This window comes from Notolepis coatsorum (genome assembly GCF_963971535.1).
Source record: "Notolepis coatsorum genome assembly, chromosome: 16".
In the NCBI taxonomy this organism is placed as follows: Eukaryota; Metazoa; Chordata; class Actinopteri; order Aulopiformes; family Paralepididae; genus Notolepis; species Notolepis coatsorum.
Window position 1 is genome coordinate 25,672,003 of NC_140180.1, and position 54,472 is coordinate 25,726,474.

Sequence of the window (54,472 nt, forward strand, 5' to 3'; positions counted from 1 at the left end):
AACAACTGCAGACCAGAAAAATACTTTTGTCTTGTTTACATCTGGGTCCCCCAATTTTCAATTCATCAAGACATTTATGACATACAAATATACAGTAGTGTTTAAGAGAAAGAGATCATAAAAAAAGATATATACATTCAAAGGGGAAGAAACTGTACATTGGAGGGGGTTGGGTGGGTGGGTGGGGGTTTGGACATTTACCGGGGCCAGTTTCTAATTGCAGCCATCCGTAGGTGCTCTTTGAGAGCGGTTTTGAAGGAGGGTAGGGATTCACATTATTTTACGGCTGTGGGTAGGGGGCGTTCCACATTGTTGTGGCATAATTGCAAAGCGTGTTTAGCATAGCACACGTCGAGTTCCCTCCACTACCTTTTGTTAAGCATCCATGTTGAAAGCTGTTAGACGTTACATTATTTCACACAGAGGTTCTCGCTCTCATTCATAGTCACTGTAGCTCAGAGAATGAACAAACATGCTCTTATAATTGATGCGTTTTCATTGCTTTCCATCCTCCTTATTAGGGGTGGAGGAAACTAATCGATACAGCGATGTATCACAATATTTTGCACGCCGATATATCGATACACTGACGGCATAAAGAAATATATAAATGTTTGCTTGACAATCTCATTTTGCTGCAATAAAAATGATTGGAGTGAGATGAACAGACTGAAATCTTTATCTTAGTAGATAAGACAGATGTTGTATATATATTACAGGGGTGTAAAAAGTACCCAGAAATTATATTTAAGTGAAAGTATGGGTACCGTCTCAAAATCGTACTCAAGTAAAAGTCAGAGTATCTGGCTAAAAACACACTTGAGTAAAAGTAAAAAAGTTTCTACTTTGAAATGTACTTAAGTACTAAAAAGTAAAAACTTTATTTTATTGCAAGGGATAGACCAGGGGTCTCAAACCCATTCCATCGTGGGCCAAGTTTTCATTTTAACTACACATTTCAGGTGAGTTAGTTGAAGAGGTGAGCCAATTAGTGAAATCATCAGCTGGTGTTTAGGCAAGGCTGGAATGAAACCAAGCATACACTCACACAAGGACCAATCAGCATGGGTATGGGTGGGTTAATTTTCCATTGATGGGGATTTGATTGGCTGTTTTTAAATAAAGTGCAGCCGCAGGATTAATAAGTTAATAAGGTTAACGTTAGTTCGGCCAGAGAAACAAATATACGAATTAAAATAGTTGGACCTGCGAGATTTGTACTTTGTAGGTCTGCATTTTATGTAAGGAGTAAAAAGTATTTTTTTTAAGGCTGTCAAAGTTAACGCGGTATTAACGCACGATTCTATTAACGCCACTATTTTTTTTAACTCACGATTAACTTTAAAAATATATATATATATTTATTTTTTACTAGACTTCACTCAGGTGTATTATTGATACTCTAATTTTTTCTGACTCAAAGTGTGTGTGTGTATGTGTGTGTGAGAGATAGAGAGAGGAGGCGTGTGAGAGAGATGAGGAAGGGGCAAGAGAGAAAGAGAGCTGGGAGTGTATGTGTGAGAGAGAGAGGGAGTGTGAGTACTCAGCCCTTGTGTGGGTGAATGTAACAAGTTCCTAACGTTTCTTTCCCCTATTTCATGCACTTTATTCATTGTTTTAAATTATTATTTTCTTTTAAGTCATTTTGTGCATCACTCTGTTTTGAATTTGATGCAAATTTGCAATGCATGAGGGTCATCCTTTTGTGTTAAATGGCTGCATAAAGCAAGCATTTGTTGACTCATGTTGATAATGAGTATTAAAACTTGGAACATGAAAAAGATCTGTTTAACTACGAAAAAAAACAAATTAAAATAAATGCGATTAATTTGCGATTAATCAAGTTAACTATGGACAATCATGCGATTAATCCGATTAAATATTTAATCGATTGACAGCACTAGTTTTTTTTTCTCTGAAATGTAATTGAGTAAAAGTACAAGTATACAAACCTAATACTTGAGTAAAGTACAAATCCCCCAAAACAGTACTTAAGTATTGTAACGAAGTAAAATGACTCAAGTACTTTACACCCCTGTATATATATTTGTATTGCAGTTGAAAAGGGGTAATAAATCGCTAATTACAATATTGTGACTCTAGCATCATGATAATATTGTATCATGTGGCCCGACTCCTTACTGCCCTCTTTTTCTAAGATACTATCATGACCTAGGAAGGGAGACACATCCAAGAATGAAGTCTTCAAAGGCCTCATCTGCTGTGACCAGGCTGTTGTGGCATGTGTATGGTTCTTCCACACGCTACTGAGGCTCCTGACCGTTTGTTAAATGAATAAATTGTAAAATTGCCAATATGTCTAATTTCTTCCTCGTTACCGATAGACTTCAATCATCCAATCCACCAAACAAGAGTCAATAGCAACTGCAGAATAAGCTGTTTAAATAAGATTTGTCAAATTTTTCATGGGCACAACCCATATACTCAGCTGTGCTGCTCATCCCACAAATGCATGTTCCTTACAAATGGGACACCATTTAAAAAAGGAAAATAAACAGGCTTTCCAACGGTATAAAATATTTTGCCAAGAAGCATTGTTAGAACAGAGAAATATATATATGGTATAATAGAAAATGGAACAAAAAAAAACAGACAATTGTTCAATGACGATTTTATGGATTCATGTTTTAATCTAGATTATCAATCAGTACATTTATAAAAATGTTGGGAAATACTCAGTAGCAGCAATAGATTTGAAAGGTGGTCAAATATACATTTAAATATAAAAAACAAAACAAAAACAATTAAAAAATACATATACATGAAGCAAGCAGGGATATTTCAGGTAGACATGTCACAACAGTAGGCCAACAGACAAAACAACTATCTTTGGCTGAATTTGAAGCTGATGATCAACATTTTAATTCTCATAATTTTGTTATCTAAAACATCATTGAATTAAAGCAGCCTTCTGGCTACAAAGTTTATATATATATATATATATAAAATAATAGAGATTTAGTGCATGGCTGGCCACCCTTTCATATAAAGTACTGTTGCTGGTCTCACCGACATGCTAAATGAGAGGTTCGCCTGGGAGAGGTTCTCCTGTAAGCTGTTCACTTGATACAGACACTGACAAAATCAGGCATTTATTTGGGTAATTTGAAACACCAAATTTGTGGGCGCAGTACTGAGGCTTCTGCTCTAAGCTCTACGCACTGCATGTGAATGTCCCTGAAACTTTGCAACACACAGAGCAAGCACAGAGCATGTCAGTAGCGGTTACAGAAAGCTCAGAGGTGCAGTTGCGGAGGGAGATATAAGCGGATATCACCTGTAATTAGATGGAGGGGCTGGATGGCCAGGGAGGCTGGGCCAAGTGCTCGTCATTATTCATCTGTCGGGTTGCTGGTTCAGAGACAAAAACAAACCACAGAAGGTCTATGGCCTAGCACACGTCATAATCATATCATCTTCAAGTTCTGTACCCGAATCCTTTATGGAGATCGAGCCCGAATCCACATGTAGCACAAGTTGGCTCATGTAAATGGGGCAGGATGCAGACACTACTGGAGGTCAGAACCGTGATGTGATATGATGGTCTTGGGAGGCATCTGTCTAGGAGGAGTTGGTTACAACACTCCCCAGCAGTCCCCATTGCTTCCTGGTGAAGCGGGTCAATAAGCTAATATTGGCGGGCAGCAAATACAATTCCAGCCAGTTAGCAGATTCTGGCTTATACTGCTTAGCAACTAATTGGGTTCCAGGAAGTAAGGGAATTAATCACCAGGGAGACTCAAAACCATTTCCCCCGCACTGTTATATACGTATTTATAAAAAAAATTACATTTATAGCCTATAATGCATTGGATGATCTCAGCACCAACAACCCATTCACTCGAAATCAGCAGGTCCACGATATGAATAATTTTTATGAACATTTCAGTGGTTGACAACAACATTGATTACATCTGTATAACATAAGACTTATCTAGCAGATGCTGGACTTTCATGTTACATCCATTGAAAGCCCGTAGAAATTATTCTGAAAGAGTCACTATCCTGAGTTACCTTTACTGAAAGCACGGGGCTTCACCAAGACATGCAGCCATTATATGGAGTTAAGAGCATGGAACATTTAGCTCAGTGTCCAACAAGAGGCCGCTTCTGACAATTACGACAATCAAATCCTATCAAAGAATAAAGACAATTCATATATTCTTTTGTGAATGTATGGATGTAAATTTGGTTCCCGAGATTATAATGAGTCCTGAATTCATCACATTGTGATCCATGCTATATTTTTGGCCCAAGATAAGGTTAAAGTTATATGAAAGTATAGCAAAAACCAAATTTATTTACACCAAAAAAAAAGAGGAAAAAAGGAGTGAATACATGACAGAAAAAAAGACAAACCTGTGATACAGAAAACTTATCTTATAGGTTATTTGTCCTATAGGTCCAGTATTCAAATGTTGGATTGGATATCAGCCATTATCATATAGACCCCTCCATACTAATCTTTGTTTTGACACCAACTCATGAGTTAGTCATTACAAGCATCCTATACAGAGGAAGAAGCTTTACGCACGTACTATGGTTACGCACTGTTCGTTCATTATGAGTAACACAAAGGTTAAACAGGAATAGGAGTCACAACATAAAAGCTAAAAAGGTCAAACATGTACATACTTACAGAATATTCATATTCTTTAGTGTAAAAAATAGATGTTCTTTGCTTGTGTGAGAAGACGTATTGGTAACCAGTCCGTCCTCCCCCAAGAGACCAAACTGAACCCACTGAGGGTAAATCAATCCCTAGTTCCTATGCCATAGACAAACATGTAGATTCCACCTGCCCCATCAACTGGCAAGGTGGGAGTCAATATGCCTACTAAATGTTTACATATATCGATTTATCTTTCGTCTTTACGTGTCTATGAACTGAAAGCCTAAAACATTGTGGGCTACGGTTTGATTTAGGATTTTTCTTTTCACGCCCGACATTCAAACACCACTCCTGTCCGTCCTACTGGCGTACTTTTCCTGGACTGTAGCTCCGGTCGATGGTCTCGTCCTGCAGGAACATGTGAAGGCAGCGTTCGTTCTGAGCCAGTGGGTGGCCCGCGATTCTGGTGATACAAAAGATGATAACGCAGAGAGGTCAGGTTCAAGGCCCGCGATTCTGGTGATACAAAAGATGATAATGCAGAGAGGTCAGGTTCAAAAGATGATAACGCAGAGACGTAATGTTCAAAAGATGATAACGCAGAGACGTAAGGTTCAAAAGATGATAACACAGACGTAAGGTTCAAGGCATTTGGAACGAGGCATGTACGAGGTGACTGATATCGGGTATATCCCTGGACGATCCCCTGAATTCCCAATCCACCTTTGACCCTGTGCTTCTAATCCCGAGCCATTGAGGAGTAGTTCCTGTTTTTAGTGTTATGAGACTAGCACCACCATGAGGCAATGACTCTGAACGTCATAGGCTTCCTCGCTATTGTAAGCCAAACATATTTGTCCAGTTTCATGGAAATAAGACAGTCAGTAACGAATAATTACATTGGGCGCCAAAAACTAGTATACTCGTGTTTTGTCGCCAACGCTTGAGCGCCAAAAACTAGTATACTAGTTTTTGGATCCTTTGATCTTTTTCCTTTGATCCCCGTTCTAAACACTCGCTCGGAGCTGCCTGTGTCTCCCTGGCACAGCTGCCTACATTGGAATTACAATGAATGACGATCAAATCCCGCCAGGTGGAAGTATCGCCTACCCTTTGAACTGGGGATATCAGTTGTCTTCCAGTACTGAGTTACCTCCGGCTGCTTCCGCCTCGGAGTGAATCAGGACATAGCAATCGTCGGAGATTTGGTGCCTCAGACCTATTCTTTCCCGTATGATAGCCATGCACAATATACACGAGTAATTGCGATCGCCATGGGACGACTGGGATTTATTCATTTTAGAGTACCTTCTGACTGAGGCGAGTTCTATTTTAGGTAACCTGCTGGTATTTTTTTTTTTACCTAAAACATGCTTTTGTACCGATCACAGTATTTTACCGGACCTAAAACATGCTTTTGGCAACGATGCAGTTTCGAGGTAAAACGACCCCCCTCCCCCCTTGATGATTTTGTGAAGACATATATTAGTGTTGTCAAAAATATCGAAAAATCGATACATCGATTCTGAATATTTAAAACGGTTTCAATACTCATTTCCCCGAAATATGAATATTAATTATTCATAATAATTTTTTTTGTATAAGGAAGTTGCATTGTTCATTTCAATACCTGTAATAGTACAGTAGTCCACACACACACATGTGCATTCAGTTAAGTCGGAATATGACTGTAATACAAACAGTTCAGTTTGTCAGGTACATGCAACACAGATTACAGTGTTTACACCTGTCTGCTTGAGAAAATACCATGTTCTGCAAACAAAATGATTGAAGTGAGATGAACAGTTATTTTTTAATGTGTGATCTAAAGATAAACAAAGGGTTTTAAAAGTGTTATATTTATCTTCTCTTATAGTACCAGAGAGAACTCTTATAGTACCAGAGAGAAGCTGAGGAGAATCAACCAGCAACAAAAGCAAAACATTTTAAGATTGAACCTTTTTCCCTGTGGTATCGAAAATGGTATCGAATATTGATACTTTTCAAGGTATCGTATAGAAGTTCGAAATTCCAGTATCGTGACAACACTAATGTATATACCTTTGATTTGGAAGTATTTGGAGTTTCAGGCGAGCAACCTGAACGATTTGGTTATAATGCATAACCAAATAGGGCTGGGCGATATGGCCTAAACCTATCTCCGATTTTTTCACACCACATCCGATTCACGATTTTAATCGATTTTTTTTCTCTTAAAAACTAGAAACGCCAAGGAAATCATTCAAATAAGCTTTGTTTTTATTTGACACAACAAAATTATCAAACCAAGATGAATTTCCCTATTGAGATTGAAGTGCAAACCTAACTTTCACCAATCTTCACTTAAAAAAGATATATAAAAGGTTACTCTTGATCAAACAAAGATGAATGTCCCTATTGGGATTAACACATCCTGCCGCAAAAACGAGTTTACTCGTTATTGCCCGCCAATCTAATAACGCCAACAACGAGTTTACTTGTTTTCATGATCGTTATTTCCTTTATTCGCTATTGGCATTCATAATTCATCCAGGAAGACTACAGGAGCCAGCTTTTTTTTTCTCCAGACTCATCGGCCACAGGTAAGAGGAATCTAACGTTAATTCCAGCTCGATTGTGCATTTATTTCATTGCAATCCATCTGATCAACGTATGATGTCGTACTAAAGAAAGCCGTTACTGACAATCAAGGAATCATAAACGACCCCCCCCCCCCCCCCCCTTTCCTTCACGCATGATGGAGCATAATGTATAGCGATCATATGCATTTGAATTTTTTAATATAGCGTGTATAGGAACGAAACGCCAATCGATTATGTATAATATGCGTCGGGCCTATAACTCGTGTTCTAGGAATTACTGCTCTATACACTAAAAACATACTTATATTCACGACGGTACTAACACGACAATGTATGAATGGAAAAATATAACGTTCCCACATCCGGAACGATAGATACTCGATGTTGAATGGGCCATAGTAATGTCGATATAGCTATAATATTTAAAAAGTTATAGCCCTGCAAAGAAGGTGAGCGACTCCATAGGGTTACAGCACTGGCAGAGAGTGGTATAAGATGGGCAAACTGCGTGGCAGACAATGTGTTAGTGCAATAACTTGCTTTTTCACCAAACTTCACTTAAAACAAATAAAAGGTGCCTCTTGATCATCAAACAAGAATGATAAAGTGCAAATCTAACTTTCACCAAACATCACTTTTTGTAAAATAAAAAGGTGACTCTAATTTCTTATTTTTTTAAAAATCGTCCTAAATCATGAATTTGAATTAAACGATAAAATCTATTAATCGCCCAGCCCTACATATAACGTGTCATATCTCACGATCTAGGAAACTGGATTATTTTGGAAAGGGGCGATGTTTAGCATGGAATAGCGCACAAACTAAAGTATGTAGAAATGAACTGGTTGGTCAGTGTTGGACTATGAACAATGCCTGTCAAATGAGCCATACTATTGTCTCCATAGCTATAATACAGAACACACAATGGGTCCGCAAACATCGCTAAAATGGTCAATAACGCCGGCGCCATTGAATAGAGATGGGAAAACAGCGTGGCGGTCAATGAGTTAACGTGCATTTTTTTATGTGATTGAATCAATCATCTAAATTACATTTTGGTTCAGATTTTTCAAATCATATCTTTCCAATGACTAATTAAGCAACATCTTAAAGACCCCCTCGATATGCATTAAAATAAATTTTATATTGAATAACAATTTGTATAAATGTTCTTTTATACAATTCAATAGCTTAGCAGCATCATACTATTACCCTTATTGAGAATGCAAGGATCTATGAATAGGCGAATGTCAATACCGACCCAGCTTTCCGTGTATGTTGAAGCTAAAGATGTAAAATTACAACATATTGGACCATGATATATTAGTCACATCACATGCAACTCAGATTCCAGGGCAGTACAGAGAGCCTCTCCCTCTCCAGGGGATAAATGTGAATAAAATCACTCTGGTGACTAGGGCTGCCTTAAATACTTCAAAGCTTTGTTCGATGGGCATGGAATTCAAATGGGAATTATATATATTTTTTTTCTTCACCTGCAAAATCTTGCGCCTCCAATACAACGAACGTCATAAGCCTCATTAACTCTGCCTCTCTTTGTTAACTACAACGAGCAATGCCGTTTGTTATTTAAGATGAGGTCGGACTCGGCACTGACAGATTTGTGTTCATTGTGCTGCTTTCATAAAGCCTCAAATGACGGCTTACACAATATTTCATGAAAGCAAACTGTTCGGAATTGCTCCCCCTCGATGATGTCACAATAAATTAGCTTTGATTATCTGTGCTTTTAGGAGCCAGGAACACTGTCTAGCTAATATACTGCCCAGTTTGTAAAAGTGTTTTACTCGTGGGTATCGGGTAGCCAATCAGGGAAGGGAATTAAAAGGTGCTGTAAGTGGTATTTTCTTGTTAAAATAAGTTAACAGCTCTACATTCCAACAGCCATCACTGATATAGAGTGTTGCGTCAGTAACATGGGTCTCCCAGTCCCTCCGCTCTGGAGTAAACACTAAATCTATTTTCTGGTATCCCTTCCCACTTTATCCAATCAGGAGAGTGAATCCTAGATATTTCTACTTATTTCAAGAAATCTTGCCAAGCCAAATTTCCTTATTGCACTGGCAATGTGCAATAAGTGTGTTTCAATGACACATTTGCTTAAAACTAGCTATTCTTATTTTTGTCAGACCATTCATTTGCAGTGTGTTCTCTCTCCCGATTGGATAAAGTGGGAACGGGAGTTACGGGATACCAAAACAGGTATTTTGTGTTTACTGCAGAGCAGAGGGACTGGGAGACCCATGTTACTGACCAGACACTCTATATCAGTGATGGCTGTCAAGAGTGTATGGCTATTATTCTAACATGTAAACCACTTGTTTTAATAAACAATATAATACCACTTACAGCTCCTTTAATAAAAAATGTGGTGTGTCAGTGTGCTATACACACACCAAAAACACTTTAATTCAATATAAGGGAAGAAAGAGCTGCTGGAAAATAAATAACAGAAATTAGATTCAGACTATTTTCTTTTGCAAACATGTCCCCTTTAAGACATTCAGAGTGATGCTTTGTTTTTGAGAAACTGTGTTACCATTTGTCAGCAATCCAAGAGCAAGTCAACTGAGATCAAAACCATTGATCTCAAAACCAAATACAAGCCATTATGGACGTTTGAACAGTTTGAACAATGTTTTAACCTACTATCAATAATAGAAGTCTAATCACTAGCCCTCTCCAATGAAATAAAACAAGCTTTTTATGATGCAGACAAGCTGTGCACACCTGTTGATAAACTGCTCCAGGCTGGCCCTTCGTTCCTCAATAAAGGCCTCCTCAAAGATCCCCTCATCTCCACGGAAGGGTAGCTGTCTCTTCAGAGCTTTCCCGGGTAGGGGGGGTACCGCAATCTGTAGAGAGTAATAACTGTGGTGATTATGTAGGATCATGTTCCACCAGACTATATTACAGCATGCAATAAAACCCTCATATGCCATGTTATTCTGTATGATTACCTACCTTACTGTCTCGTTCAAACTCGTTCTTCAGCCACTCAAAGTCGCTGTACCTTCTGCGCACACAACAGTCTTTTCCTTTGAAAATGGGGAGGTTTGTCTGCAGCATTGGAAAAGAATATATATATATATATATTAGGCAGATGTATTGACATTATATTAACATTTTGTATACAGTTTACTTTACTCATAGTATATATATATATATACTACTATATATACTATACTACTATACGTTACAATAAATATGGGCAATAAAGAATTTGAATCTGAATATATATATATATATATATATATATATATATTCAGATTCAAATTCTTTATTGCCCATATTTATTGTAACGTATAATATAACTGATGAATGAAAACTTTATTTAACATATTGCAGAATGGGTACAGTACGGCTCAATACACACAATTGTTAAGGGGATGCAGACCAGAGAAAGAAGTTTGTCTTGTTTACATCAGGGTCCCCCATTTTCAATTCATAGCGACATTTATGATATACATAACATAATACATGACATCCTGACATTTATGGCATAGGAGGGACATACATGACACAGTACTGTTACATTTGAGACATATACGATATGCAAATATACAGTACAGTACATAACAGAAAATATCTACATATGATGGGGAGGAGACTGTCTATTAGGAGGGGGTGGGGGGGTTGGACATTTACAGTGGCCAGTTTCAAATTGCAGCCCCCTGTAGGTGCTCTTTAAGAGCGGTTTTGAATGTGGGTAGTGATTCACATATTTTTACGGCTGTGGGTAGGGCGTTCCACATCGATGTGGCATAATTGCAAAACGTGTTTAGTCCCTTGTTTGTGCCGGATCTGGGTTGCACATGATTTGTGGAGCTTCCTCTGGTGTTGTGGTTGTGGTATTCACTGACCTTTGGAAAGTATTTCGATATGTACATGGGTACCTGTGTGGTGTAGTGTATCTTGTAGACCAGGCCCATTGCAAGTTGCTGTACTTTGTCGTCTACTCTAAGCCATCCTAGGTAGTCAAAGTGGGCAGGGGTGAGGTGGGTTTTAGGAGTAAGGTCAAGTAGTAGTCTGACCAGTTTGTTTTGTGATATTTGTAATCTTGTTTTTAGCGCCTTTGAGGTGCTTTGGTACCATGAGGTGCAAGCATAGTCGTAGTACCCTTGAATGAGTGCTCCTGCCAGAGTCTTCAGGATATTTTTGTTTACCAGAGAGGAGATCCGGTACAAGAATCTAGTTTGTTGGTTGACTTTTTTTATTAAATTGGATGCCATTGTCACAGGAAAGATTTGCCTCTAGGATGGAACCCAGGTATGTAATTTCATCTTTCCTTGTGACAATATTGTCACCCACTGTAACTGAGAAGCCGTCGGTCTTGTTGAGTTTGTTATTTGAAGCGAAGAGAATGGACTCTGTTTTACCCAGGTGTAATGATAGTTTGTTATCAGCGAGCCAGGTGCAGATTCTGCCGAGTTACGAGCGGAGGGTTTTTTCAACCTGTAACTTGTTCTCGTCAGAGACCAGCAGGGCTGAGTCGTCCGCGAACAAGAACAAGTTGCATTCACAAGCTGACGACATGTCATTTGCATAAATTAGGAACAGTAGCGGTCCTAGTATGCTTCCTTGTGGAACACCACAGCTCACTGGGAGGGGGGAGGGGGGGTAGAGTACCGTTTACCTCCACCATCTGTCCTCTCCCCTCCAGGTAGGATTGCATCCAGATCACTGATAAAACTTATCAAAACCAATTGCTTTTAGCTTGTCACTCAGAATGGACACCTCTTGTTTGATGTGGTCGTTCAAATAGAGAAGGCATAGTCAATGGAGTGGGATGGACTGAAGCCAGATTGGAATTCGTAGATCGATTTTTTTTCCCCGCAAGGTACTTTTCAACCTGTTCGTACTCGTAGACCATTTTTTCCATGACTTTCGAGATGGAGGTAAGAATAGCAACGGGGCAGTAGTTGCCTGGGTCTAATTTGCTGCCTTTTTTGTGCAGGGGGGGGGGGGGTCGCTCTCGCAATTTTGAAGTCTTTGGGGATGTGTTCCTGTTTTATGGAGAGGTTTATTATGCGTGTGATGACTGCGGTGATGGCGGCTGCCGAGTCTCTGAGGAATTTGGAGGGGATGTTGTCATGGCCTGTGGCCTTGTTAGGTTGGAGGGCGCTCAGTTTTTTTTGAGTACCTCATCTGTTGTTACCATTTCAAGTTTGAAGTCATCTTTGCAAACCCCTAGGTTTTTGTAGCATGCTACTATGTGTTCTACCCCAAAATGCCCTGAGTGGGAGGGTAGTTTATTAACCAGTGTTGTGGCTATGTTTGTAAAGAATATGTTTAGGTATTTGGCCACATCCAGTTTGATAGCGGTCAGTATTTCAGTGTGCATCCATGGCTCAGCACGATTTTTAACCCTGGTGGTTCTTCGGGGGGCCATGTTGTTAAGTATTGTTGTGAATTTGGTTTTGAATCCAAGCCATGTTTCTTCAAGGCCTAACAAAAATAATAGTTGGTTTCCGGTTGCCGACCGACCCTGCCGATTTAGGTGCGACCCAATATATTTTATGAGTTTAAAAAAATATATATATATATTAAAAAAAAAAAAAAAAAAAATTATAATAAAGTTTCATAGAAATCTTAGTCAAACATTTAGTATTATGGATATTAAACATGCTGGCAGAGTACATGCATCCATGTTGTTGTGAACATTTTAATTAAATAAAGAAATTCCCTATCCATAGTCGCCGTAGGGAAAGAATAAAATAAAATAATAAAATAAATTCCCTACCTACCCATGGCCAAACTGACAACCAACAGGAAAAGGAAACCAACAATATTTTTTATTATGCCCAATTAGTGTACCACTGAGCTCATTTGACCAGTCCATGCTCTCCAGTTCTTGGTTAAAGGCCTCTCTCTGGGGCATACAGACCCTCATCTGCACCATTTATTTACACGGTTTACATTCTCATATTCAGAGTTAATTAGATTGTTTACACTGTTAAATTTTTTCTCATATTTCTTTATATTCAGATCAAATTTAATTGATCTCCCCCCTCCCCCATACTTCTATGATGCCCGGATTTCCCCTAGGGCCTAGGGGATCAATAAAGGAATATCTTATCTTATTGCAGTTATTACTAATTAATTAGTGATGGTTTTGCATCATCTTTCATCAAAGGTTAGGTTTCCCCAAAGTTTGTGGCAGCCCACAACAAATTGAATAATGTAGTTTCTGCTTGTATGGTGCCATTGTGAAAGCCAATAGGCTTATCAAGTCAAGCGTCCCTTTAATCCCCTTGGGGAAATTCAGGAACCAAATCTCCTGATTCTGTACTATGTGGCTGTGTCAAGGATGATCTGCGTATTGTAATGTAGGCCAGCACCTCCTGTGAACGGACGCCGTCTGTCAAATCTCCCACTTTGCATTATATTGTAGGCCTATATATATATATATATTTGATATTTTCATGTGTACTATTTGTGATGTTGCAGGCTGAATGGCCTAGCCGCCTAGGTCTCTAGTTTCTGGTTGTAAATTTTTTTTATTAATTTTTTTTAAAGCAGGGATTATCCTAAAGGTCACAACAGGTCATTTTATACTAGAGCCCGACCTATATATCGGCCGACCCGATATTATCGGACGATATTGGCTTATCACCGATAGGTATCCGCAGACCCGAAGCAAAGGGGGTAGATATTGCTCCGAAATCAAATCAAGCTATGTTTTGATGGGGGGAAATCTGCTGTAATCACATTAAAGTGTGGAAGAAGTCGATTCTGTTGCAGCGAGGCACAGCTCACCATTGTAAACTTTAATATAAAACAAGTCTGATTGCACACCGACAGCCCTTTGCCTGGCAGTGGCAACACAGATAAATGGAAAATCGTCTTTTTCCTGTACTAGTATGTAATTACAGCACAAGGAATTCCCCCCTGGCATGACAAGACACCCATCACACATCACCATGATGAGTCAAATTGACTTCATTGACGATCATTTTCGCAGGCAAGCTATTTGTATATTTCTCAAAGTGCCACTTTCAGACCCTATGGAGCTAGCTTGCTTACGACCCTACAGGGGTAGGCAACCCTAGGCACGCGTGCCTGCATAGGCACGCGGGGGCATTTGCATAGGCACAGGGGGCAGCATTAAAAAAATAAAAAATAAAAATGAAAATTATATATATATATATATTTTTTTTTTTGCTTTGAAATATTATAGTGAAATATTTTGCACTGTTGTCGCATTTATCTTGTTGAAATCCTCCCACAGGTTCTTTTTACTACCACATATTTAATTGAGACCCTTTATTTGTTTATTATTTCAATGTAGCTGGAAATACATTGCTACATCATTCAGTAACATTTGCAGAGCCTTATAACAAAAACATTATTACGGTCACCATTGTGACCAGTGGGATTAATCAACAAATTGTATTATTTATTTTTCTATTTCATTGAACATTGCACATGTTAAAAGCATTTTTTTTTACTCAAAATGTGAGTATTACCAAGTCAACTTGTGTTCTTAAAACAATGACAATAAACATAGTTTTATTAGGTTGAAATAATGTGGTTGTGTACTTATTTTTCTGTTAATTTATTATGGATTGAAAACTGAAAACCGTAATGCACAGTAACTGAACTCAATATTTTTAAGTTCTGGTAACTTATTATTATATATTTTTTTACAGTGTAGTCTTGCGATCAATCAAAACTTATTTACACGATATACCTCACATTCACCCTCCATTCACATCCTTGTGTTCTCCATTAGGCCTGTAGGTGGAGCTATGACAGCACACGTACAGTACACACACCAATGGTGTGTGATGTGTCCAAAAATGAATGGGCAAATGTGAGTGAAATGGTCGCACTGTATGCAGCTGTTTGTCTGCATTGCATCCCCCCCCCCCCCCCCCAACTCAGATTTAGGGTTGATACAACCATCATAATAATATTGTTAATAATAACAATAACAATAATGATGTAATAATGTAAAAATTATCATTAAAAAGACCCGATTATGAGAAGAAAAAAATTACGATGCATGGAATATTGTTGAGGCACACTAGTTACAACTATATTTCAAACAGGCACTCCATGTCAAAAAGGTTGCTGACCCCTGCTACAGACCATTCTTGATGCCCACACTCTGCATACCGAGATGTAGAGTGAGAGTGCGGAGGATTCTATTCATGGGGCTTCGTCCATCAGGCTAATTTAGGTCCAAACCAGTTATTTTTGCATGCTGTACAAATCCGCCTCCAGTACATACATATTTGTCTCAAACGTTCTTTGATAACCAAATTTGAGGGATATTTGCTACAAATGTGTGTGAAATGTGAATAGCGGCTTTCCGGCTGATATATTGGTATTGGACACAAAATTCCAGTATTGGTTGGGTTAAATTTTATACAATGAAGTCAAACTTCCAAAAGATTAACATTGAAATGGCTACTATTGGGACTCACATCACAATACACATACAATTGGACTCATTGGATTGACAAGTCGTAAACTAGCATAACATGGCATCTACGGATTCCTTGCGATATCTAGTTTCATATGATAGTGTCAGCTCCGTGCTAGCTTAAAATATATGGCCGCTAGAGCCCGTGACATACAGTAATGTCAGGTGGTGCAGCGGCGTGCTATCAAAAGCTTTCAGAGGATAATTATGAATGGGCACGACGCCAATGGACCACTGCACTTCCGCGTTTATGGAGCTCGTGGGGGGGGGGGGGGGAGGAGCGAAAGAGATCAATCAATCACACGCTCCCTTTAGTTTCCCCCTCCTCCCGCTCTCTCCCATGAGCTAAAAATACCGGAAGTGTTGCGGTGGTCAATGCAGGCTACCGATCATGTAACAAGTCCATATTAAAAGCAAGTAAATCGTTTGCAGTATGCCCACCTGCAACTGCTTAGAGGGAATTCTAAGCTGTGTAGGCCTCCATAAACAAACCCATAGCTAATGTTATTCTGGCTATTTGTATACATCATTCTAATCTATGTCGTAATGTTGTTTAGTTAGTTGTTTAGTTGTACAGATTAGCCCAATCTGTTTTGACCATGTTGTCAATGTAGAGTATTGTAATGTGAAAAAAAATGCTATTTGGAATGATCTTTACTCATTTTAGCCTACTGACTGCTATGTTTACAAACATTACCAACGTACACAAATCTTACAGCCACAAAGTGCAGCAAATACCATTCAAAACGTGTATGAACATATTATTAGTCCCTAGTATCAAGAACTCAAGAGCTAGAAGAAAAAAAACTCCATAATTCCTTTTTTGTTTTTTTGGGGTGGCGGGGCTAGTACCATAAGGATCACTGATAGGGCCTGGCGTCTACCTGTTTTGAGATACGCCAAAAGCATTTAGTCGCATTGTATAAAGATGACACGAAATGTGATTCTTTTGGGTTTTAAGGCATTAAGAAGCCCTATTTTCGAAATGCCTCGCAACTTCAGCAGACATCAGTTCGGCCCAACTAGATCAGACACGATGGTCATGGCCCACTACTACTGCCCGAACTCACCCGCATTCGCACTTCATACGTAGTGAATCTGTTCCGGCCGACTCCGACGGTTTGTGGATCATAAACGTCAATTTCAAGAAAATTGCTCGGGGGACCATATGCATCTGTGAGATCCTGTGGTTTAGAATTTAATCGACGAGTGTCGGCAACCGTGGGTTCTGACATGTTTTGGTCTCAGCTGTGTAGCTCTGCTGATCTATGGACTCGCAATACTTCCTACTTTACAGCCAATGGAAATTCAGCGACTGCAGGGGTGTTCAAAAGAATGCGACGTTACGGGACGTTCAAGGTTGTGTTGCTGTATTACAAACCTTTCACCTCGAACAATAATAAAATGGGTACAATACAGTTTGATTGATTGATTGAAAACTTTATTAACTTATTGCAGAATGGGTACAGTACAGTACAGCTCAATACATACAATTGTTAAGGGGATGCAGACCAGAGAAAGACTTTCGTCTTGTTTACATCAGGGTTGATTGATTGATTGAATTGATTGATTGATTGATTGATTGAAAACTTTATTAACAGATTGCAGAATGGGTACAATACAGTACAGCTCAATACACACAATTGTTAAGGGGATGCAGACCAGAGAAAGACTTTCGTCTTGTTTACATCAGGGTCCCCCATTTTCAATTCATCGTAACATACATGACATACATGACATACAGATAGACAGTACTGCTACATCTATACATTTACGACATACCAGATTTGCAAATACAGTACTGTTTGTGATACGAAAAGAGTCCAGAAAAAAGAGTATATACATTTGACGTAGAAACTGTACATTGGAGGAGGTTGGGTAGGTGGGGGGGGGGGGGACCCGGGGGACTGTACATTGGAGGTGGGTGGGGGGAGGTTGGGTAGGAGTGGGGGGAGGTTGGGTAGGAGGGGTGGGTGGGGGACACTGTACAACTGTACAAGCAAAACTGTACATTGGAATATTGACAAGACCATACTTGGTAATTTACTGTACATTGGAGGGGGTTGTGTTAGGACATTTACAGGGGCCAGTTTCGAATTGCAGTCTCCCGTAGGTGTTTTTTGAGAGTGTTTTTGAAAGTGGGTAGTGATTCACATTCCTTTACAGCTTTGGGTAGGGCGTTCCACATTGATGTGGCATAATTGCGAAACATGTTTAGTCCCTTGTTTGAGCCGAATCTGGGTTTAACATGATTTGTGGAGCTCCCTCTGGTGTTGTGATCGTGGTATTCACTGACCTTTGGGAAGTATTTTGACATGTACATGGGTACCTTGGTCGTGTAGTGTATCTTGTAGACCAGGCCCATTGCAAGTTGCTGTACTCTGTCGTCTACTCTAAGCCATCCTAGGTTGTCAAAGTGGGCAGGGGTGAGGTGGGTTCTAGGAGTAAGGTCAAGCAGTAGTCTGACCAGTTTGTTTTGAGATGTTTGTAATTTTGTTTTTAGCGCCTTTGAGGTGCTTTGGTACCATGAGGTGCAAGCGTAGTCGTAGTACCCTTGAATGAGTGCTCCTGCCAGAGTCTTCAGGGTATTCTTGTTTACCAGTGAGGAGATCCGGTACAAGAATCGAGTTTGTTGGTTGACTTTTTTTTTATTACATTGGATGCCATTTTGTCACAGGAAAGATTTGTCTCTAGGATGGAACCCAGGTAGGTAATATCTTTTTTCCTTGTGACAATATTGTCACCCACTGTAACTGAGAAGCCGTCGGTCTTGCTGAGTTTGTTATTTGAAACGAAGAGAATGGACTCTGTTTTGCCCATGTGTAATGATAGTTTGTTATCAGCGAGCTCAATACATACAATTGTTAAGGGGATGCAGACCAGAGAAAGACTTTCGTCTTGTTTACATCAGGGTCCCCCATTTTCAATTCATAGTGACATTTATGACATACACAACATACATGCCATCATGACATTTATGGCATAGGGACATACATGACATACGGGTATATAGTACTGTTACATTTGTGACATATATGATATGCAAATATACAGTAGCTATGCAGTATGCATAGATCCTGACAGAGTGTTGTGATGTGTGTGTGTCTGGTTGGTGTCCGAAACCCTGAAGCATAGTGAAAAAGGATATATTAAAGGGGGCAAATAAAGCAAGAAATGCGATATTGGAACCATTAAATACTTCTAAATTCAACCTTAAGTCTGAATACAGAACATGTTGTGATTTTGTTGCCTTGATTGAATTTAGTCCACATTTCAAGATGTGCATTATATTTGTTGTCTATTATTTTTAACGTCACATAAGGTAATAGTATGTTTATTTAATTTTGATATAATAATACTTTGTGTGATAATAGAATAAAATGAACAAATACATTTTAGAACCATTTTCCAGGACAAGAAAATGTGCTAAAAGCCAAGGGGGTGACAGGCCTCCTTTTTTGAGGGACTTCACTGCATGTAACAATATTGTCACAAGGAAAGATGAAATTACATACCTGGGTTCCATCCTAGAGGAAAATCTTTCCTGTGACAAAATGGCAACCAATGTAATAAAAAAAAGTCAACCAACGAACTAGATTCTTGTACCGGATCTCCTCTCTGGTAAACAAGAATACCCTGAAGAGTCTGGCAGGAGCACTCATTCAAGGGTACTACGACTATGCCTGCACCTCATGGTACCAAAGCACCTCAAAGGCGCTAAAAACAAAATTACAAACATCACAAAACAAACTGGTCAGACTACTACTTGACCTTACTCCTAGAACCCACCTCACCCCTGCCCACTTTGACTACCTAGGAGTAGGATGGCTTAGAGCAACTTGCAATGGGCCTGGTCTACAAGATACACTACACCACACAGGTACCCATGTACATGTCGAAATACTTCCAAAAGGTCAGTGAATACCACACCCACAACACCAGAGGGAATTCCACAAATCATGTGAAACCCAGATTCGGCACAAACAAGGGACTAAACACCTTTTGCAATTATGCCACAACAATGTGGAACGTCCTACCCACAGCCGTAAAAAGATGTGAATCCCTACCCACATTCAAAACCGCTCTTAAAGAGCACCTACGGGAGGCTGCAATTCGAAACTGCATGGCCACCGTAAATGTCCAACCCCCCCCCCCTAATAGACAGTCTCCTCCCCACCGTATGTTCTCTCCCCAATCTGTTAAGTTTTCATTCATTCATCCAGACCTATTGCATTAAATGTGTCAAATATTCTAGGATAATTAGATTATTGCCCAGTAGGTCTACAAGTATAAGGGCCTACTTCATGGTAAGCTTTATATGGCTATAGCTATAGTCTACATCAGCGGCTCTCAAACTACGGGTCACAACCCAAAGTGGGGTCGCTGGCAGATTTTGAGGTATTTACTCCGCTTGATGGCTTTTTGGAGGAACAGAATGTTGCAAGAAATTATTTGAAGCCCATCATCTGTAGCCACATAGAAGGGCTCATTGAACAATTTCGGAACCATTACACGGAGAGCACAGACAACTTGGACAACTGGATCCTAGATCCGTTCATTACGCATGACGCAACAGGCTTCCCACTGTCTGAGCAGGAGGCGCAAATTGATCTTTCATGTGACGAGAAAGTCAAGTTCACTGGACAGGCCCTCACAAATCAGTCCGGAACGAGTACCCAGTGTTGTGTAATGCTGCGCTGTGTTTTTGGCACTGACATTAAAAGATATATACAGATCTCGCCTCAGAGTAAGAGCGGATCTGCGCCTCTTTCTCAGCACAAAGCAGCCATGTATCATGGAACTGTTCAAATGTACAAGCACACCCTTGCCATTAAGTCTTGTTTCTTTTTATTATTGAAAAGTGCATGTGAACGCATTTTCTTTTCTTTTTTTATGTTCTGGCCAGTGCCCAACCGAGTACCTCTTGCCAGACAGATTGGGCTCATTCTGCTGCTGCCAAGAGAAGGAAGTGACTGGCTGAGGGGGCCGGGGTAACAGCCCCCCCACCCCATTGAAAGTGTGATAGCTAAATATGTGACTCCTTTTTCCCTTGTATGTAACAATGCAACAGTTGAAAATAAGGTTGAGAAAACAAAAGACTGGTCGGCCGAACGGCGTTAAAGAAAGAGCAATCATTCCTAATAAGCCTTTCTGTCATAAATACAGATAGTTCTAGGTTGTGAAGTGCTTGTGCAAACATAGGCTTGTGTTTTCTCTGCCCACAGAGCTGGTTAACCGCTGTCTTGCTACTGTGTGTTCTTGCCATTCAGAACCCAGCGCAACCCGCTGCAGCATCTCTGATCTTCACTGCTTGGCATGCAGGCAGACCAAGCCAATCAGAAGTCAGCAGGCATCAAACAGGTCCTCACCTGGGCTAACGACGGTAGATGACATTGTGCCGGCAACCCCGCCCTCTACACCTTGAATCATGGCAGTTCTCATATGGGCTTGTCCAGTCAGAACACAGCCCATAGAGATCAATGCTGTGTTAAATCAGCATCTAGCTATGCTACTCACCATGTTCACAGGGTCCAGATGAGCCTAGTAACATTGCGTTACTCAGTACTTTAGACTTGGATGAGGATAATACCGCCCAAGCTGCCAAGCAGTTAGGCTTTCATTCTGTGAAAAAAGTCAATGCTATGTGCCAACATGGGACAGGCATGTATGATATGATGTTATGTGGTGCTCCACAGAGCTTTCCCTGTGCTCCTCAACCCAATGTTGTAGCACAGCGTGGCAAACCCCAACCCTCTTCTTGCCGGTTGCTCTCTCACTGCACGAAACATTTCATTTCCATTGTCTCTCTAGGTTTTTGGAGGTGTCAGACCCATCCTAGACCTGTCTTCACTCAGCTGATTGCAATAAAAATGTTCAGAATGTTGACAGTCAAACACCTACTGCGCTCAGTCAGGGAGAGAGACTGGTTCACTTCAATAGATCTGAAGGATGCTTGCTTCTACATCCATGTCTTTCCTCCTCAGGAAATTCAAGGGAAATTCAAGGGAAAGCGCACAATTGTCAAATAATGGCTTTCGGTTACTCTCTGATCCCTCACCATCACCAAGTGCTTGGAAATAGCTTTAGGACCTCTGTGTCACCAGGGAATAAGGATATTATTCTATCTGGACGACATCCTAGTCCTCAGAGGAGATGGCCATGTCCAAGATTAGATGTCTAGAGGAACACCTGACCAGTCTGGCATTCGCTGTAAACTGGAAAAAGGGTGCGCCTCTTCCCAGTCAGCAAGTGGAATTCCTAGGCAACATTCTGGACTCTTTATGTTTATGTTTATTAAAGGATCCCCATTAGAGACACATGAAAGAGCCTCTAGTCTTCCTGGGGTCCTGGACAAAACAAATACAATACAAATGTTTATATTGTACAATACAAAACGAAAATGTAATTTATACAAATATACAAATTCACATTATAAAATCTAACATTCGAGTAAAAAAAAGAAATACACAGACAGTTACATACTTGACAAGTTTGCAAGATATCTCTTAACACATTCCCTGCCACGCAATTTGAGCATCTTATACCACCCTCTGCCAGCACTGTAAGCCTATGGAGATGTTCACCTTCTTTGCAGGGCTATAACTTTTTAAATTGTATTGCTAAATTGACATTACTATGGCCCATTCAACATCGATTATCTATCGTTCGGGATGTAGGAACGTTTTACTTTTTCATTCATAGATTCATACGAAAATACCGTCTAGAATATAAATATGTTTTTATCGTTTTCTGCAGTAATTCCTAGAATGTGAGATATAGGCATAAACGCATATATAGATTATCAAATGCTGTTTGTTGGCGATACACGCTATATTAAAAATTTCAACTGTACATGATCCTAAACGTTATGACTGATCATGCGCGGATGAACAGGGGGGGGGGGTCGTTTATAATTCTGTGATCGTCGGTAAATGCTTTATGTAGTATGGGTGATATATTGATGGGAGCAGCTTGCATGGATAATAATAAACAAACGCACTGAAAATGACGTCAGTGTCCTCTTACCGTTCAACGATGAGACTGGAGGAAAAAGATCCCACTTATTTGATGGCGATCTCCTAAATCCATTTCCGGTTTGTATAATCATAATACACGGCCAAATCGTATCGATTATTGCGTTATGGCAGCGATCGCTACACACGGACGTGTGTATACAGTCCCGCAACAATATGCAAGTGCCGGACGCATTTGTCAGATGCACCGGGATCACAAGAGATCCACTTCCGGTTTGGCAACTCGCCGATCATCCACCAGGTGGCAGTATTGAAGCGTTGCAGAATTGTGCATGCTCCCACTGCATCATACCAGGCTCCGTGAGGGAATTATGAATAACATGGCGAAATTTTTTTATATGATCTCAATAACGTCGTACGCCGTGGATTGGCAGAATTCGCATGAACTTGAAACACGTCGTAAGCCGTTTCCGGCGTGGGATGTGTTAACCTGTTAAGTCCGTAGGTCCCCCTTTAGGGGGACCCTGATTTTCTTTATCATAAATCGATCAATATGGTATTAGATCCCCAATTATCATATCATGGGGTATCATTGGAAAGCCACACTCATTGGCTACAACCCTGTCCAAGATTTTTCGAGATCGCCAAATGATTGACGGAGCTAGAGCCCCCGGAGGTCGGGGGTGGTAATTAGGCTTGGGCGGTATGACGGTATATCAGGGTATTTAGAAAATCAGGGTATTTTAAAAATCAATACCGTCCGTCACCGTCAAAATCACAGATGCGCTTCAGTTTCTATAACAGTGAAACGGAGTTTTGAGTGTAGTGCACACACGCGCCAGCAGAGGGCGAGACCGCTCTAGTGGAGCGAGTGGGTCACAACGGTGTTCACGTTTTACGGTAATGTTGCGACAGTGCTGTGAAAATACCGTAAAGCGTTGTGACGAGAGTTGGTGTGTGTTGTTGTGGAGCAACTGGTGGAGCAAGCAAATAATCCATCTCTTATTATATGTGAACTAAAGAGTACAAGGTTTACACAACAGCCCCCACCCGCCTTTTTATTGTATTTGTACCATCCTGTACTATCCGCTGTCAGCTGTTTATCTCTCTCTGTGAGCTACTGAGCTTGAATAACTAGCGTTAGCTCACATTAACTAGCGTTAGCTCTGCGGCTAATCTTAGATTACCCTGAACTAAATCAATGACTAGGTTATAAAGCATTCGAGTAGTTTTCACTGCACATAGAAGTAGCCAAACAACGGGAGCATTTCGGGAGCATATGACCAATACCCAGGCAATTTCTAGCCCTTAAGGAATCAAATAGTCTGCCATGGCTAGATGCTAACGCTAAAACGGTGCGGGCTTCTACCGGTGCAGGACTAAGAGAGCTGACGATGATTTGTTTACTTGGTAACACGGGTTCGGGTTGCCCCCCCCCCCGCTGATGAAAATGAAAGTCATACCGTCAAATACCGTGCACGCGGTATTATATCATAAAGGTTTGACGGTGTGAAAAAAAGGATACCGCCCAAGCCTAGTGGTAATGTGTACTTTGGCGCACGCCTCACATATCGGCATGTAACTCGAGAACCGCTGAACGGATTTTGTCACCTGAAAGAGCAATTGACAGGCAACAGATAGGGCTTTAATTCTATCTATATATTGTATTAAAATAAATGCACACCCAAGCCGCTAGAGGTCGGCAAAGTGGCGCGTCGCGAATCGTCCTCATGAGGGCCCACATGTGGGCCCTTGGATGTTAAGAGGTTAATGTTTTTTTATTAAATTTTTTGTAGCCAAGAGTAAATACCATAACCCTATCAAAACAGTAGTCAAAGTCTATATTTAAATTTTTACCGATGTTTTATACGATTTATCGGAAATACGAATTTATCAGAAAAATGCTAATTATATCTCTTTTATCGTAAAACCGCAAGGAAATGACTAAATCTAGATTCAACCCTTTTCCCTATCCATAGATGTATGATTTGGCCATAATAAGGTCAAGGTCAAGTTCAAGGTAAAATATGAATTCATAATTAAAATCGATTATTATTTATTACTGTATCTACAAATCCTTCTGTTTAATCATCTTCCCTTTATTAATTTGCTTAGATTTCTTTTTACACTTGATCTCAATAAGGTGGTGAATGAGCTCAGTGAGCCAAATCAGAAGGACCTCAATGTTTTCATGGTGTTATTCACCGGCACAGATGCAAAAATAAATCATAATTTATATTCTCCTTTTCTTCATTACAATTTACTCAAGCTTAGTAACAGACACAATATTTCTGACACTGGAAATACATACCCCCGGGTCCATAGATGTTCCTAGATACCAGGAACATGCTAATTGACCTTGCAGAAGTGGAGCAATCTTCCATTTACTTAGGCATGTACCTTTAGGTGAAATTTCTGAAAATAGGGCTACAGCTATATTGTTTTTGAAAGGAATTTTATTGTATTGTGGATGAGATGTTTTTCGGCAGAGCATTCCAGAGTACTATTGACCTATATATGCCAGTGAGTTTGAGAAAATTAATGACAGCCTCACTCTCTCAGCAGCGACAGCAGGACATCATGTCTGCACTCAGAGAAATCCATCTTCACAGGACGATTACTGCTCAATCTGTAATGCGCCTGATAGGCAGGATGGCGTCAGCCCACTATGTGGTCCATCTTGGCCTCCTCCACATGAGAAAGATACAGAGGTGGTTTTCAAACAGGAAAATAGACCCTGTACATGGCAAGAGAGTGCTGCTGAAAGTTCCCTCATCTGTAATGAGCCACTGGAAAGCACCAGAGGTCCCCTCAAGGGGTGGCCCCATGGGCAGCGTGACGTATCATGCGTCTTCATGGACAGTCTTCATACATCTGGTGAGAGACAGACATGTCTTGGCTGGGACGGACAGTCTGACCACAGCAGCCTACATAAACAGACAGGGTGAAGTGTGCTACCCCCATTTCAAGCAGGCGGCAGTGGAGCTTCACTCCACCTGCACAGTCTCAGGGCTCTCCACATCCCAGGAGTGGACAATGTGGGAGCTGACCTTACGGTATGTCTCAAGGGGGCCTCACCAAGACGAGTGGAGGCTGGATCTGGACATAATAAAACTATTTTGGAACCAGTTCAGGGAACCTGTGGTGGACCTGTTTGCGAACAGCAAGTCTGCACAATGCCCCATGTGGTTTTCAACCAATCAGAATGACAACCATCCTCTGAGAGGCTTCTCCCATGTTCCCTTTATCCAACTGATAAGTCGGTTGTTGGAGAGGATGTGTCAGAAACTCAGTACTATCATCCTGATAGCTCCGGCTCAGGGGTCAACTCGCTGGTTCTCCGTTCTGATGCAGCTCTTAGTGGCTCTGTCATGGCCCATCCCATGGTCTCAGAGAGCCCTGTCCCAGGCACACAGCACAGTATTCCATCCTCCTGTCCTAGGACAGCGGCTGATAGCTTGGATGCTGACAGGCTGAACCTGGAAAGGATTGGTATAGACCCCTCTGTGATCAATACAATTGTTTACACAGAGAAGTGGCACATCTTCCAGGAGTGGTGTGAGGCTAGGAGACTAGACCCGTCATCCTGGTTATAGATTTCCTACAGTCTATTCTGAATAGACTATCTGCTTTGACAGTAAAGGTATATGCTTTGGTTATTTCTGCCTATCATCATGGCTTTGATGGCAAGTCTCTCTTCAGTCACCCCCTGGTGAAACGCTTTCTTGGCACATGGCGTCTCAAGCCAGTTAAAGGAAAACTCCAACATTTTGGGAAATTAGCTTATTTGTTATCTACCCTGGAGTTAGACAAGAAGATACATACCCTTTTTCTTCTCTGTGCATGCAGTAGGAGTAGGAAGACGTGCACCGTTAGCCTAGCTTAGCGTCAGTCAATGGAAGTAGGTTCCTCCATTAGCCTAGTTCCCAACATCTTCCTACTCCTACTGCATGCACAGAGAAGAAAAAGGTATGCATCTTCTTGTCTAACTCGAGGGTTCCCAAAATGTTGGAGTGTGAAGATACATACCTTTTTCTTCTCTGTGCATGCAGTAGGAGTAGGAAGACACGCACCGTTAGCCTAGCTTAGCGTCAGTCACTGGAAGTAGGTTCCTCCATTAGCCTAGTTCCCAACGTCTTCCTACGCCTACTGCATGCACAGAGAAGAAAAAGGTATGTATCTTCTTGTCTAACTCCAGGGTAGATGGCAAATAAGCTAATTTCCCAAAATGTTGGAGTTTTCCTTTAAGTGTGTTGTCCCCATGCTGGGACCTCCCTTTAGTTCTGGTTAGACTACTCTGTGCTCCTTTGAGTCAGCTGTCTTTCAAGACTGCTTTTCTTTTGGCTATCCCATTTGCTAAACCATCAATGAGCTGTGCGCTCTGTCGGTTCAGTCAGAATTCCAGTGAGTGTTATACCTGGACAGGTCCCTCCTGCAGGGATTAGAGTGCTCTCCACTTGTGGTGTTGCTGCTTCATCCTCCCTGTTTTGCTGGCTGAGAGCTCTGTCTCTCATACTGTCCTCATTGCCAGAGTTTCCCCCTCCCATCAGTCTGGCTCTGTGAAGGGGTGAGTAATGTCATACTGTGGCTTTTATGCATGGGTATTTCACTGTATTTACCTCTACGAGGGTGAGCCTTACCATCTGTTGGCACAGTTTGGTTATAGGCTCTGTGCGTAAAGGATATTGTGTCCTTTACGCATGGATTTATTGCAGTCTTTTCTCTGGCTTCTTTGTTGAGGCTCCAGGGTTTGGGCTGCGCCCCTGTTTGGTTTTTTGAAGGGCCATCATTGATCAGGGTGTTACGCTTACTCCACCCATTTGTTCAATAGGCAAAGCAATATTGAAAGTTATATGATTAAGATAAGATAAGATATTCCTTTATTGCTCCCCTTGGGGAAATTCAGGCATCATAGCAGCATGGGCGTAATGGTAAAAGTAGAAGACACAATACAATTATAAGATAAAAATAAGCAGTATTTACTGGGAATTACTGGGAACGCATCTTGCTTTTTCGCCCTGATGACCTTGTCCTTTCTGCCTGAAAGTGGCTTGGTAGGGAGAGTAATGCCACTACACTTGCTTACTGTATGCTCCAGGTGGTGGGTGTGTCCTGGTCAGTGAGTGCTCATTGGTCTAAGTGTAGTCCAATAGGTGAAGCAAGACGCTTTGCCAGTCATCATATAACTAGTTATGAAATACTTTACAATATTTCTCGTAAAGTATTGTTCATCCCCAAAATAATAGACCTGTTAATCTTGAATATATATAGGCATCAGGTCTGTGTACTTACTTGATAATGATGTCAGCTTGTAAGACTTCTATGAAGATTAAAAAAAACAAAAAAAAATGTTAAATTTGAATCCATGTTAAATTACAATTGTACTGCATCAACTATGAGAAAAATAAGATCATTAGGTGTGTCATAATCTCATAATGATCTCTCATATGAAAATTAACTGTAATAAAACCTATAGCCTAGTATTCCTGTTTTTTTCCTGTGTATAGATTTACAAAAAAGTTATTTATAGTATTGTTATGTATTTCTTTTTCTTCCATACACACTATAGATTTACCACAGAAATACTCTAGTGATTCACCATAGTTTGTTTTGTGGAATATTGTATGTATGAGGAATCTATAGTATTCCTGTTGTTTTGCCATATAAATTATATTTAGCTAGACTTCAGTTGGCCTATTTCTATATATTATTATAGTTTTTGTCATGTGGAGTTAGAATAATATAGTCAGACGGTGACCTAGTACAACCAATAACCTCGCTCCTGTCATCATACAGGAAAAGAGACGTGCGTTGTATCTATTCTAGGTAGTTGACACTGGGTCATTGTCCACCATACGTTAAATGCGATTAAAGTCTAGGTGTGAGTGCACTTAGGAAACCTGTTATATAACGCTGCAGGTAAAATGTTGCTGGCTCCATTTATCTCCACGGCTGGCTCCTTCGTTGTTTACGCGTGTGCTCGCTGTCACATGACTGACTTCATTTCCCAGCAATCCTCAACACGCAGGCGCAGAACGCGTTGTCTGACAGTGGTAAACAGACGTCAGAAGGGAGTCTTCGCCTCCTCGAGTCAAAACAAAACAAAACAAAACAAAACAAAAAAGATATAGGATGGAGTGGATATTTGGACAATCGCCTTGACCAGAAGTCGTACAAAACGGATCACCGATTAAAACGGATACCCGAAGGATGACATTGGAGTCCATTTGACAGACTTTTTCGAGGATTTAAAACTCTCAAATAACTGGAGTTTATACCTGGAGTTGACCAGCTAACGTTAACGGTGGCTATCGTGTTGTTTTCAAAGTGCGGCGCGAGCGCCGACAGAGCCCCGGAGACGCGGAACTACTTAACGAAACACTGTGGAATTCGGCGCGTGCTTTATTGACCGGATCGACGGGGAGAACACCAGCGCGGCTCGAGCCCCGGCGGAGGATCTGTGGCTCGAGCTCCGAGCATCGTGTCGCTGCCGCGGAGCGTCGAGAGAAACATGGCAGATGGTGACACGCGCCTCCTGCCCACAATGTGCGTACAAGCCTGAACCCGAAAACACACGGACTTTTCTCATTTGTTTTCCCCTCTATCGCCTTTGTTAAACAACTGACTATCAAACTTGAAATTGTTTACCCTCGCCATTTATTTGGGTTAGTTGATTGAGATAGTTTGGTTATTTTAGCTATACCGCAGCTAGCTAATGTGCAGCATAGGCCAAAGACACGACGGCCACAGCGTAATATTACAGTTTGCATACTTTTCAGCAGTTCACGTTATTAGTTGGTACAATCATTGCTCGGATAATCATCAACCCACGCGTAGTTTTTATGAAATCGACTTTGAGTTGTTCCGCTAAAATTGCTCGATGGCTATTTTCAATTTGTTAGCGAAATTGTGTTCTATTTAGAGGCATGTTTTTGTTGTACGCGGAGGAGCTCGACGGCACGTTTACAAGTGGAGATCGAGGCTCCGCGAGAAGCTCTGTTGTAACAGTGACCCACTGTGGTGACTAGTTAATCCTTATTTGTTGGCTTCATAGTTTACAGTGAAAAGTACATGAGCGTGTTTAACGGTAAACACGAGATGAGTTAATATATTGGAAAAGTATGGTACAAAAATAGTTTTTAATTGATATCCATACATTATTTACCACTTTCTAGCAGCAGCCCCCCCCCTCATTTGATAAGTCAAATTCTCAAATTGACACATGGGACAGATTTTTTTTTTTAAATAAATCCAAACACATGCCTAGTATTCATCATCCTATATTTTAATATATTCAACGGCAATATTTTGTCACAATAATTTGATAGGAAAGCCAAACACTTTGATTTGGCTGAATGCACTTTGCAAAATCCAGATGTTTTGGTGTTCATTCCCATTCGGTCCCTTTGTTCTTTTATCCAAACAAAGGAACTCTCATCCCAGTCCTCATTTACTCTATGTAAATCGGAAGGTTTATGATAGTTACTATTAAGGAGATTATTTGGGTCCCTAATCTCCAATCTCAGGATTAACTGAAGCTATTGGTGTATCCCAGATTATTGCGTCTCTTTTCTAGGCCTACTACTCACCCCCCTAGCGGATGAGATATATTGTTTTTGTGTAAGGAAGTCATTGCATTTACAAACTTTTTATATCGAATCAATCGGAATCAAATTATGTATTGCCCCTAAATGTGTTAAGTAACACGTTTTAGTTGTCATATTCTGCATCGGGGTGCTAAGAAAGTACATCCTCTCGGGGTAAAATACTCGACACCCTCTCACCATGGAGGATTCAGCAGTACCCCCGATTGACCCAGATTTTGAGCCGCAGAGCAGACCGAGGTCGTGCACGTGGCCGCTCCCGAGACCCGACATCTCAGCTGTCAAACCGGAGGGGGCCGACGGGCCCGACTCCGCTGCGGGGACCCCGCCCGCCGACGAAGATAAACAGGAGCCACAGCAAATCACATCAGAGCTTGATAAAGTTGTAGCGTCAGAGGGGGGCGTCGCCACCGGAGTGGGCGGAGCGACACCCCGAAAGGGATCGTCAAGGCGCAACGCGTGGGGGAATCAGTCCTACGCAGATCTGATTAGTCAGGCGATTGACAACTCACCTGAGAAGCGCCTCACCTTGGCACAGATCTACGATTGGATGGTGAAAACCGTGCCTTACTTCAAAGACAAAGGGGATAGCAACAGCTCAGCAGGATGGAAGGTAAATAATTATATTGTTATTATACATTTGTTATTATATGTTATAACTGGCAGTCCTGGTCACATTCTGTAGGTGATAAATTGATGGGAAAGAGTGCTTTCTTAAGTCAAAATCTGAGCTATAATGTCAGTTTTAAACATTATTTACAATGACCAGCACAATTTTACATCAAGGCAGCAATGCATTGATTATGACCATCTCCGATTTCTGTTTTGAATGGGATACATTTAATAAACTACACCATTCTTTACCATTCTACACCTTCATTATTCAATAATGAGACATTGTGATAACATCTAGTTAAACTTCTAGTTAAACATCTAGTTAAACTTCTCAAGTGAGAACATTATAATAACCGTTTAGAAGTTAAACTTCTCAAGTGAGAACATTATAATAACCGTTTTCTCCGTCTCTTCTCTTTCAAGAATTCTATCCGCCACAATTTATCACTCCACAACAAGTTCCTGAGGGTGCACAATGAGTCGACGGGCAAGAGCTCCTGGTGGATGCTCAACCCGGAGGGGGGTAAGACCGGGAAAGCTCCTCGTCGTCGGGCTGCCTCCATGGACAACAGCAGCAAGCTGTTGAAGAGCCGGATGAGGGCCAAGCAGACCAAGAAGCTGGCCGGAGCGGCGGGCCTGGGGGGAGCTGGCGGAGCACAGGGCGACGGCGGCACGGGGTCGGGGGGCGCGGACAGTCCCAACTCATCCCAGCAGTTTCCCAAATGGGGAGTCAACAGTGGCAGCCCCTCGTCCCGCTGCAGTCTCGACGACCCAGACATGTGGACCAGCTTCCGCCCGCGTACCAGCTCCAACGCCAGCACCCTCAGTGGGCGTCTGTCTCCCATCGCCCCGGGCCAGGAGGAGGAGGACGACCTGCCCGAGGAAGTACTGCTGGGGAGCTACTCCACTGGCCCCAGCCTCACCGAGTCCCTCATGGAGGAGTTGGACCTGATCGATGGGCTGACGCTGATCAACGCGCAGCAGGGCGGGGCCAGTCCAAGCACAGCCCCACCAGCACCCCCCACTCCGCTGCCCTCTGCCTCCACACTGCTCCCCCGAGGCTCCAGCTTCCCCTCCTTCCGCCAGCTGCAACCATCTAACCTCCCCCAGGCCTCCGCGCAGTCCGGGACGCAGCCCTCGGTCTCACAGTGCGGAGGTAACAACAACCCCAACAACTCCAAGTTGCCGTCAAACTTTGGCAATTCCCTCTTCAACCCCATGCCCAGTCCCGGCTCTCGCGGTCACTACGGCACCCACGTGCCCTCCAGCCTAGAGGCGCTGCTCACTTCCGACTCCCCGCCTCCCAGTGATGTCATGATGACCCAGGTGGACCCCCTCATGCCCAATCCCGGAGGGGTGGGTTTGATGGGGTTGGGCGCGCCCATGGTCGCCGGGAGGCCCAAACCAAACCAGCTGATGCTGGGTAAGGGGCTTGAGCCGAACACTGTGGCTCCCATGTCGCTGCAGTCCCAGCAACATCACCATCACCACCACCAGCAGCAGCAACAACATCAGCATCACTCTCAGATGGGGTTGGGGATGATCCTCTCAGGCATGGCCCAGGACCCTCCGCACCTCTCCACCCTCAAAGCCCAGCACGCCCAGTTGCCGGGTGTGGGCTCCCATCACGGAGGCGCCATCTCCACATCCGGTCCCGGCGGGAATCTACAGGGAATGGGTCAGTTCGGACCTCCGTCCTGTTTCCTACCCAGTCAAGACCGACTGCCCACAGACTTGGACATAGAGATGTTCACCGAAAACTTAGATTGTGACGTGGACTACATCATCAACAGTGACCTCATGGACGGAGATGGCATTGATTTCAACTTTGACCCCATAATGCCCGGAGGCCAAGGCTACGCCGGCCCGGCCACCACGCAGAGCTCTGCCCACAACTGGGTGCCCAGCTAACTTCCCAATGAGCCACACAGTGTTAGCAAAGGTACATAAACTTATTTCACAAATACACACAAAACTGACATGGGCCTACACAGGGAGAATGGCAAGGGTTTAATTTTTGAAAGTGTAAACAAGGTAGCTCTATTCTGAACCAGAACCTATTGTATATAGATATGTAGACAGCGCTGACCCGCCTCCTTCTGTGGACTTTTAACCACCTCTACATCACTGATCACAACTGACTTTATAGTAATAGTCACTTTAAAGGAGCAGGTCAACACTATGGAAAACTCGCTTACCGTCTTCTCCAGAGTCAATTTCCTCTCTTGTGTGTTCAGTAGAAAGCTATCCGGCTCTGCAAACTAGCCTAGCTCGGCACAATGAATGGAAGCAGATGAGAAGCAGCTAGCCTAGGCATTGACCGGCTAACACTTCTCCCGGAGTTTTAAGCTAGCCGTTATGGTGTTTCCCATAATGTCGGCGTGTTTATAAAAGAAAAAGAAAAAAAAACATATCACTTAGCCTGGATTCACCAGTGAGCGACCGCGAGAGACCGTGAATTACAAACCCAAATGATCTTGTCTTTTGCAGGAAGCGATCCCCCCGGATCAAGATCAACATCACAACCACGACACAACAGAGAACGTAACCGGCGCATTCCTCCCTCTCCCATCCATATCAGCTGAAGATCTACTTTCAAAGATTCCGTTGCTTTTTTAATTCAAAGACAAAAACCAGACCTCAACCACGTCGCGTGCCAATACATGTGGAGGGCAGGGCGGGGATTCAAGCTACTATGCACAACTTTTTCTCCATTCTCAACACTTGCAACTTATAATTTTTGGGCCGTTAGCCGTTTTCCTTTTTGAGAGATGTGTGACATAAAATGTTTTGAGTGAAAAGACAAATCACAGCTAACACAACTCTAGTCAGCTTGGAGTTACACTGCAACTATTTTACACCAAAATAGCTTTAGGGGGTGGATGTGGTACGACCTGGTCTTGATTGATTCGGTACCGGAAGACTGGACGGACTGTGGTTTGGAGGGACGGCGTTCTGCGGTTTGGAGAGATGGCCAGTTTTCCACTGAACTGCAACATTTTAGTTTGTCAACAATTTCCCATCACATGAAAATGCCGGACATTCGGAATGCTGTCCGGAAGTCGTCGTAGAGAGCGAGGTGTTCGTCTTCGACTCTACAGCGCCGTCCTCTCAGTGAAACACAACTCCAAATGAAGCAGCTGGACTAATCCTTAAGGCATCTGCCAATGACTTTGTCACGATAGGTGGGAAGAGTAAGGCCATGGATGACACGGAGGTTTACGGATGCATGATTCAACACATTTTGACCATACATGTACTTGTGTATGTTCACAAGGTGGTACGATATGTATGATTTTTGTTTCTTTCTCATTTAAGAGAGAAGGTAAAACTAACTTCTTTTTATTTTTCAATTACATTTGGTGATTTAACAGTGGGTAGGTTTTACAGTTTGGCATTTGTGACTTCAATCCATTGTGTTCAAGTTGAAAGATAGATGTCACATAGGGGGAGTTTTGATCCCTGACGTGCAGGTGAACTAACAAAATGAAGAAATGTGATTTGTGAATTTATACACAGGGGGCATTCAAGGGTGAATTTATATTTGCCAACATGTGATTGGTTGGCCAAGTGTTATTAATGTCTCACGCCAGAGACACACAGGACGCCGCAACGTGTCGGAAGCTAACGGGAACCTGGCCGGTTCACACCGGAAGCCGTTTCTTTCTTTTAAGAAATTCAGCTCCTCTGCTCCAATCACACGCAGAGGTGCTCGCAGCTCGCGGAGAAAGTAGGCCAGACGCCGAAACCCTATCACTGAAGACTATACAGTCTTGAGCGGTATGCAATCGGTTGACACGGGCGCCGAAAAGGAAACCGGCTGCTCTTCCCGGAGCTCGGTCTTCCCGGAGCTTCCTGTGTGTCCCCGGCGTCAGGGCGGCATCACGCCTCCAGTGCTAAACAGACTACCTGGTTAGGTTTGGGTGCGGCCTGTGTTTTCAAGGTGCTTAGCGTTTCCTGGCGTGCGGCTCACATGTTGGGACCCTAAATATAGGAGACTACATCCACCTTAGGTTGTATCATTTCATTAGAGAATTTAAGAGACTGTATACATGTTATGTACACATTGTACATATAAATGACACGCTATGCAGATCTATCAGGAGAACTAAATGTAATCTTGGATGAAATTTTAAAGATCACTTCTTGGAAGGGTTTTGCTATTTAATGTTTTCCTGGTATGTTGTATCCCTTTAATTCAGGGATATAGGGGCTTCATGTGAGAATATTTCCTCACACATTACACTTTGTTATACAGTACTAACAGACCTTACAATGTGTGAGAAGTTGAAAAAAGAAAAGGAAAAAAAAGAATATATTTGACTATAGTTTTAATATACAATTTAGATGGGAGGTAATGAATGAAATATTAATAGATATGAATATATTACTAATCAGAAGCAAAGGTTCTTTTTTACATTGGAGAAAACAATTTCTGATCATTTTTAACGGTCATTTTCTATACTTTTATTTTTGTAAAGGATGAGATGCATGTAGTTTTCTTCTTTTTTTTTTACATAACCAAAGGAACACTAAGACTTGCATGGCAGTTAGGGAGCGCTTGGGCCTGACAACATGTTATTTCATTGTAGATAAGCTTTGCAAAAGATTTCAAGAAATCTCACGTTGAAAGATGAGGCAAAGTACATGCATTCTTGACCAGTTTAACTTCCCAATGATTTTCCACTTAACGTTTTGGACCGTTGCTAATAGAGGCCTTGCACAGAATGTTTGTGTAGTTCTCTTGTCTTCCAAAATGGCTGCCTGTAACATGGCAACCGTTGTTTTGTACATGGCAATGGAAGAGATAACGGTTGCTATGTGCATAACAAGGGTTTCTATGTGTTATAAGAAATATATCAACAGAAATGTAATCATTTTGTGACTTTAGTACTGGATTTTGTAAACGAGTCACGGTAGAACAGTAATATACTTTGCCAGTGTTTTATCTGCTCTACCACTGTACAGAAATTAGGCATTTTATTTTGAAAGTGGTTACCAATGGTTACAGGCAGCCATACTGGAAGAAGGGCAACTACACAGACATCCTGTGCATGGCCTCTATTGTAAATCCATGTTAAAAACGTGTGCTTGAAATGTGGTGAGGCAATGAATTTGTCAATGTCTCCGTTTGGTGATGCTGAATTCTCATCTCAAAGAAATATGATGCAACAATTAACACTCAGGGTCATTCAGAAGAATAACAGCAGAAGAAAACACAATTTCCTTACAGGAGTAATCCGATGGTAATCATGACGATAGCTAAATATTTATTTTGACTTATTTTCTCTGTTTGAATCCAGACTGGAAACCAACCACCTGTATCACTGTTATTCCTCATTACATCGTTGTCTACAATTGTGGACACTTGGGGGGGTAATAACAAATTTGAATTCCATTCTAGAGATGCTTACTCAAGCGTTCCACTCATGTAAATCAATACTAGCCTATCCATTGAGGTTGTTTGACTGCCAACATTGAACACTATAGCCTGTCATAGTAGCAAGATGGACTTCATGCACCCCTTCCCCTCCCCTTTACTTAAGCCTTGTGTTTTGTGTTAGCCTAAAGTTTGTATTTATTTTTGTTCATAACCGGAAAAAGGTCATTTTGAAGTTAAATTTGTGTTGATTAGAATATTCACCAGAAATGCATCCCTACAGCTATTATCTTCATTTCACCACTGTAACTATGTGGACACGTTGGCTTCTAATTTGTATAAAGCACTCTTTCTCGCAAAGGTATCCCCTTTGACTAGATGTCATATATGGCATATCTTGAGTACACCATTATGCAGTGGGTGCTTATTTACATAGATCGCAGGGCCTTTAAATCATTGTATACAATACAAGGATCTTGAATTGGTATAAAGGTAGTAGTTAACACACAATCAATAACCCCCCCCCTTTTATTTTTAAATATATATATTATGATCCCCATACTTTTGTCACTTAAATTGTAGATTTAGAGGATAATCAAATGACCAGTTTATGTAAACAAAACAAATGAGAGGTTTGTTCATTCTTACCATGGACTCTTTTCAAAAACATAATAATTTTATATACGGTCCAGATGTCCTCTCTGCCAGCGCACATCATCCCCTATCATCGGTCGATAGGAGAGGTTGCGGCTCGCGCACAGACGTGGTTGAATTGAGATGCAGAAGATGTGAGAAGTACATCCCTCACATTCGCTTGGCCATGCCTTGATGTTTGCATAATGCTACCACGCTACTGCCTTCTAAAAAGCCAGCGGTGGTATAATTTGTTGCTTTGTATCTCCCCTCTATGTAATTACAACTGTCTATATTTTTTTCTTCGGTTTCTTTACTACTCGTTTCTTATGATAAAGTAGCCTTTAGTTACTGTATGTTTTATTCTTTTGAAATTAAAATTGCCCCATTTGATACAGTATTTTAGTATATGGAAAGGGTTGTTTTCTATTATTATTATTTTTTTCAATAGAGGATTGGGGGGGTGGGTGGATGGGTGTAGGGTTTAATGAGTTGTGCATAAGCCAATATGTTTATTACTTTGAATAATGTTGATAGTCGCCCCTCCCCCCTCCCATACCCAAATCTTTCTTTATATTGTTAAGTCAGCCAGAGATGACAGTAAACACACTTCTGAACAGTGGAAATAAACTTAATCTGTTTAACTCATTTGGCCAAAGTCGTTATTGTATTGGATGTTCATTTGCACATTTCAGCCCACAGCTCGATATTGGAGAACATGGAAGGTAATGGGGTCGTTGGGAATTGCACCACATTTCACAAGTTACTCGGTGTACCACTAGAGGGCACAATGTAGTGACATTTTCTTTAATCTCTATATCTGGGTAGATCTCAGTCCTGCTCCATAATAGTCAGGATTCCCATTTACTTAATGTTATATTGACTGTTCTGTTTAAGATGTCACTTCCGCCTTCACACTAAGGAATTTCAGATTCTGGGAACAGAAAACAAAAGACAAGACTTACTTGATATAACATCTTTATAGAAAACAGTCTTCACATTTCAAAAGATTTAATATTTTTTTCTTTTTCACTTTTCATTTTTTTTTTCTTTTTCTTTTTTAAGTTTGTTGTCCATTTATTTATGTGGTAAATTTGAACAACTGTAACATCCATCTGTGTCATAGGCTCTTGTTGAGTTGCTGGGGCTTGTAAGGAGGCTTAGAGAAACAGGCATTTATAGCTGTAATGAAGTCAAAAAGGTGTCGACAATGACACCTAAAAAAGAAAGGGCTGTAGTGCTTTCAGAGGATTCTCGTCTTCACAGGAAAAGCCACTTTGTAACACTGTCCAACAGGGATCTTTCATCGTAGTCACGTGGACCGCATGGTGTCAAGCCCACAGTCGTCATGTTCCTCCACTCAAGCACTGCTCCAGTCGGGTCTGAAGGCACCTGTCGTTATAGCGCCTTTATTTCTTATTGATATGCACGTTCATTTCTCCCGCTACGCTGTAGTTTCAAAACAGCTAGAACCTAAAGAGTGATCCTCCACACCACTGCATCGCAGATACTCGGGGGCAGCATGACAAGCAGACTCTGGCAGCAAACCCAGAGACAAGAGACCAAACAATCATATTACGCCAGAGTTTACAAAAAGACAAATAATAAAAAATAAATCAACAAGATACAATTTATTAAATTTTTTAGTTTAGTTTTTTTTTTTGCACATAGTTCCGCTTTGCAAGGTTATCGTACCATAGATCTTTCCGTGGTAAATCTGCATCCATACAGCTCTCCAAATACAATGTTGATAAAGAGCTTTTTCATAAATCTATATACCAATGTTGAATATTCAAATTTCAACATCAATTGACAACCAGTGCAGATCTACTTTTGGGCACATTTTTTTTCTTGTTGTAAAATACAGAGCAGTGCTGACCAGTCACCACACAATCCCCACCCAGACATCCTTCTGGCCACTAGAATCTAGTGCATCGCTGCAGTTTGGTGGATGGTTTGAGGTTTTCTAGACATTCAGTCTTGAGATGGAGACTCCTTCATTTGATCTCTGCCAAAGCACATCAATATAAAAACACTTGCTAATGGCTCAGCTTATTCTTCACTCTACATAACAGTTGACTGACCCCTTCCCTCTTCTTGCTTTAAATACCCTGCCGCCAATGTTTGGATAGTTGTAATTTGAATAGTTGAGCAAACATTTGTCTACCAAGTTCTTTTCTATGTCAACACTGGCCTGAAACCAGGGCAGGGCCTTTACATAACATTTAGCCAAAAAAAATATGTCTCACCCAAAAAGATAAGAATCAGTGTGGGGCACACAATTGGAGCCAAATTTGAAACTTGAGGGACAAGTCAGCCTCAAAAGCTGTCATACACCAAACAACAAGAAAAGACAGACCGACATACCATGGGTCTTCATCTCTACCACTGAGCTACCTTGCGTTATAAATATATAAAGTAAAAAAAAAAAAAGGTGCTTATTAAAAGAAACTATGGTTATGTGATACCTTCCAGCAGTGTCATCTTTGTGTTTGTTCTTGACCAGTATCCCTGTGTGAAATGTTAAAAGAACAACCGTCCATCAGCCTCCGTTTTAAAACACCTCCACCAACACTGACTTGGGATTGTCACAAAACTAGACCATGGCCAGGTCTCCCAATAACATTCATTCATTCCATACAAAAAAGGAGAAAAGGATAGTTGAAAATAGAAAAACAAAAAACAACAACGACGACGACAACTGAGAAACCAACAGAGGAGAGCATTGGTCACTAGTAACCAACCATCAACAACTTTCTGTCTTGCCACAGATTTAAGTCGGAACACAAAACAATATCAATACAAATTTTAAAATAACTATAGTAATAATTGCACATAACCATCGAGAGCCGAGATGTTCGATATGAGGATTCCACGATGCAGAAACTGAAGAGCGCGTGCGCAAGGGGGGGGGGGGGGGGGGAGATCATTTCAGGCGCTTTGGCAGATCTTCCACTGCAGCATCTGTGCCACAATACATCGTAGAATACAAACTCTCTTTTTTGAAATGGTAAGAATGAATTACGAAAAGAGCTCAAGTCTCCTCGACCGGCGGCCCGCGCTCTGAAGTTTCCATCCTCCTCTCATCTCGTAGCTTGGTCTCTCTCTGTACCGTTGGCCATCTTTGACGTCGTCTCACCTCTCCCGAGGCACCTAGGCGATCATGTACTGAGTAATGGCCCTCAGAGCGTACAGGAGCTCGGCCTGCAGCCGCGCCTCCATGATGAGCAGGTTCACGTGTATCTGAGGGAGGGAGGGAGGGGGAGAGAGAGAGAGAGAGAGAGAGAGAGAGAGAGAGAGAGAGAGATAATGTTTAAGGGAGCTTCAGATGTTACTAGAATTTAGAAAGAAAAATAAATGGATAGACCCGTCTGATTTTTGCCTTGTAAAATATATTTATAAAAAGGGGGAAGTCATTAAAAGGTGCTATGGATAACATTTTTATGTATAGTCATCTTTTTTTCATTTTTATATCAAATAATACATACAGAGCTTTTAGAAAGGTGTGGAATAAAAATATTGCTTTCCCGCCTCAGAAAATGATTGATGAATGTATCATAAAAAAAAAAGAGAGAATGTGCTGGTTCAAAATGAATGTTGTCGTTTACAAGATGCAGGCATTTCCCATTTGCCTATGTGGAATCCACCAGATTGGATAAATGACATGCTGGTGCTCTAGAGTGACATCTAGTCATCTAGTTATCTATAGCACCTTTAACTACAGTCAACAGCAGAAGTAGTTTAATGGTAGGGCCTTTTTACCCGCTCTGAGGGTTTGAGTGGCGTCCAGGACAGTGGATACACTGGAGTCTTGGTGGTGTCTGGGAAGCAGGCCACAGCCTTGATGTAGAGCTTCAAATCCCTCTCCAGCAACTGGTTCACCTCCCCATAATCATAATCATCATACCTGTAACCACACACACATTTAATAAATACAATTATGGAAACCCTAGGTATTCACAGTGAGTTATGTTAAATATATAGTTGCTATGACTACAGTACTTGTGGGAGTAGCATGCATTTCTCACATATTGTGTCCAATGAGTTTGTCAGAATTTGTTTAAGCTAGTGCCTTGGTCTCACCGAATTCCTAGAACACAGTGGATGTAATTCCAGATAGCCCTCTTTAGGTCGGGGCTGTGGGACGAGGGGAGGGCAGTCACACTCCGGAATCGGTCGTCCAGCAAGTGTCCGATGTCTGAATACAATCTATTGACCAAGGAGAACCCATGGTCCTCCCACGAATAGTCCTGCAGAATCAATACAACACATTCTCGGTCTGAGTTTAACGAGGTCATTCTGCATAAACAAGCAAGTTAACTTCAGGTCAGTTCCGGTACCAGAGACATTACGTTAAAGGACCACGAAATGAAGCAGCGAGACTACGAGAGATTATACAAAGCCATTTCAACAAGAGTGCCGACAGTGTGGAAAATAATTGCATTTAGAATGGGCAGGTGATAATAAAAAGCATTTAAGAGAAAAATAGAAAAAAAAAAAAAAAAAAAACATCACAAAACATTTAGTGCAGATTTAAAGAGGAAATATAACAGGAAGCAGACGAATTGCAATTATCAGCTGCAATTTTCACTCACAGAATTGATTTGGTGTTACTAGCCCTGCGACTTAAGTTAATCAATTACTGGCGGAGGTCTGAAAAGTATGCGTTGGTCATAAAACAACTAAAAAACAACAAGTTAAAAGACAACTGGACCGGGGCGCTCCAGTAGCACACCATAGCGCGCTGAGTCGCGAAGCGGACGTCCCGGGTTCGCTTCCCACACCCGGTGACCATTTGCTGCATGTCTTCCCTACTTCTCCTCCCGTTCTCCCTCTCCTCTATTGGTCCTGCGTGGCCAGAAAAAGCTGTAAAAATGCTAAAAGATTAAAAAATAAAAAATAAATAAAAGACAACTGGACCTCGTCGTGAAAAAGGGCCACTCGCAGACCCCGTGGACACACGACACCAGCCAACATCATACCAACATTCTACTCTACCGCTCGTACTGACGAGTGTACCGACACGCGGACACCCGACACCGTCCTGCGGGTGATTTATTCACACATGTGGCATTCTCTCACCTGCACTCTCAACACTTGGAAGTGGTCCTCCTCCCGACGGGCAAACTCCTGATAGCTGAAGTCAGGGTCTGTGACGAAGCGGGAGGGGTCCGCCAGGTACGTCATCTCCTCCTCCTCCTCCATGTCTGAGGGACACGAGGAAGGGAGAGGGTGTCACCGAATACACTTGATGATGAGTGAGAAGGTTCAACAATGGGTTTAACACCCCAGTATACAAAACATGGGGAGTGATATATATGTGTGCGTGTGCATTAAATGGCCCTGTGCCGATTTGCCCGGTAGGCTACCTGTGTGCTGGGGTGGCTGGGAGTGTAGAAGCCGCTCTCCTCTCCTGTCTTTGTCCTCCTGAGACGTCTGAATCCTCTCTTTCAGACACACCCTTTCATAGCTGGAGTCCAGAGACTGGCGAGGCAACAAAGAAAGGACTTTAGTTTAAAAAAAAAAATTGACTTGACCTCTCCCGCCCTTTGACCCTTTGCACATTTTCATTGTGCCACACAATTATTTCTAAATGTATTCAGGCTATCCTGTATTTTCTTTTTGTGCGCTATTCAATCGGAGCAGAATAAAAACGACGATTAATGGTTAAACTTGTGGAATTTACAGGGGTTATCAGGTTAGAAATGACATTACAACAAGTTTGAAACAACACCTTTAAAGACATAAACCCCTAACAACAATGTAAAAAGGATGGAATTTGAACAGGACATGTTGAGCAAACTCTTGCTCCTGAATCAGATGAATCCAACAGAGGGGTGTGAACACTGAATATCTGTGGTGAATTCTCTTTAGTTTTAACCATGCACAAGCTCAACACAATTACAATCCATACACAAACCAACGAGCAAACCAGGAAGGTGGTATCGCGCCGGTCGCTGCACAAATACAAAAAAAAAAGAGCATCTGAATCGTTACCCGTCGTCGTGGGACGTGGTCTGAGGGGGCAGTGAAGGACAGGGGCATGTTGGTATTGCCGTTGGCAGCGTCTGAGTGGCAGTAGCTCGGTGGGGTGCCGTTGGGGGCTTTGGGGAGGGGGCCGAGGTCAGCGCCCGTGCCAGAGCCAAACACGAAGCTGCACAGGGAGTGGCAGTGGGCCAGGAGCACGACCGCCTGCACCAGCTCTGCCAGCGACCAGCACTGTTCCCCCGTCTTCAGCAGCGTCTTGGGGGGGGCGACAGAGAGCACAGGACAGACCTCTGGGTCAGACAACTACCAGAAGCAAGGACATCAGGAAGCCACAGACATAAAAAATAAAAATAAACACCCAAACACATATGATAATGGCCATTATCTCCGTGAATTACAGAGAACGGTATTCTAGACCAAGAACATTGAGGTTCTTATGTTGTTCCTCGGCATGTTATGCCGGGCACTGGGCCGTACCTGGATGTGTGAGCAGGCGGTGAGCCAGGGTTGGTGGGCCAGCACCTTGTTGATGTGGTCGAGGTGGCGGAGGCGCGGGGGGGCTGCCTCCAGACCCTGTAGCCACAGAGGGTCCCCCCCCACCCTCAGAAACTGGGCCGAGTGAAGGGACACTAGGTAACTACAGTGGTGCCGTGCTGCAGCCTGGACAGTGTGAGACACGGAGGTGGAGAAAACGTCATCAATCAACTGACATTAACCGCTGTTTCATTTAACATGCATCGCATTTCCTAGGGATTTGGGCAAACATGCAAGCGCCAGTATTATTATAGGGGAGAGAGGGGGGGGGGGAGGGGCAGCAGCCAACAGGAAACCTTCTCTCAAGAGTTTAAAAAAAAAATATCACCATAGGATTGATGTTGTTATTTTCACGTGGTAAATCCTGAAATCCAGACTTTTGGAAAATGAAAATATCCGTGTGGCAGCATTGCCAATCTGTACTACTGACAAATACAGTATATACCTCAGGTGAACATCTATGTTCACCTGGGGCATAGATGTTCATCCGAGGCATACAGGTGCAGCTCGATAAATTAGAATATCGCGGAAAAGTTATTTTATTTCAGTAATTCAATTAAAAAAAAAAAAACTATCGTAGATTATAGATTCATTACACACAGAGTGAAATATTTCAAGCCTTTATTTGTTTTAATTTGGATGATTATTACAGATCATGAAAGCCCAAAATCCTGTATCACCAATACAAAATAAAAAAATTTAACATTTTTCTTTTGTATATAGAAATGTCAGCCTTCTGAAAAGTATGTTCATGTATGTTCACTCAGTACTTGGTTGGGGCTCCTTTTGCACAAATGACTGCATCAATCAATACAGCTAAATATATAGACTTTTCCACGATATTCTAATTTGTTGAGCTGCACCTGTATATGTTCACCTGCCGGGGCATAGATGTTCACCTGAGGCATATACTGTATATTCACCTGAGGCATATATGTTCACCTGAGTCATACATGTTCACCTGAATCATATATGTTCACCTGAGGGCCCGTCTGTGTTGTTGACTTCCTCCAACGTGGAAGGAATTACTGGACAGGTGGTGGATTGTACTAATCTGTGTGTGTGTGTGCGTGTGACAGAAAGCTTATGCTGCCAGTACACTGACCATGATGGCGATGTAGTGGCGGTACTGAAGGGGCAGGGGGCCGTCCATGTGCAGGATGTAGTGCTGTGTGCGGAGGAAGCTGTCCAAGTACTGGGGGTGCGAGGCCATCTGCTGGGACACGGCGTCCACGCTGCCCCTGCTGACCAGGGCCTTCATGAACAGCAGCGACGCCCGCTCCTTCTCGGCACCCACCATCACCTGGACACACGGCAGGGAAGGGAGGGGGGGTGAGAAGGTGGTTACAAAAAAAAAAAAAAAAAAAAAAAAAAAAAAAAATAGTGATCTTTGAAAAGCAGACAAGCGGGACGAAACTTTTATAAAGCCAATATTGGGGTCAATGTGCAAACGGTGTGAGATTACCAGTGGTGGAAGAAGTACACAGTTCCTTTACTTAAGTAAAAGTAGAAATATCCAGATAAATTAGTACTCTGGTAAAAGTCATCTAAAGTAACAGTATGTAGTAGTGATGCACCGATGTGAAAATTGTGGCCGATACCGATAAGCGATATTAATATTGCTGTTCTGGCCGATACCGATATTTACCTATGTCTCTGTATAGAAAACACTTATTTTTTTTAATTTAAGACCAAAACATGTTAAATAATAAATTAAAAGATATTTAATATCGGCCCGATACCGACGTGTAATTAAAAAAAAAAAAAAAAAAAAAAAGGGGGACCATATCGGCCGATGTTATATCGGCAGCCGATATATCATGCACCACTAACAGTATGCATTCTACACAATGTTTGTGTATTCCAGTGTTTGGGAGCATTCAAACCTCGATCCATTGACCTCTGAAGGTTATGTTAAAGTAGTATGTGGTCCAGTTATGCTGCTCTGATTAAAGGTTATGTTAAAGTGGTATGTAAATGGCTGCATTTATATAGCGCTTTTATCCAAAGCGCTTTACAATTTGTTACTCACGCCGTCGTATGTGGTCCAGTTATGCTCTTGAAGTTGACAGGCTGAAAGTATATAATCTTCATAAACCTTTGCCATGTTTTCTATGCCAAAATCTATTCCTTCAAAGTAACTAGTAACTGATGGGTTCAGATAAATGTAGTGAAGTAAAAGTATAAAGTTCCCTAAAATGAAAATACTCACGTAAAGTACAAGTAGCTCGAAATTGTACTTAAGTACATTACTTCAGTAAAAATACTTTCCACCACTGCAGATTACTGCTAGGTATGAGCGTCTACAGCCAGTGTGTGTGGACAGGGCTGGGAATCTGACGTCAAACAAACCCTCTGGAGAAACAGCAGCAGTGATGCTGTAATAACTGAACTACAGGCTAGGGAAAGCATTCCTCACATTATTTTCTCTTCAAAAACAAACAAACAAGGCTACTCGACAGGGCCCCCCCCCCCCCCCCCCCCCCCCCGAGAGGTACGCGTTTACGTGCACGGCATACTCCAATAACTGGGAATAATCAGGTTATGGCAATCATTTATTTGACTCACACGGTGGCTACAGGACGCCCAGACACATTCACACCACACAGTGGACAACACTGCAGTCCTGCAGGCGTACAGTAGATGCACCGAGAAGGATTAGTTATTAGGCTAACATATGCAACGCATTGAGAAGTGAACCTGAACATTGAACCTGGGCCTTCGCACACTAAAACAATAAGTAGCTTAACATCCAACCAATAACGGGGGGGGGGGGGGGGGAGGATATGCCAAGATTCTGCTAATCAAAACAGGGAGGAACCATAGATGGAAAGAAGTGAGCAAGAGAGCAGAAGATAAAAGGGGGCTTTAGGAGGAGGCCTCGCAGAGGAGTTGGGAGACCAAACAGGCGAACGGAGGAGGAGTGATTCGGCTGAAGAGGCCGCGGCCAAGAGAAACAGACCCATGCAGAGAGGGGGAGAAGCTGGCCTGCCCTCATACTAGGCAAAGCCATTTATTACCTCGCCCACTCTTGTACAATGGCCTCTAGGAAAAAGGTGTTGGGAGTCGGGACCACAGCCACAGGTTAGGACCCCGTCTCCCGCCGGGTGAAATGCGAGAGCGAGGCCCGTCTGTCCAGAAGCCAAGCGGTTCACTTCGGAAAAAGCAAAGCGCTATAGAGCCGCTGGCAGACAATTTCCTTTTAGCAGCACATATTACTATCTAGGATTATTACGGGCCTCTTCAGCTTATGTCAGAGCTAGCTGTGGGGAACGGTGACTGCCTGGCCAGGCTTGTTACTTAATTCTAGCCTGTCCAGCTCTTTGGCAAATGGCACTGTGTTTATCAGGCTGGTAGCACCGTGTGGTATTTCACTTCTTACTGCAGTGGGTGATTCTGCAGGAGGCTCCACCTCTCGCCCTATATAGAACTCAGGCTGACATGTAGTTACATACATGACGGCACACAGATATAAACATACAAAAATAAATCAAAAACACTTCAGTTATTTAACTACAGTACATCGCCCATATATAGGCCAATAATGGTGTTTTGATTTTTTTTTTGGGGGGTGAAAAGAAGGAGGGAAAAGGTGAGTCGGGGGCATGTAGAGTGAGACATGGTCAGACCATGACCCACTTTACTCTGTCAATGAACATGAGAACTGCTCTCTCTCTCCGGAGCCTTTAGTGCACAGCTGTCTGGCAATCAAAGACCTACTATAGGCAAGAGTGCACTCAAAGAAGTGTGTCTAAACAAGCATTGCCGATTATTAGTGGCCTCATAATTTCACATAAGGGAATTAACAGTACAGGCCTGTATTGTAGCGATGAATGCTTTTATAGAACAAATCATGTCTTCTTCGGTCTTAATTATTTCAACATGGAAGCATGCGTGGTCCGTTGCCAGCATTTCAAAAGCCATGATGTTGTGGTGTGCGGCTATGACTTAAGACTGATACGGCAGGATATTAAAGTTGGAATGACGAGTAGTACTGCATCCCAGATCGAACACCAATCCCAACAAGAACCCTGCCTGCGGCTCGATTCCCCCACACTGTAAATATATCACATTTCAGTACGAATCGACAACCAGGCGACACACCCACCTGGCGTCTGACCCAGAAAAACATCCATCCAGCAGCACAAATGAAAAGACAAATAAAGAGACAAAAACATGCAGCAACTCTAGTCTAGTGGTTCCCAAACGCAGGGACCCCCAGATAGAGCCACGCTGGCTGCTGCTACGGTTCCCCGTTCTATGAGATTCTATCCCAGGGACTCCCATCCCATCTTTTAGATTAGATTCAAATGTATTGTCATTATACAGCACAAGTACAGTACAACAAAATGAAGTTTGGCATCCAACCAGAGTGCAAATGTAACAGTAAAGTACAAGAAAAGAGTGTAGTGGCGGCCGGGTAGTGCAGCGGACTAAGCGTCTGTCTACCACTGCAGAGACACTGGTATCGAATCCAGCTGTCAGCGGTGCCTCCGGCTTGGCCAGTCGTCATACTGACACAATTGGCAGTGTCAGCGGGAGGGAAGCCGGTGGGTGGTAATCTGGTCGCTGTAAACAGCGACTCCTACAGGTCGGTCAGGGCGCCTGCACAGCGAGGAAGGGATCTGGGTGAGGTAGTGTGCTCTCCCACCCACGTGTTACACTCACCCAATGAGAGTCCTCGCTGTCAGGTGAAAAGAGGCTGCTGGCTGTCTCCTATGTATCGGAGGAAGCATGTGATAGACTTCAGGGCTCCGTAGACCGGCAAGTAGGGGGCAAATGCGCACAACGACCAGGAAGGGGAGAGGGGAATTGGCATAATGACTAAATTGGGATGGGAGAAAAAATACAAGAAAATAGGAGGAGAAAAAGTGGATAAAAAAAAAGAGTGTAGTGCTAATCAGATATATACAGAGTTGTAATATTAATATGTACAGTGATACAAGTTAAAGACAGTATGGTAGTAGTCATACTGGCCAGCAGCGTAACTAGTAAGAGTAGGTAAGGGATATGTACAGATATAGATAGGCTAGTATCTACAGATAGCATCTACAGATAGCTAGATATAAAAAGGAGATTTGGGGAGATTTTAGCAATTTAGCCCAAAATTACATAAGTGTGGGTGGGGAGATAACAATGGATGAAGTGAAGCGTGAATAGTCAGTGAATAGTCATTCTTTCATTGGGTTAACTTCTACTGAATTAAATAGCCTAGCAATTTTTGCTAGGGACCCCTTCAGGTCCCAGAACCCCACTTTGGGAACCACAGCTACTAGTCTATAGCCTATAGGTCATCAAATCATCAGTCCGTCACCATATGACTGACAAATTGCCTTACGTCAAAACATCAGTCTTGCATCATAGGTAGAAATTGCATCATTTCCAGTAGAAATTCGGCTATGAGGAGAAAAGTGGGTAATAAAGGGTAAATGCCGTGGCAACAACTACCGCCTGACTGTACAACCTAAGAGATTAACTTCACTGTAACATCAATATCTGACCAGATGGAAGTAGAAAATAAACATCAACAGCTTTAAAGCCCAGTAACATGTCTGGACATGAAATTAGTTGAGATAGAAACAGGAACTACAGTTCTTTTGAGCAGTTCTCACAGCAGGAAATGACACATCCTGCAGTCTATACTAAATCTGCTGACAGTTCACCACAGTAAATTCCCAAACATTTCAAACCTCTAAAAGATATTCAGGTTTTTCTAAATAATCCAAATGATCTCACAGCACAGACGGAATTAGAAAGGCGCAGAATATTCTAGAAAAAAAACTATAAAAAAAAGTTTGCGATACTAGCCTCTCAATGAAAGAAGGACTGAAAATGAATATTCGCCATGCCACAAAAGTAGCCCCCTCCACAGCAAATATGCATTTTCATACGAAACGACATCCACAGATAATGATCAGTAACACGAGCGAGTAATGCTCAGACAAGTAGGCTATTATACCTAGCCAACCCATTGCATTCCCGAGCGGCGAGCACAGACCCGGTAAGTTAGCCAACTACAGAAAGCGTGACTTCTGTTGGGCATTTGTTCAGCCGAGTACTCCAGGTGTCACCCATTTAAAAAGCAAATGTCATCAGAATTTGAGGAAACTTGTAGGACATTTTGTCACATTAATAATCAGTCAATATCAAATACTCAGAGCCTCAACTCATGTAGCTGAATAAAAAAGGCTATATTATGCCAAAAACCTATATATATTATGTTATGGTATGATGACTAGGCTGGAATGATGATGATAGAGCAATGCTGAATTCAATTAGTCTATTCACACAGACCTGCTGTAAAAAGAAATTCACATGAGGTCTGCTGTTGTGGAAAAACAAAACATACTGCAGATCATTTGACATGCAAAACAACTGGCAAGTACGCAGCAGTCAGATAATCTGCCTCCACAGCACAGGAGGTCATTCATTTGTTTATTGATCAGAGCCAAATCCAAGGCAGCAATGCAATGCAGGAGAAGTGTCAACAAGAAACAAAAGACAAAGACAGGCTTTGGTAAACGGGCATATAGCCTAAACAAAACCAAAAAAAACTGCAGTCCTGCATGTGAACGAATATGAACGGTATAGTGCGTCTGTGCGTGATCAGAGAACAAAGAACTGGAAAAACGATGGCAGCAGTCTTCCAAGGGTAAATGTGTCCGTGTGAGGGAGGGGATCATAGGAGGGAGAGAGTAGGGGGCTGCAATGAGAAAAGAGGGGGGGGGGCAGGGGGCGGGCTGCAGGAGGAGGAGAGGGATATTCAATCTGCATTCCATACTTATCATGCACCAGTGTCCTGCCGGCCTTAACTCACACGTCCCCCCCTTCACTGGGAACACAAGCACTGGCTCTGCAACCTGAACTCGGGGAGAAGCGCAAAACAACCAGCTGCAGCGCAGCGGAAAGGGCAGAGACAATCACACAAACAAACCACCAGGTCGAAACCACCAAGGAACAATACTGCACCTCTTGCAAAATCACAGCCGACAGGTAGAGCGAGGCGATGTGGCACAGAGGGGGCATACACTGTCCCCGACACATCACAATAACAACATCACTTCTAACCAGCCTCCTCCATGAATAGACCAGAGGCATGTCGGCTCTTCATATCAATGTCATGTGCTCAGAAGAACGCTTGGATGCCTGTCATTTATCCTCTGTGGTTCAATAGGAATGAGCAAAAACTTTAAATTGGGTAACCTGGGATCTACGAGGGTCCTTTTTAATCTGTATGCCTATTTGTCTGAGCACAAAGGACATAGGGTGACATTAACAGTAAACTCCAGTTTCACCCAATAGGCTAACATTATATATCAGATTTATTTGTTTGTGTCATTTTCTTTTCATATGACACACTGATGAGGGGATGGTTAGCCTGTCCATCTTTTGACAGCATGAGCCAAAACGTGACCCCCTATATGACTACATGCCAATCAGGATATTAATGCCATTAAAAATGAATGGCAACCAAACAGTAAGCAGCTATGCACACAATAATATAAACGGGGAATATAAGCAATGGCCAGTGCTTCCTTTACATTCCTGGCTGCTCACATTCCTCCCCCTGTTGTTCCATTTCTAGATGCTGGATTGCAGCAAACATGTCTTTGGTCGTACTCAAAAGGGCGCCCCCTCTCTGTTGCAAAAGGGACGGCACTAGATAGAAGAGAAAAACAACTTTGATTGGCAGTCCAGTGCACCCAACATCACTGCACAATAAAGTATAGAATGTTATGGGAGAAATGAATCACACAGCCGTCATCAGACGGTGTGTCAAAACGTTTACATCGATGTATTCTTTCCAACCATGCACAACATTGTAATTAATGCCAGAGTGCATTCCTTCACAAGCAAACAGCTCCACGACATGACAGAGACTTTTCTCAGCCTAAGTAAATCTTCAGATGATGTCATCAGCCTCGCATTCTCCCCCACTGCAGCCAGGTAACCTAACGTTGGGTATTATATATATTTATATCTATTGTGTCTCGCGAACATGAAATCGGATCAACATAAAATGCAACACCACGGGACAATCAGTTAAAAAGACAAGAAGGGGAAAATAATTAGCACATCTAAAGCAAACCCTTGCACATCCACACACAATGTAAGAAGAACTAATGGTCGTTAAGTTCATTAACGTTACACCGAAAAGATAACGTTAATCAAATTATAACATGACGTGATCGCAGCGCAAATGTCGGAACGAAAATCGCAATCATCATCTAGAACATTACTAGTTTTTACAACCATGTCGTTGGTGTTACCAGCTTTATGTGACGGTGGTGGTGATGGATGACCATTGTTGGAAATGTATAAACTAGAAAGCTATAGCACGGTAACGTCACGGTTAACTAACATTAACTAGAATAACGTACCACTTTATTAATAAAGTCATCTAACAGTTAGTTAGCAGCTTAGCTCACTCCGTCCTCAAGTTGAATGATAAGCTATGTTAGCAGGTTAGCCAGATCAAAGCTAGGTCAGAGAGAAGTTGCTTAGAAAAAACAAGTTTAGTTATTAAAACTAACAGTTAACGTTAAGACACCTAAGCAGTTAAACAAAGACAAGCAGGATTTCGATCACGTTCTCTGGTTATAGGGACAACAAGCACTTTTGAAAGGGAAGAAATCACCACCAGCCCGAATGAATGAACGTCAGTCATCATGACTTGTTAACCAAAGTTAGTTAGCCCCCTACGTTAGCTAGTTTCATTTTTTTTGACATCGTATATCCTCGTTTTATTAAGTTAATAACAGCTTGATCACGTTACCTGTTTTTGGACTCGCTGGCATTGGCTTCCGAGGGGGTAGTCCATTTTATTCGTACAGATGATCATTTTCTAAAAAAAATAAAGTATGCTAGTTGTTCATGGATGCGGTTCTTCTGTCTTTCTTGGTGTCTTCCTACTAGCCAGCTAACAAAGGCACAGCGAAGCCCCCACCAGCAGCACCAGCACACACAGCAGCTCCTCGCCAGCAGCCACTGCCAGGACTAGACGGCGCAGCTGACAGCTCCAGTAACAGTATCAGCCAACCCGAGCACAGGGGGGGCGGGGTCAGAGAACAGAGGGTTGTCCAAATGCTAATGAACATCTGCGAACAGGCCACAGTCAGAGAAACAAAAACAGCATAGCAGCAAGTCAAAGGTTCTGGTTACCACAAACAACATGACTGCAGAGTCAGTGCATGCATACTTCATTTCAGGATGGTTTTATGTTCCCTGCTAGTTGGTCTTTTAAAGTTAATCCAGCTGATAATATACACATTATTAATATTATTAACCAGATACCACTGACTGTGACTGATGATTAGTCCTCGTCTTGGCCTGCATCTAATTCATACGATCCCCTGGTTTCTTTGGTTTGGTAAAAACATTTATCATTCAAAGAAAACTTTGGTTTGAGACTAGTTGTAGGACAATCTCCACATGACAAAGGTACTATGTGTATAATGAGCCTGAGCCTCTGAGACGAAATTATTCCATTTAGGCCTCAGGCTGAAAAAGATCTAGCCCTAAAGATCTAGGGTGTCATGTAAATAAATATCCCAAGTCACATGTTAAGTAATGCCAGGTGTACAACAGGACCTAGAGTGAAAACAAAAAAATTATATCTTATGCAACCTACACTTCCAAAATGTAACAGCAAGAAGCTGTATTCCCAGTAGTTTTCAAATCCTTACTGCTGCAATAAACAACCATTGACCGCAGTCTTCCTTGCCATGTGATGTCCACCAATGATGACTTGTTTGATCAACCGTCTGACCCAATTGTTACATCCTGTATAGACTTATTCAGCCCACTCTTGTCATATGCTAATGATTGGGGCTTTGTTTCAGTATCAGAAATCTGGGTATTGACATTTGATTGCATTATATCAGAATGTTGTTGCTGTCAAGATGACACTAACATGCCTACTTACAGTAGCCCAGTTTCCTCAGCCAGACCCTTATACTATCTCCCTTGTGCAAGATCAACAACAGATATATTAATTAGGGATAACGTGTTGTTTTCATTGTAGCAACTAATACCATGACGTTTACTGTAAGCCGTTCCCCTACCTCTTAAATTATTCAATCTAAAGATTTCATACATTTGTAATATAATAATTCATGTCCCTGTGGATGAAAGAGGCTCTCGTTGTAAGGAACACATCTCAAAGTGGTGCTTTTGCCTCATTAGAAACATCATGCCTGTGTTATCTGTACTATAGCAGGGTTGGGCAGTCCAATTTCAAGTCAATCAATTCAAAATGTAAATAGGAATTGTTTTTTATTCACTGACGATGACGCGTTCATTCTCACCTATTTGTCAATAAATTGAATGGATTTAGATTCAGATTCAGATTATTTTATTGTTACAGGTTTCTAAATGTACATACATTCAGAAAAACGTGAGATGCTTGTTTTTCCCGGCTCCTCAACCGTATCTGTAAACATAGTATACACAACATATATTCTATCTATACAAACTATAATTATAAGCTATAACTATAAATATAAACTATAACTATGAACTAAATAAGCTATAAATAAACTATAAACTTTAAATTATGAACTAAAACTATAAACTATAAAACTGAACATAATACACAACGTATATTCTATCTATACAACAAACTATGCTATGCTAACTCTATAAATAAGCTATAAACTATAGACTATAAACTAAAACTATAAACTAAACTATAGACTAAACATAATACACAATGTATATTCTATCTATACAACAAACTATGCTATTGTAACGGAGGTACCACATGTCTATCCACAGTCACGATGGACAGTGTAGTGAAGTGACTGTGGACGTTAAGCAGTACTGCAAGTAAACTCACTCCCCAGAGGCATTCCAGACCCATTACCAAGAAGTGAATTCACCTCTTGGTCTAGTGGTCTGTGATGCTGCCCGCGGCGCGGGAGACCGGGGTTCAACTCCCACTCAGGGCATGTCAAAAAAGACCGGTTTCAGTGGTGCCGTGACCCGGATGCCCTGGGTGGAGTGAGATTAGGGGGGTGAGTGTAACAGAGGTACCGCGTGTCTATCCACAGTCACGATGGACAGTGTAGTGAAGTGA

The 54,472-nt window shown here is 42.0% G+C and overlaps 3 protein-coding genes across 3 annotated transcripts; 1 reads left to right on the top strand and 2 right to left on the bottom strand.

The window, feature by feature from the left end:
• Positions 1-2,631: 2,631 nt before the first annotated feature.
• LOC311243313 (sorting nexin-12-like) lies at positions 2,632-16,948 on the bottom strand. The gene is made up of 5 exons (XM_084332490.1): positions 16,738-16,948; positions 10,201-10,296; positions 9,967-10,091; positions 5,006-5,096; positions 2,632-3,372 (listed from the first exon to the last, which is right to left on the bottom strand). Exons 1-5 carry the CDS (start codon positions 16,900-16,902, stop codon positions 3,358-3,360), a joined length of 492 nt encoding a protein of 163 aa, XP_084188616.1. The 5' UTR covers positions 16,903-16,948; the 3' UTR covers positions 2,632-3,357.
• Positions 16,949-28,713: 11,765 nt separating this feature from the next.
• On the top strand, positions 28,714-37,491 carry foxo4 (forkhead box O4). The gene is made up of 3 exons (XM_084332467.1): positions 28,714-30,858; positions 31,284-32,802; positions 33,351-37,491. Exons 1-2 carry the CDS (start codon positions 30,427-30,429, stop codon positions 32,769-32,771), a joined length of 1,920 nt encoding a protein of 639 aa, XP_084188593.1. The 5' UTR covers positions 28,714-30,426; the 3' UTR covers positions 32,772-32,802; positions 33,351-37,491.
• Positions 37,492-37,846: 355 nt separating this feature from the next.
• On the bottom strand, positions 37,847-52,361 carry sesn4 (sestrin 4). Its single transcript, XM_084332477.1, has 9 exons — positions 52,172-52,361; positions 44,501-44,698; positions 43,339-43,521; positions 42,871-43,116; positions 42,243-42,357; positions 41,956-42,080; positions 40,957-41,123; positions 40,636-40,780; positions 37,847-40,116 (listed from the first exon to the last, which is right to left on the bottom strand). The coding sequence occupies exons 1-9, from the start codon at positions 52,235-52,237 to the stop codon at positions 40,027-40,029; spliced, it is 1,335 nt and encodes a 444-aa protein (XP_084188603.1). The 5' UTR covers positions 52,238-52,361; the 3' UTR covers positions 37,847-40,026.
• Between the last annotated feature and the right edge of the window lie 2,111 nt (positions 52,362-54,472).

Coding starts and splice junctions, on each gene's coding strand:
- LOC311243313 (XM_084332490.1), bottom strand. CDS start 16,902: ATGTCAGAACCCACGGTTGCCGACACTCGTCGATTAAATTCTAAACCA. Junction 10,297..16,737: donor CGTATGAAGTGCGAATGCGG/GTGAGTTCGGGC, acceptor CCAATGCTGCAG/ACAAACCTCCCCATTTTCAA. Junction 10,092..10,200: donor AGTTTGAACGAGACAGTAAG/GTAGGTAATCAT, acceptor TACTCTCTACAG/ATTGCGGTACCCCCCCTACC.
- foxo4 (XM_084332467.1), top strand. CDS start 30,427: ATGGAGGATTCAGCAGTACCCCCGATTGACCCAGATTTTGAGCCGCAG. Junction 30,859..31,283: donor ACAGCTCAGCAGGATGGAAG/GTAAATAATTAT, acceptor TTCTCTTTCAAG/AATTCTATCCGCCACAATTT.
- sesn4 (XM_084332477.1), bottom strand. CDS start 52,237: ATGATCATCTGTACGAATAAAATGGACTACCCCCTCGGAAGCCAATGC. Junction 42,358..42,870: donor ACCACGTCCCACGACGACGG/GTAACGATTCAG, acceptor TTGCCTCGCCAG/TCTCTGGACTCCAGCTATGA. Junction 40,117..40,635: donor CACTCAAACCCTCAGAGCGG/GTAAAAAGGCCC, acceptor TCCCTCCCTCAG/ATACACGTGAACCTGCTCAT.